The 72089-nt window shown below is 36.9% G+C and overlaps 6 protein-coding genes across 6 annotated transcripts; 1 reads left to right on the top strand and 5 right to left on the bottom strand.

Moving 5' to 3' along the window:
* Positions 1 to 13650: 13650 nt before the first annotated feature.
* Positions 13651 to 14004, bottom strand: LOC145035422 (uncharacterized). The gene has a single exon (XM_078983966.1). The coding sequence runs from the start codon at positions 14002 to 14004 to the stop codon at positions 13651 to 13653; it is 354 nt and encodes a 117-aa protein (XP_078840092.1).
* A 16235-nt stretch (positions 14005 to 30239) lies between these two features.
* LOC145035988 (amino acid permease 4-like) lies at positions 30240 to 33609 on the top strand. The gene is made up of 8 exons (XM_078984480.1): positions 30240 to 30371; positions 30450 to 30585; positions 30680 to 30913; positions 31004 to 31097; positions 31276 to 31490; positions 32282 to 32439; positions 32571 to 32798; positions 33090 to 33609. Exons 1-8 carry the CDS (start codon positions 30324 to 30326, stop codon positions 33513 to 33515), a joined length of 1539 nt encoding a protein of 512 aa, XP_078840606.1. The 5' UTR covers positions 30240 to 30323; the 3' UTR covers positions 33516 to 33609.
* Positions 33610 to 33702: 93 nt separating this feature from the next.
* Positions 33703 to 35504, bottom strand: LOC145035989 (protein EARLY-RESPONSIVE TO DEHYDRATION 7, chloroplastic-like). The gene is made up of 4 exons (XM_078984481.1): positions 34523 to 35504; positions 34270 to 34436; positions 34090 to 34174; positions 33703 to 33991 (listed from the first exon to the last, which is right to left on the bottom strand). Exons 1-4 carry the CDS (start codon positions 35386 to 35388, stop codon positions 33799 to 33801), a joined length of 1311 nt encoding a protein of 436 aa, XP_078840607.1. The 5' UTR covers positions 35389 to 35504; the 3' UTR covers positions 33703 to 33798.
* Positions 35505 to 57675: 22171 nt separating this feature from the next.
* Positions 57676 to 59924, bottom strand: LOC145035981 (Plasma-membrane choline transporter family protein). The gene is made up of 3 exons (XM_078984475.1): positions 58621 to 59924; positions 58194 to 58539; positions 57676 to 58088 (listed from the first exon to the last, which is right to left on the bottom strand). The coding sequence occupies exons 1-3, from the start codon at positions 59682 to 59684 to the stop codon at positions 57822 to 57824; spliced, it is 1677 nt and encodes a 558-aa protein (XP_078840601.1). The 5' UTR covers positions 59685 to 59924; the 3' UTR covers positions 57676 to 57821.
* Positions 59925 to 60122: 198 nt separating this feature from the next.
* Positions 60123 to 62267, bottom strand: LOC145035982 (peptidyl-prolyl cis-trans isomerase CYP21-1-like). Its single transcript, XM_078984476.1, has 7 exons — positions 61789 to 62267; positions 61267 to 61345; positions 61084 to 61131; positions 60957 to 60980; positions 60683 to 60865; positions 60526 to 60601; positions 60123 to 60427 (listed from the first exon to the last, which is right to left on the bottom strand). Exons 1-7 carry the CDS (start codon positions 61921 to 61923, stop codon positions 60244 to 60246), a joined length of 729 nt encoding a protein of 242 aa, XP_078840602.1. The 5' UTR covers positions 61924 to 62267; the 3' UTR covers positions 60123 to 60243.
* Positions 62268 to 70696: 8429 nt separating this feature from the next.
* On the bottom strand, positions 70697 to 71083 carry LOC145035420 (uncharacterized). Its single transcript, XM_078983965.1, has one exon. It carries the CDS (start codon positions 71081 to 71083, stop codon positions 70697 to 70699), a length of 387 nt encoding a protein of 128 aa, XP_078840091.1.
* Between the last annotated feature and the right edge of the window lie 1006 nt (positions 71084 to 72089).

Below are 72089 nucleotides of genomic sequence, written 5' to 3'. Positions count from 1 at the left end.
TGAGCATTGGATTAAACCCACGCTCACTTAGATCACATCATGGATTTTATCACGAGCGATTGGTGATATGATAATATCTTGTATTCTTGAAACCGAGATGTGTGAGTTGTATCTTGCAAATCGGTTACACATTGATAATATGTAAACGCACCAGTAACTTGGTGTTATAAAACATATTGTTGTTTGTGATTTGGTGAGTGAGTGTAAGAAAGCATTGAGTCGAAGTTTACCCGTTCCTTTACCCAAAGTGGGATAAAAGTGATATCTGTGGGCCCCTTGATGATTTAGTGATGACCAACACAAATGCTCGGTTGGGCTAGGGCTAATTTGATTTGTTCAATTAGTCAGTCGTCATAAATTGGAAATCGTGAAACAACAAATAGACTGAGAGAGTGATTTCAATCCATGTCTCACATCTATATGATATCTAGAATGGAGGAATATATGATCCCTTATCTAAAGGACAGGTTACTGATAAGATCAGAGTTCGACAGCGTCTTTGAGAGCTAGGATTACCAATCAGGTTGTACTTGAATTTATGGTTACTAGACTTATCCAAGTGGGAGACTGTTGGATTATTGTCTAAGCCCGTAACCATATTTGGTAAGTACTTGACCCGATTGTGCATGGTCCTTTTGGGTTGCCTTCAAACTTGGCAATGGAATAAGATAATTGTTGGAGAGAGAAGAATGATTTATTAATTTGTTACTTGGTTAATAAATTAATTTGAAATCAAGATAAATGATATATTAATGTATTATGGATATAATATATTGATTAGAAATCATATTGTTTAATTAATATTTAATCAGAAATTAATTTGGAATTAATTTTCGGATTAAAGGAATTAATTAAAACTACAGGGACCAAAGGTGACAATGCTCAAAAGTTGAGCATTGAAGCATTCTAGAACCTTCCGTAGATGTGCGGAACGAAATATAGAGTGTCCTAGGGTTTCCTTGGTCTCTAAGGGTGCCTTGGAAGCCTAAGGGAGGAAGTTAAAGGATTAGGGTTATCTATGATACACGTGCCTTATCCTAAACCTTCCTTATCACCAATATAAACCCCTATAGGGTTGGATTTCGTCTAAGGCACTCCAAGAGAGGATTAGAGCCAAATTTTCCACTTCCCTTCTCTCTCCATAGTAATCCTTGGTTGGTAGGTTTGTTTGTGAGCCATTAGAGGCGCGACACTTGTGAAGCTTGCTTTCAAAGACAAGAAGATTGAAGACCTAAGTTGTTATTATAATATAACAACAAGAGGTGTGTATTTCATCTTTCTTTGTGAATTTTGAAATCCCTAGAAGCTTTTTAGGGTTCTTCACATGTTCATAATGTTGTATAACTAATAGTGATAACATAGATCCAACTCAAGGGTTGCATGCACACATAGGATTGTTTGTATAAAACCCATCAATATCATCCTAGACTTGCCCTAGGGTAATATCCTTCCTACTCTCCGCCATCATCTACACAAGAAGTCCTTGTTACCCTTCCCTAACTAGCTTCCAAATACAGTTACATATTACTCAAACCAGATAATTTTTCGAATGAGAGATCCTACCCTACAACGGTTGGACTCAAACGAGAGCTGTGAAGTAGAGTTAGACCTATCCTTTTGAAATTATTTAGTCCTCGCAATATGTAGTTTAACGTATTTGTTTACGAGTTAGCAAAGGACAACTAGAACTCCTAAAAGCACAAAAGCAAGCAGCATTCGATCATTGAGTAACCATAACTAAGCATAACCTAATCCGGCTATCATATTATTGACTAATCAATACATAGAATACAACTCAACAGAAACATATAGGAGGCATATAAGGCATCCTTCCTAGATCCTTAGCCCTAATCTAGCATGCAGTTCTCATACACATAAAGCATGCATACAATGCATCAATTCCTAGATCCTTAGCCCTATTCTAGCATGTTGATCACATAAAAATATCATATCAAAATAACTTGTATGGATAGTTTGGAAGACTTACTTGAGCTCGGCTGATTGCATGCACCACACCGTTTTCTCTTATTCAAAGTTCTTTTTCGCTTTTCTAAAAGTCTTTTTTTTTTTTATGAAAATTATTTTCTTTTAAAATTTCCATACCAATTCCTTAGTTTGAGTTCAGACACACTCGAGAGTGTGCCCGAATCCCTCAAACCAAGGCTCTGATACCAACTTGTAAAATCCCAAAAATACAGACCAAAAATTTCGTTTTTTAACCATTAATAAAACCTATAAATCTCAACATCATATAAAATAAAAGTCATGTAACTCAAAAATATCAGAACATTTGTGAATGTATCAAAATCATAAATGAAATATCGTAGTGAATCATCTCAGGCCAAAGCTGTGGTGTGTGCCATGCAATCAACCCGAGCCCTTCTCTTTGCTAGTGGAAGTACCTGAAACCAAAACTAAAAACCATAAGCACGAAGCTTAGTGAGCTCCCAAACAACCACACACCATACACATAACATATAACATAACTTTGGGACTCCACCCAGCTGCATCGGGACGAACCCGACATCGGCTTCCAGGCATCGGGCTCCTGCCTGGCATTGGGCTTACCTTGGCATCAGACCGTGTCTGGCATAGGGCCTCACCCGGAATCGGGCTTGCCCCGAGATATATACAACATATCATATAACATAAGCACATAATATAAGCATATAAACATTCATCGGGTTTGCCCCGACATCGGACCGAAGCCCGGTACATATGACACATAACATATAAGCGAACATGCATCGGGCTTGCCTCAACATCGAACCGAAGCCCGGAACACATAACACATATCATATAAGCTAACATGCATCGAGCTTGCCCCGACATCGGACCGAAGCCGGGAACACATAACACATAACATGCAAGAATCACAAAGACATCAAGCATACATAAACGCTTCTTGGGACCGCCCCGGTATCGGACCGTAGTCCGGAAACGTATATTCTACATTGGGTTAACCCCGGAATTGGACCGAATTCTGGTATACGGTAACATACATAACAGGTCGGCATTGGTGCTTGCAACCCGTTCCTATTGGAGGAAAACTCACCTCTCAAGTTGTCTGCTGAAATCTCGTGTGTGGAATCTCTAATGGATGCTCCAATGACTCCCCGGCTATCATCATCACAATACACTTGTTAAAAATTTGATAATCTTTCATAGGGTAAAATGGCAATTTTACCCTTGGTCAAAGTCAACATTCTAGTTGACTCAACTTGACGAGTTGGTCTATCAACTCGTCGAGTTCTGCTACTAAAGAACACTTAAATCACGACCCAACTCGCCGAGTCATTCCCCCGACTCACCGAGTTCTCTGTCCACTCATAGTCATAATTAAGTGAGTCAACTTGTCGAGTCATCCTAAGACTCGTCGAGTTCTGCTTACTCGATTTCGGGACAACCCGTCTCAACTCGTTGAGTCCTTCCTTGGACTCGTCGAGTTCTTCAACCTCCAAGTCCAAAACTATGCCCAGTTTGCTTAGTCATCTCCAAGACTCAACAAGTTCACTCATTAACATAAATATTTGAGGAACCGCGACCCGACTCGCCGAGTCGCACGAACAACTCTTCGAGTCCCACAAGACCTTAATCCATTCAGTCGATTTCAGTTGGGTTCATTGCCTCCAAAACATAGATCTGGACCCCTAAGGTCCTTATGTCATGTAAAGTTTCTAACTTTACATGCATGCATGGGTTTTTAGCTCAAAAGGTCCAAAAAGGTGGCTCATAAGGTGCATGGGACTCTTAGGGACAAAAAGTTGGCACCTTTATGCGATGGAGTCCCTCAAGGACCTAAATTTGTAGTAGATACACCATTTCATGCATGCACTCATGAATGGTTCCAACATGTACTCCAAAATGCGCTAACTACCCCATAAGAAGATATAGAAAACAAATGTCCAAGGTATATACTTGATTACCAGAAAGTGAAGGAAATGTGATGTTGCTTCTGTATCTACAACCTTCTCTTGAAGTCTTCTAGCTTCTTCTTCTTCTCACAAGCTTCAAATCACACCAAATCACTCAAAAATGGTTCACACAATCACACAAAGCTCAAGCTCACTGATTAGGGTTTTTTGGACAATGGGAGACGATGAGGGAGGCCACAAATGGGTGTTATGTTCTTTAAATAGGGTGCCAAAATGTTAAAATTTGTGTTTCATTCTAGAAGTCCTACTCGTCGAGTCGGGGCTTCCCAACTCATCTGGTAGACTTCAAACCCCACATCCCTCTTTATCTCTACTCGATGAGTCTGGGGCTACCAACTTGTCGAGTTGCCTTGTGAAATTTATTAAATAAATATTTAAATACGTACCATGGATCTAGGCGTTATAGGAAGCTTCAAGTTTCATCTATTCTTCTTAGGGTTAGAGTGTCCGAAATCAAGAGGGGGTGTAGCTCCTTATATAGTTGAGGTAGCTTAGATCCAAAGCTAGGGTTTGCTGCTAGAAACCCTAATTCCTTAGCTTAAATCCTCAAAAGCCCATAGACTCGCCATACAAGGCCTTCGACGAAAATTCTAGGGCCTTCCAAGAAGTTTTCGTCCAACCCTTCTAGGGTGGTCCAAGTTTTCGTCCAACCCTTCTAGGGCCTTCCAAAAAGTTTACTAAATAATATATTATTTCCACAATACATTAATAAATCATTAATTACAATTTATTAATCAAATAATAAATTCTTACTCTTTCTCAATAGGCCATCCTGTCAAGATGCTAGTAAGAAGGAAACCCAAAAGGAATGTGCTACAATCAATTCGAGTACATACCAATTATAGTTATGGGCTTAGACACCTAATCCAACAGTCTCCCACTTGGATAAGTCTAATAACTATAGTTGCAAGTATAACTTCAAAAATTGACTAGCAAATTCTATCTCTCAAATACGTTGTCGAACTCTGACCTAGTCGATTACGTGCCCTAAGATAAGTGATCATATAATCATCTATTCTGCAAGATATCATGTGATAAATGACATGGAACATAATCAATCTGATTGTCCAATACTTTGTTTCCTGATTTCCGATTTGTAATGACAAAGAACTACTAATTGAACACCTCAAGTTAGTCCTGGTCGGGCCAGACACTCTAAGTCAACACCAAATCATTGAGGGGCCCAAGATATCGATTTTCCCGTTAGGGAAAAGGAATAGATAAACTTTGACTTATATGCTTGCACTATTTACTCATCAAATCATGCACAACAATATCTTTTATAACATCAAGTTACTGATGTGTTCATTATCAATGCACAACCAACTCGTAAACAACAACTCATATATCTTCATTTAAAGATTATATGATATTATCATCTTAGAATTACTCGCGATAACTTCCATGAAGTAATTCTCTGATCGTAGGTTATCCAATACTCAAATTCTCCATTTCAAAAGTACTCATGAATGTTACAGCAAACCATTTTTATTTCCAAACCCATAGACAATCTACAAGCCAATTCATGACAACCTTAATTCATTACTTACTTCCAAAGTATGATCAACTGTGGATATTTGAATATTATAATTATTCACGAAGTAAAACAAGCAAAATGTAACACAATAATAAACAATTGACAAAAGATAGTAACAATACTCAAAAATAAATCTTCATTATTTAATTATCAAATGTCAATTACATTTATGTTCTTATACCTTTCTAAATATCTATACAATCAGTAAAACCAATACCATCTTTCAGACCAATGCTCCTTGCATGTTGAATGTGCTTAATCCTACTCAGGCTCTTTGTGTGGGGATCTGCAGGATTCTCTTCAAATGATACCCTCTTTACGACGAGGTGTCCTTCACTCAATGTCTGATAAAGTTGTATTTTATGTTGATATGTCTAGATCTGTCATGATCTCTTGGTTCCTTTATCACGGAAACCACTCCTTCATTATCACAGAAAATCTCCATTAGCTCCTTTATGGTTGGCACAACTCCAAGGTCTACGATGAAGTTCTTAAACCATATAGCCTCATATGCTTCGCTTGTTACAATGTATTCTGATTCATAGGTAGAATCAGCCACTGTTTCCTGCTTGGAACTTTTCCAAGTTACCACTCCTCCATTAAGGGTAAACACCCACCTAGATTGATAATGGAAGTTATCTATATCTCTCTGAAAGCTGGTGTCACTATACCCATGTAACATCCCAAAAATCATGACCAAAATTTTCATTTTTAAACCATTAAATAAACCATAGTTATTAAAATCATTCCATCAAAACATAAGTCATAGTATCTCAGAACATTATTATCAGAGTTTCCAAATTAAAACATCAGAGTAAGCATCCCAGGCTAATCAACATGGTGTGTGCAATACAGTCATCCCAAGCTCTTCTCTTTGCAACTAGAAGTACTTGAAACCAAAACTAAAAACTGTAAGCACGAAGCTTAGTGAGTTCCCCATACTACCACACACCATACACATAATCACATATATTGGACCCCCGCCCCTTCATCGGGTCCTGTCCGGCATTAGGCCCCACCCGGCATCGAGTCTCGCTCGGTATATAGATCTGTTTCTCCCATATACCCCGCCTGTCACTAGGCCCCACCCGCTATACACATACAAATAATAACATATAATCATGCTAGTACATAAAGAATCATAAAAAGTATTATATGTTCTAATCCTAAGGCCTCACCTATCATGAGCCCCGCCCCTACTCTGCTAATGATGAAATATGGGACCCCGCCCACACTCATCTCCCTACCATGCACATACAAGTATCACAAAGACAACAAGTATAACTAAACATGCATTCCTTCATCGGGTACCACCATACATTGAACCGTAGTTCAGAAACATACATATAAACATTCCTCGGGACCCACCCGGCATCAGACCATAATTCGAAAAGCATACAGACATTCCTCGGGCATCGCCCGTCATCGGACCATAATTCGGACACATACAATACAAACACATGCAGGAATCACGAAGACATCAAGCATAATAACATCCCTCGGGCACCGCTCGACATCTGATCGTAATCTGGAAACACATAACATAAATATAGGCCAACATTGGTACCTTCCACCAATTCAAACAGGAGGAAACCCACCTCGCAAAGCTGAATCTCACGGATAATCCTCTGGCTGCTAGTTGGTAGATCCCCAAACTGCTGATCTCTCGAATCCTCAAGCTACCATTACCAAAATAACACTTAGTCCAGAACCAATAATCCAACTTAGGGTAAAATAACCATTTTACCCCTGATCTAATTTGGTCCATACCTACGGCCCAATACTAAGTAGACTTCCCAAGCCCACTAGTGGTCGAATTTTCTAAATTGGCCCTAACCCTTCTAATGCGCCTTACCCTAAAGCCCAAACATATTCTTAGCCCAAAATATCTAAGTTCTGGTGGCCCACTAAGGCCCAAAGAAACAAAGTCCAATGAATAACCCAAACCATGCAAAGCCCAAATCTGTTGAGTACGTAGGGCTTACTCCTCTGTACGCTAAGCGTACAACTTGCATAGCTTGTACGCTACACGTATGAGCTTGTACACCCGACATAATAACCTAATAAGCCATAAAATCTAAAAATGCTTAATCCCTTAAGACCTTGAGCTTCAAACGCAAATCTGGGTCCACTAAAGTGTCTTAACCCATAAATTCGATTACTTGGTGGGTTGCAAACCACCAACTGGACCCAAACTTGAAATATGGCAACTAAATTCCATGGAAATGACTATAACTCTTGCATGAACCCATTCAGACCTTCAAGATGGCAACTTTATGCCTTAGGGACTCATATAGCACCAAGGGTGGCAACCCTAATGTAACATCCCAAAATACGACCCAAATTTTTTTGTTTAAATAGTAATAAGAATCATATACTGATCGTCATATCATAAAAACAATATGTCAAATATCTCAACTCATAATAAATTGTTGTGAAACAACTGTATCAAATCAAACTATGAATCAATACAAACTCCCAGGATAAAGACTGAAGTTGTGGTGTGTGCGATGCCATCATCCCGAGCTCTTCCCCTTACTTGCGGAAGTACCTGAAACCAAAACTAAAACTATAAGCACGAAGCTTAGTGAGCTCCCCCAAAATACCACATACCATACAATAGCATATAAACACGTACTGAGCCTTGCCCACTGCATCGGACCGAAGTTCGAAACTGACTGGGACCTTGTCCCCTGCATCAGACCGAAGTACGGAACTAACTGCATCGGACCGAAGTTCGGAACTGACTGGGACCTTGTCCCCTGCATCGGACCGAAGTCCGGAACTAACTGCATCGGACCGAAGTCCGGAAACTAACTGGGCATAGCATAGCATAGCAAAAACACATATCAGCTAGCATAACACACATGATCATAAACTCACATATTGCATACTACGTCAGGCCGTAGCCCATAACACTTAACACATAAATCCTGTCTGAGCCACGAAGGCATCAAACAAACTAACAACTTCATCGGACCAAAGTCCGGAAACTACTACTACTAAACGGGCCGGCATTGTGGCCTTAGACCCGTTCCTACTGGAAGGAAACTCACCTCGTAGCCTAGCTGCTGAAAGGACTGCTCTGGAATCTGTCTGTTGCATCTCCGGTTTCACCCCGGCTACAATATCCATGAGCACCATTAATCAAATACTGATAATAATAATACTGAGGATAAAATGACTCTCCTACCCCTGGTCCAAGTTAACCTAACTTTCAAAGTCAACATTCAGTTGACCTGACTCGTCGAGTTGGGCCGCCAACTCGTCGAGTCCTTACTCTTACTTCCTTGATTCCACTCACTACTACTCGTCGAGTTTTGGCGCAAACTCGGCGAGTTCCTCTTCGCTACTAACACTCTGACAATCTGCATCTGACTCGCCGAGTTGTATGAACAACTCGTCGAGTTCTCCTTCATCAAATGACTATTCTAGCTGTGACTCGCCGAGTTGTATGAACAACTCATCGAGTCTGTTCTTGAAGTATGAAGATGGCCTTGGACTCACCGAGTCAGGGCATTAACTCGCCGAGTTCTTCCACGAATGAGTCTAACCCTCTAACACACCGAGTCCACTTCTCACTCACTGGCTCCACTCGGCATCACTCGGAAAAGGAAACACAAGGGACTCGCGACTCGACTCCCCGAGTCAGAAGAACGAATCGCCGATTCGTATGCATGCAAATACTATACACTCGATTCTGCTTGAAACTAATCCATGCCAATAGTAGATCTGGGTTCCTGGGACTCGATTTACACATAAAGTTTCCCACTTTACGTGTAAATAACATCCAATGGAAGTTTTAAGGTTAAAAGCACACTATAATAGTAGATCTAGAGCTTTCATGCAAAATGGATCCATAAAGGTGCTAGATCTAAGCTCCTGGAAATCAAATCTAGCTAGATCTGAAGGTTAATCAACTCCATGAGTCCTTTATGCCACTACTAAGCTAAGAAATGGTTTAAGAATGGCTTTACAAAGGAGATTTAAGCATAGAAACAGAAAAGGGCCAATATATACCTTACTTTCTTCTGAAATTCCTCAAAGATCTAGGATCTCCTTCTTCTACTCTTGATCTACCTTTCTTTGTCTCTCAAAATCTTCAAATAACACACCAAAATCACACAAAATGCAAAAAGGGCTCTAGGGTTTCAAGAATGAAGCTCTGAGGGGTGATGAGGGCTGACTTGAGGCCCCAAAAGTTGTTTATATAGGGTGCAAACCCTTGAAATTAGTGTTTCATCCAGACTGGCGGACTCGCCGAGTCCGGAATATGGACTCGCCGAGTCGCCAACTTAAACGTGCTCGAAATCGCGACCCAACTCGACAAGTCCAGCTACTGACTCGTCGAGTTCCCCTTAAAACTTGAAGAAAATATAACGATAAATAACAATATAAATATCATACCAGAATTGGGGTGTTACACCTAAGCCTAGAAACGGATTTGGAACCATAAAGCTCCATTCTTGGGACCAAAAAGGTCTAAAAACTCGTCATAAAAGATCTAATGCACTCAAGGATCAAGTTCAAGACTTTATACCTTGAAAAGGTCTTAAATGAAGCAACAATCCCTAATCTACAACTTCTCCTTTGAACCACTATCTTGCTTGCTCTGCACTTCCTTAGGGAATGGATCCAAAACACCAAAATGCTCTCAAAAGGACTTCTAAGAATCCAAGATCACTCAAGTATGGATTAGGATTTTGTAGTAGCTTCTTTAGGTTGAAAGGGAGGCTAAACATTGAGGCATAATGTTCCTTATATAGTGCAAAACCCTAATAATTAGGGTTTTGGTCTAAATGGAGTACGTCGTGCGTACCTCTTAGTACACCCGACGTAATCACAAACCACCCATGATCATATGAGTTTATACGCTAGGCGTTCCCAACCATACACATGCATGCATCCCTTGCATGCATGGGACTTATCTGCCAAACATTTCCCTTAGGGGCTAAATCTACCAAAACCTCAAAGTGCTATAACGTTTTCGTTCTTAATTCGTTTCTGAAAAACTTTATATCCATGGAAAGGTGATGAGAAGCCCCACGCTTCTGACAACTCACCCAAGCCTTAAAACCTTCGGAATAAAACCCAAAACTCATAAAGGCCCGAGACATTCGTTTACAAACATAGCCTTGGCTTCTGAGGACACAAACATGTACTTGGGTCACTCATGCCAAAATACTAGGATGTTACAAATCAGTAAGTCTTAAGTCATCACTACCACCAAGCACAAGGACTAGTCCTTAGTTCTTCGCAGATATTTAAGAATGTTCTTGACCGCTATCCAATAAGATCTACCTGGATTTCCCTGATATCAACTAACCATGCTCAATGAAAAAGCCGCGTCGGGGTGAGTACATGTCATAGTATACATGATCTATGTAACGGCGGAAGCATATGGAACTCGACTCATTTATATTATCTCTGCATCAGTACTCGGACTTTATGTCTTACTCTGTTTGGTATTACTCTAGATAGGCAACTCTAATTTCTTGTAATTTTTCGTGCTAAAACACTTTAACACTTTATCCAAATATGTACTTTGACTAAGTCCAATTGGTCTTTTACTTATGTTTCTCAAAATTCTTATTCCCAAAATATATGCAGCCTCTCCTAGATCCTTCATAGAAAAACACTTTCAAAGACAAGACTTAACCTCTTGCAAAGTTGGAATTTTGTTTCCTATTAGTAGTATGTCATCAACATACAATACCAAGAAGGTGACTACACTCCCACTAGATTTGACATATACACAAGATTCATCTTCACTTCTAGAGAATCCGAACTCATTATCTTTCTCATCAAAGCAAAGATCCCATCTGCGAGAAGCTTAATTCAACGCATGGATTGATTTCTCAAGAGTACACAGTACACACTCTATTGGGGTACTTGGCATCCACAAAACCCTCTGGCGGATTCATGTAAACATCCTCAACCAACTTCCAATTAAGGAAAGCGGTTTTGAGATCCGTCTGCCAAATCTCATAGTCATGAAAGGCAGCTATGGCTAACATTACCCTAATAGATTTAATCTTAGCTACTGGTGAGGATGTCTCATCATAGTCAACCACTATGGTTTTAGTAAAGCCCTTTTCAACCAGTCGAGCCTTGAAAGTGTATACCTTTCCATCCATGCCAATTTTCTTCTTGAAGATCCATTTTAACCAAACTATCTTACGACCTGGTACATTATCAACCAAATTCCAAACTTGGTTGTCATACATGGACTTGATCTTGCTTTCCATTACCTCTTTCCATTTGGCAGACTCAGGGCCCGCCATGGCTACCTGTTAGTCAAAAGGATCATCCAAATTTATCAGTGTATTATCACTGATAAATGTATCACCATCTGTAGTAATGTGGAAACCATAAAAATCTGGTGCCATGGTAGTAATGTGGAAACCATAAAACCCTGGTGCCATTCTAACTCTACTGGAACGTCTAAGAGGTAACAACTTTTCAATAGGTTCAACTGGAATTTCTTCCTCATGTTGAGTGCTAGTATTAGAGGTTCCTTCATTGTTTGACTCTTGACTTTATTCAATATCAATAGTACTCCCACTGTCCTCTTTCATATGAGCTCTCTCTCGCAAAAGACTCCCCTTCATGCTACGAAGACCATGTTCTCACAAGGTCTATAGAACAGATATCCAAAGAACTTTTGTGGGTTGCAAATGAAAATACATCACTCACTTCAAGGTTCAAGCTTGCCTTGAGTCTATCGTCTAACGAAAGATTCACAACCACAACCTTTGATATGTGCCAACGAGGAAACTTTCCATGTCCACATCTCATGAGGTGTTTTGGGAACCTTCTTTGTTGGGACAAGATTAAGAATATGGCCAACAGTCTCTTAGGTGTACCCCCAGAATGAGATTAGAAGTAAAGCTCGACTCATCATGGAACAAACTATGTCCAACAAGGTTTGATTACACCTCTCAGCCACACCATTAAGTTGTGGTGTTCTAGGAGGTGTTAATTGTGAAACAATTCCACATTCTCTGAGGTAGTCCTGGAACTTGATACTAAGATACTCACCACCTCTATCAGATCTGATCATCTTGATGTTCCTGCCCAATTGATTCTTGACTTCTTGTTTAAACTCTTTGAACTTTTCTAAGGTTTCTGACTTATGCTTGATTAAGTAGATATAGCCATATGTACTATAATCATCAGTAAAAGTCACATTGAATTGATTTGCATCTATTGTGGTGGATCTAAAGGGCCCACACACATCTATGTGTATGAGATCCAACAATCCTTCACCTCTTTCACAAGAACCAGTGAAAGGTGATTTAGTTATCTTTCCATGAAAACAAGACTCACATGTATCATCCGACCTTAAGTCAAATGATTCCAACACTCCATCATTTTGGAGTTGGGCAATATGTATCTTGTTGACATGTCCAAGACGACAATGCCACAAGCATGCTTTGTCTAAACCATTAGACAAATCAATTTGCAGAACACTATTGCCTAATTTGTCTACAACCATCACAGTTTCATACACACCATCACAAGGTAGTGCTTTAAAATAAAATACACCATCTTTTTAAGCATAAATAGAACCATTCTCATTATCAAAAGAATATCTAAAACCTTTTCTATATAAACCATGAAATTAAATGATGTTTCTCATCATTTCTGACGAATAACAACAATTGTTCAAATTCAAGCATAACCCAATATTAAGCACTAAGTTATAAACACTAATCTTGGTAACAGGTGACGATCTCTATTTCCCATGATCAGGTTCATTTTCCCATGCTCCACATCCTCACTTCTTCTGAGCCCCTGCAAGCCAGAACAAATGTGAAAACCACATCCTATATCAAGGACCCAAGAATGATAATATGATGAGTTTTTGGATAAGATAGTGTAAATACTTGTTGAGGTTGGATTCACCTTGCCATCCTTTAGGTCTTGCAAGTATCTAGTGCAACTTCGTTTCCAATGCTCTTTCTCATGGCAGTAAAAGCAAGCAGCCACCTTAGGATCAGAGGCAAGAGGAGCATCAAAATTGGCTTTTCCTTTAGGTCCATTGCTTGAGGACCCTGCTTGGGACTTTCCCTTCCAATTCTTTTTAGGATGAGCTTTCATCTTCTTGTCCTTTCCTTTCCCAATTGCCAAGAGAGGAGCAACAACAGGAGTGGAGGCAATACTCTTTCCCTTCATTCAACTTTCAGCACTTCTTAGCAAGCTATGAAGTTGAGCCAATATGGCCTCTTGTTTGTTCAAATGATAAGTCATGAAGAACTGATCATAACAACTAGGCAGTGAGTGCAAGACTATGTCAATAGCTAATTCCTCATCAAAGTTCACATTGAGCTTCAACAAAAGTTCCACATATCGTTGCATACATTGCAAGTGGCTCGTGACAGACTCCCCGTCCTTCATCTTGCTAGTAATAAGGGACTTTAATACCTCGTATTTCTCTTGACAAGCTCGTTGATGGTACTTTTCCATCAAGTCCGTGTTCATCTCATACGACCAGTAATCCTCATAGAACCTTTGTAGCTCAGAAGTCATAGTAGCCACCATGATGCTTGCCACTTTGGTAGCATCGTTTTAATGTATCCTATACTCAGCTAGTTGTTCAGGAGTAGCTTTTGTTTCATCAATCTCGATGAGTTCTTTTCGAGCACATACTCCTTGTCCTCGACTAGTTATTTCTTGAGCACATACTATTTGTTCTCAAAGCGTAAAGCCATCTTGATGTTTAGCATCCAATCATTATAATTAGTTCCATCAAAGGTGACTTTCAAGCAAATGCCAAATAGCGAGAAGTTATTGGAGGAGTTGTTGGTGTTGGAGGAACCAAGCATTGTTAAAAGTTGACATCTGAAAAGAAGAAGGACAAGTTTTGATTAGATGGGGATAATCCTTAATATAACACCCAAAATAAATATTAAGGCTAGGATCCAACTAAATAATTCACAATTCAGAAAGGGGATGTTGTAATCTAATCGTAAATTATTTAAAGGTATGTAAATGACGATTTACCAATTTCACCATGAAAAATGAAATTTAAACGAATTAAGTTTTAAATGAAATTCTTAGATCTTTTGAGATTCATAGAACTATTCAATGGAATGTCTAATCTCGAGTATGCTCGTCCATTTGTGACTGGGATACAGAGGATCACAAACAAGATGTGAATAACCATGCAAATTAGCTTGGTACTCTCAATATCATTTATCATCTAACCAACGTGTCGGTTACCCACACACGCTCCATTAATCAATGGTAATTTATGAGAAACCCATTACCACCCTTTATTAGTCCATATTAGTGTGCCAGTTAACCACACACGCTCCACTAATGACTTATATAAAGTGTAACGGGAAATTTCATTGATTAGCATCAAATTCAACTTTTTTTTCCTAAAATAACTAAGCTTGGGAATTTATTGAAAAACATTTAGTTACTTTATTAATTTCATTATACTTATTAATGAGAACTAAGTGTCCTATCAAACCCATTCGGTTAACGACCATCAACCAATCAAGGGAGCGATGGGTAAGATTGTATACGCAATGACGGTCATTTTATAGGTTGCTTCCTTAAACTCCCCTTATAGACCGACTTTGTGAATGATGTTTACTAGCGGTTCAACCGACTTGTCTTATGCATATAGTAAATATTAAACTTTTAATTTTACATATAGTAAAAGGTTTATTTTAAAATTTTCAAAATACTAGGGTTTTAAATTTCGAAATTAAAAACAATTTAAAATTAAATTTAAATTTCAAAAACTTTGTTTAATAATTACCTATTAATTAAACCTTTAATTAATTTATTAAACCAATTGAGGATTATCCATAAAATTAATCAAAATAATTTAACCTAATCACTTACCCATAAATTTCGAAAATATTGGAGGGATATTATAAAATTCTATAATTATCTAGTTAATCAAATAAGAAGATAATTACCAAAAATAAGAACCCTACCCATAACCCTAATTTTCGAAAATATCATATCTTGGGGAGGAAGGAAAGGTTTTCAATCCATGCCTTATTTTCGAAAATACCTAGGGTTAGGAAACCCTAAATTTTGAAATTTATAGGCCAACGGAAAGGGATAAAACCCTTATCTAATTTTTCGAAAACTAGGGTTAGGAAACCCTAATTTGCGAAATCATAATTCCAATGGGCTTAATTGCCATAAACCCTAATTGTCAAGTTCAACCAATTGCATCATACTCAATAGAAAACAAACGAGGATCTAGTACCACTGATAGATTTTGAGCATAACAAACAATCCCTATGTGTGGAAATTCTAAGGAGGCCTCCCTAGAACTCCCCATCCAAGCCCTTGGATGAAAATTCTAAGGCCTCCCTAGAAGTTTTCATCCAACCCTTCTAGGGTGGTCCAAGAGCCCAAATCCACAACTATCAATAAATTGCTAAATAACCCATGTACTTTTAATTAATTCATTTAATCCCAAAATTAATTCAAAATTAATTTATGATTAAATATTAATTAAATAATATGATTTATAATTAATATATTAATTTCATAATACATTAATAAATCATTTATTACAATTTATTAATCAAATAATAAATTATTCCTCTTTCTCAATAAGTCATCCTGTTAAGTTGCTAGTATGAAAGCAACCCAAAAGGACTGTGCTACTATCAATTCAAGTACATACCAATTATAGTTATTGTCTTAGACATCTAATCCAACAACATTGTCGACCTTGAAATTTGTTTCCAACAAGATTCGACTCCAATATCACAAATCCACTTTGAACTCTTAAACACAAACTCCAATTCGTTTCCAAGTTCTTCCAAACATTTGCATCTAACCTTTACTGTCAAGTCTTCAATGATGAATCCAATATCTTTCAATAACGAACCACAAACCAAGATTTTGAGTGCAAGTCAACTGCACCAAAATACGAGACCTAGTTGACATATCAATTTGCGAACTTCAATTACGAGACCCAACAAATTGATTAACTCCAAAGGTTTCGTTCCAATCATTAATGTTCATTCCAATTTGGAATTTACTTTGACCTACAATGTCAAGTCAACTGTGAAACAAGCGATACACACAAAATGCAAGCTTTCGTTCTGATCATGAGACAAATGATTCTAACAGCGAGTCCCAAAATTGATTTTTAATTTCCATTGTTCTTTTCAATCACATTCCCAATATTTATTCCAGAACCAAAAACTTTGATCTCTAACTTCTTACCATCGAACCTTAAGCGAAAGCTTTGTTTGTTTCGTTATAACCCTCAAATACTCAGATTACAAATCGAAATCAACATCCTCAGTTCTCTACCCTCATATACACATTCGATTCTCAATTCACTATCAAACAGTCTGTTTTGACTTTGTTTTCAGCCACAATCTCAAAGCCTTCGATTCACAATCGCATCTAAAAAAATTCGTTAGTGAAACCACTGAACAACCATTGAATTAGCTTCTTTGATCCTAGTACGAACAAATAGCTTTATAAAGAACTTGATTTTGATTTCAATCATCACTTCGATTTTCAGATCATCAAGAAGATCAATTTTGACTTTTACCATTTGACTTCTTCAAATGAATTGATTCATAACATCACAATCAAATTTTATGTTCCAGTTGATCTTGTTGATCGAGAATCGACACCAAAAAAAGCTTAATTTCAACTAGAAACTTTCTTTTAATTGAAGGATTCAATTTCGATTTTGAGAATCACTGTAGAATTGATACGAGAAAAAATTAGTGATGAAGTCGAAATCGGTTTGGGCTATGAACAGTATTCGAATGACTTTTGGTCGGGCTTAATTTGATGAATTGTAAACATATTGTTTTTTTGGGCTCAAAAATTAATCGAATCAATTTTGAGTGGATTTGATCAAAAAATTTATTGGATCACCAGTACGGTTGAAATGATTTTGATCCAACAAGTCAAAACAATTGAAAATGAAATTGAAAGCATGAATCGAAATTATGATTGAATTTCGAGGAAACCATGATTGTTCATCAATGGATCTTCAATAATAAGGTACCACCCACGATGCATGTTGTACAATCTGTTCTTCTCATTTTTCAAAGATCTAGCTTCATCTTCATAACGATTTTGAGAATTTTCAAAAATTTTGGGTTTGGAATTCAAATTAACTGCAACACGTGATGATTGTTGTTTTGGAAACCAAATTTACTTCATAGATTTCGACTTCAAGATATCTTTTGAAGAAATTTGTTTAGAAACCCAATTCTTCTTGTTTTTTATCTTCTTCTTCTTCATCCTTTTCATCTTTTTGGATCTTGAAGTTGTGAATTCAACAACAACATCATTCCTGACAACTTCAACTTTGCAATTTTGAATCAAATCTTTTGGAGTTTGATACATTTGAACTTCTTGGATCGAAGGCTTTCTATATGACATAATTCCTTCACCAGAATCACATGAACTCAAGAAATCATTGGTTTGAACTTCAGTTAAAAAAAACATGTTCACATGTTCATGAAAATCACATTAAATTCACTTTTTCTTGAACACCAATAACATCATCTACATGATGAACTTCTTCAAGAACATCCGGGTAAGATGCATTCACATCTACACCATATTTGCATTCATCAAGATGAATTCCTTCAATGGCTTCGTCTTCTTTCTTCTTCTTCCTTTTCTCATGATAAGTCATTACTAAACAATTAAGCAACACTTTCCGATGATCATGATCAAGAGGATAATAGATGAACTTTCCACATTCACATTTCATACAAGAAATGAGTGAATTTTCTTTAAAATACCCACTTGTAACACAAATGATAAGTCCTTCAAAATTGAATGGCCATGGATAATCGTCTACAAACCATCTTTCACGAATTGTTTCTTCTATTTTCAAATCCAAAAAATGAAAAAAAAAATTACAACTTGAAATTTTCTAGAGAGAGGAAGTGAATATGAACCAAGCTCTAGAGAGAGAAAGCAAAATTAACAACTATTCTAGACAAAGAAAATCGAATTTTGAATAAAATCAAAGAATAAATATGATTTCTAGAACAAAAACTCTCTCAAAGAAGAACTTATACCACTGAAGATTCACCAAATCAAAAATGTCATCATTGATCAATTCTTGAGAACTTCAAGATCACCCGCTTTGATACAAACTGAAGTGACCTTGATTATGATGACATGAGTGGAATAGTAAAGATCAAGTGAATCTATCAATCATCAAGAACAGCAAGAGGAAATAAATTTTAACACCACGACTCCCAATTATAAGTTTTAAAGCATTATGTACATGTTTATGTACCTACTTGACGAGTTGGTTGCCCCAACTCGTCGTGTAGAGGCAAATTAGCCGGTGTGGATTATTGGACCAACTCGACGAGTCGGAGGACACGGACTCGATGAGTAGGAGCTCGAAGATGAAACCTTAATTTTTAGGGTTTGCACTGTATTTAAAGGACCTTAAGTACATACCTCCAATCCCTTACCACCTCATGACAGCCAGTAGAAACCCTAATCAGTCTAGACCTTGTTCTTGAGTGTTTGTGAGATTTAAAGAGTGATTTTTGTGCATTTTGTGAAGAATGTTAGGAGTTTAAGTAGCTTGGAGCAAAGAAGAGCTTGTGGATCTAACTCTATCTCATCTTGGCATCATTTTGAAGGTAACAAGTCATTACCTTGACTTCCCTCTAGCTAGATCTCTCCATGCTTAAGTTAGGGGCATTTGTAGCATATATGTTAGCCATTTTGGGTATTAGGCATGATCTGAAGCTGTAACTTCAGATCTGGACTTCTCCAGGTCCCAAAATCATAAAGCTATCAACTTTATCTCGTATTGACCTCTCACCTTGCCCAAAATCTCATTCTAGAGTTGGTTTTCGTGTTCTAAGCCTTTAAGACCATGCATGCACGTAGAGTTTGCAACGTGACATGGAATTTGTGCCTTAGGAAGCTGGATCTACAATTTAGAGCTTTAGGGTAGCTTAAAAATGTATGAATAGGAAATGGACTGAAGGGACTTGATGAGTTGCATGGTCAACTCGGCGAGTTTGATGAAGTTTATCCGTTGTGGGTTTCTTTATGAACTCAACAAACTAGGTTGGACATGAGTACAGCCTACCACCCACAAACCGACAGACAGAGTGAGAGAACTATTCAAACCTTAGAAGACATATTGAGAGCTTGTGTGATCGTCTTTGGTAAAGCATGGGATACCCATTTGCCACTTGTTGAGTTCTCATACAACAATAACTATCACACTAGCATAAAGGTTGCCCCGTTCGAAGCACTCCATGGCCGCAAGTGCAGATCACCTCTGTGTTCGACTGAAGTGGGTGACACGCAACTAGCTAGAGGGCAAGTTCCTGACAACAGTCTCACTGGCCCAAAGATCATAAGAGAAATGACAGAAAAAATGTTCAAATCCGAGAACGACTGAAAGCTTCTAGAGATAGACAAAAGATCTACACAGACAAGAGACGAAAACCCTTGGAATTCCAGGTTGGTGATCGCGTTCTATTGAAGGTCTCACCCTAGAAGGGCATGATACATTTCAAAAAACGTGGAAGACTAAATCCAAGGTACATTGGGCCATTCGAGGTTCTTTCTAGAATCGGCCCAGTAGCTTACAAACTCCGACTACTTCAAGAACTTAATAACGTACACCCTACCTTCCACATGTCTAATCTGAAGAAGTGTTTATCCGATGAGACACTTGTGATTCTACTCGATGAAATCGAGAAAAACGAGATCCTACACTTTGTGGAAGAACCAGTAGAAATCATGGATAAGGAAGATAAAAGAACGAAAAAAAAAGTCGCATACCGATAGTGAAGGTCTGCTTAAACACCAGGCGAGGACCCGAATTCACTTGGGAGTGAGAAGACCAGATGCAACGAAATTAACCGCATATTTTCCCTAGTCAATGAGTACTCACTATAGAAATAACTTCGGGGCGAAATTCCCTCTAACGGGGGGATAACGTAACAACTGATTATTTCGAGTCAATAAAAGTCACACTTGTTTAAATAAAAGTCTAACACTTAAATTAAATCATGACATTTCATATTATATATATGGTTTTCAGTTTAGGGAATTTAATCGCAAACCAACACCGAAAACACTTGCTTTATGGGAGCCAAGAACCGAAATCACTTCTTTGTGAAATTCCATGAACGAAATCCCTTTAAGGAATCAAATTAAGACCGAAATTAAGGAGTTTTCGGCCATGTAGGACCTAAACCTCCTTGTTAAGGCGCATTAAGGCCGAAAACCCTCCCATATATATATATATATATATATATATATATATATATATATATATATATATATATATATATATATATATATATATATATATATATATATATATATATATATATATATATATATATAGCCGCAAACACTCCTCATTTCTCATTTCCAAGGCCGAAATCCTTCTTAATTTGCTCACAAAACTCATCCGTACACATCATATCTTCATAAGATTTTACCCAGATTCCTTCAAATCTCCTTATTTTCCTAAAAAAACATTCATACTTTCCTTCAAATCTTCAAGTTTTCACCCAAGAACACCTTCAAATAATTCCTAACAATTTTGTAAGTATTTCTTACATAATTTAGTGTTGTCAATCACTTTAAATTATTATTTCATTAATTTAAATACAATATCATGTATAATTATTATTCGGATACGACTACTCACACGGGTTCTAACCTGAGGATCATCGCTATCACTTTGTATCCAAACAAGAACACACATTCGAGGTGAGTTCATACCCCTATGTTTTCACTATTTTTCAATGTTTTAGGGGGGTGGGGGAATACAAGTAAAACAAAAGGAATCTTGTGTTAACATTCAAACAATTTCAAACTATTTTAAACTGATTCAAGCTATTCCAAATTATTTTAACTGTTTCAACTATTTTTATTAGCAATATATATATATATATATATATATATATATATATATATAAGATTCAACAGGCTTATGAATTGTGTTTTCACCTTAACTTCTGTTCCTTGTTTGGTTGTGGGCTTAGGGTAGAACCACTTGTCCGACTGCCTTTTTAATTTCAATTATATATATATATATATATATATATATATATATATATATATATATATATATATATATATATATATATATAACTTATTTAAATAAATCTGTAACCTCTTTGTAACATGTCGAGCAAAGGGGTATTTCCATAAATATTTTCAGTACATACAGAACACACATATAAACTATAATAGGTATAGTTTATGGAACATACATATTACTCTATTAGTTCAAGAAACAATACAAGAACATACATGATAAACTATAATAGGTATAGTTTATGAAACACTTACACTATTTTACTAAGTTCAAATATACAATACAAAAATAATTATTTAAGTATAATTATTTTACACTACGAGTACACTAAAAAAGGGGAATACATACATTTACAAGAACAAGAGAACATTTAGACACTATACGTAAACAAGTTAATACATAATTGTGAGCCACTAATTCATCGTACCTTCTAGAGTACATGCTAAAGTATCGAATTATAACTAGAGTCTCTTGGAGGGAGAGCATGAATTTGTGTATAGATCTATATTGGACTGACAATCCCGCACCTAAACTATTAGCTACAGTTAGACCGGAATGTATGGGGTGACAAATATCATAATATTCTGACACCTGAAGAACATCGTGCATGTCACTAGTCATTTTAGCATGGTTATAATATCACTCACAATAAGCATTAACTAAACATTTTGGTTTATGGGACAAACATAACTTTAATGGTTTTATTTTAATAATAGAACTACATTACACAACATTAGAGTACAGCTGGTGGATTTTAGGCACATACATACAAAGGTTTTTCATACAAATACAATACAGTACATTATTTTCCCAATACGGTACACTATTTTCCTAATACAGTACAACATACATTTTTGGGAAATATTCATTTATGTGGTTCTATTTGGAAATAAGACTACATTATACTTTTTCAAAGTACATTAACACACATACATTTTGGTCTTAAGGCCTAAGACTACATTTCATTTACAAAAGAAAATATTGGATTTTCTGGAGGAAACACGCTAACAATTTCAAAGTGAAAAGGCAGACTTCTAAAACAAAAATGATTATGAACTCACCAAATTAAATGTTGATACACTTTCAAAATCAAATGTATTCTCAGGGAACCAGTAGACAGGTACACTTACAGGTTTTGAGGAGACGGAGCATCATAACGTCACGTCTTATAGTTTTTGATATACACTTTTGGTATCATACAAACAATGTTAGGAACACAATGTAAACTCTATATTATCAATACATGGTTGTTGTTACTTTGATTACTATTATTCAATTGTTCTGATATTGTACATGACCTCATCCGCCCCTGAACGTTTCCACCGTTTTGGTTTGGGGTGTGACATTACTCATCGGTTGTGGCTATACTGGCCTCCTATCTCTCCCCTGAGCCACCCTTTCCTCTCTCGTCTGAATCTCCAACTCAATCTCCCTCCTCATGGCATTGGTATGTAGCTTATCCAATATTTGATACAAAGTGTTCACCACAAACTCACATATATCTCTCTTGAGGATACTCAGATACCGAATCACAGGTGACTTCTCTAGAGACACTTGCTCAGGGAAAAGTTGGGCCCTCTTATGGAACATCTTGGGATCTCAGTCACCGCCTTTGTTTTCTGCTTGAGATATAGGAACTCCTGGGCCAACCTCTTTCTCTCAACCATTGGCACAAACTCATCTCTAAAAATCTCAATAAATAGCTCCCAAGTCACCGCAGAATGCTCTGCTAGAGAATAGCCAGTCGTCACAAACTTCCACCAATCATTCGCTCCCAAGCGAAGTAGGTTCAGCGCAAAACGATCCCTCAAATTCTCCGGACAGGATGAAGTGTAGAAACAACCCACAACTTTATAAATCCATCTCATGGTAGCAATCGGGTCATGGGTCCCATCAAACTCTAGTGGCTTCGTGTTGTTAAACTCATGGTACCACAATGAATCACCCCATTGCGGTCTTGCAGCAACAACGGTTGTGGTGGCTGAGACAGCAACAAGCTCAATAACAATGGCACAACACTCATTAAAAGTCTCAATTAGGGTGGTCTTAATAGACCTGAACATCTCCGGTATGGCCTCTCTGATCACCGCGGCCACCTTAGTGGCAATGATCCTACTAATCTCAACATCACTAACACTCAGCCTCTGGAGGTCGCTAGATCTTGAACCTCAGGTAACCACCATACCAAAACACACAAGAAAACTATCAGAAATATAACAAAGCGCATACACAACACTTACACACTCCTTCAATTTCCTAAGCACCCTAAGATTCCTTCTCGAGTGAAGTACGTATCCGATGCTTTAGTAGTATGGGCTCAATACTACCTTCCACACCAGTTCGTATTTTCCTTGAGTCACCCTCTTAAGATCCTAATTCACAAGAACTTTATTCCTCAAGGGTATCCTTACACTTACTGCAGGTTCCTCAGAACCACTACTAAGCATCTAGGAACTCATCCTGGACTATTCTCGCAACACCACTTCGCCTCGTATAGATCTCTGTTATCCTCGCCAATTGCTTAACGTATGCCAATCATACACAATATAGGACTCAATAGATGGTCGAATAAATGATTCTACCTCAACTCCACAACTAAATAAGGAACATGAAGAAAAGTTGAATCAGGTATTCTAAGGCTATAAAATCCTAACTATGTACAATTATGCATGCATACACTAAGCAAATTGCAAGCATAAGTTCAATCTTCTAAAAACAATCTCCTAGGCTAAAGGCATCTCAAATCAGGCAACCCTAACACACTTTTCCCGAAAGATCCTTAGACCATCACTCAGCATGTAGTTCTATCAGTTTATAAAATAGTAGCTCAACACTTCAAATAAAATAAATAAAGATATTTTGGGAAACTACCACTCGAGCTTTGTCTAATTGTACGCACTACATCATCCGGTTTTCTCCTATGAAATTCTTTATTGCTCTTTTGAAAATTTCTTGTAAAAATCCTCAGAATCTTAGTTTGAGTTTGGAATCATGAGTGTTCATCCAAATCCCTTAAACCAGGGCTCTAATACCAACTTGTAACATATAAATTTTCAAACCAAAATTTTCATTTCTAAATTTAGATAAAAACATGTTCATAGAAACCATTCTAAGAACATCACAGTTTCAATTAAAATATCAGAGTATCCCAAAAATATTCGGCATCATATACTGCAGGCGAATGTATACAATTAATCCTTCACTTTCATTCGATCCTCAGAAGCACCTGAAACACATTTAATCAACATCTGTAAGCATGAAGCTTAGTGAATTCCCCAAAATACCACATATAACAACTACGGGTTATTAGCAACCCTGGAGACAACCCAAATTCTCAAGGGGCAAACAACATGCCCTATAGGTTATTAGTAATCCTGGAGACTACCCAAAGTCTCAGCACACATAAGATAACACATATCACAGTAATAACATATAGACTGATTTGGTCATCATATATGCATAATTCTATGTTACCACACAGGTAATAATAAGTGAGAAGACTCGCCTTTCACAAATTACTGATAGAACTCATCTGAACTGCCGGAACTAGACACCGCCTAATAATTACACCAATTAACCCTAATTAATAATTAAGGTAATTTTTCATACTTAACGAATCCCAAGCCAAGTCTAATCCATAATTTAGGAAAAAGACCATTTTGCCCCTCCTAAGATCGAAAACCTGCACAACTTGCCAAAAAGACACATTTGGTCAAAAGTCAAAGAAAGTCAATGGCGTCCGTATGCGCGTTGTACACTTCTCTACGTTGGGCGTAGAGCGTTGGGCAAGAGGAGTCGGGCTTGCAACTGGCTAGGTTGAGCGTGGTTAGAAGTATGCTCGACCTATGCGCCTGATTCCAACATTAAACTATTTAAGGTCTTAATCATTAAGACACTTATTCAAACTTCAGATATGGCCATAAAGAGACATATTAAACCATAAAGTACTTAAATTTAAGCCTTTTCAGTGCTACAAAGATCTAAAACCCAAAACCCTAACATTTCACTTCACTAAAGACTACATAACTCTTGCATGGGAGAAGGGAAAGGGCCAAGCTAACATTTTTATGACTCTAAACATCTTAAAACGTTTGAAAGGACTGCTTATAAGCTCTGAAGTCTTCCATACTCACAAAGGTCAATGCTTTGCGATAAAATGAACTCAAATTCAAGACTAAACAAGATCTATCAAAATAAGCTCCAATGTTTGAACTTTATACCTCAAAAAGGTGGACAAGGAAATGAAGATTTTGGATCTAGAAGCTAGGATGCACCTCCACCTCATGAATGAGATTCCTTTACTATCAAGAACACTCAAAAATCATTTTTAAGCTTCAAATCTCACTCACAAAAGCTAGGGGTCGATTTTAGGGTTTGGAGGATATGGAGGGTAGTTATAAGAAGGTCCAAGGGGGATTACGATGTTTAAATAGGGGTCGCAACCTAAAAGATTAGGGTTTGGGGAAATCATGAGTACGCTCTGCGTACACACGTGTACGCCCAACATACTCAAATGTTGAAGCATCACAAAATGTTGACTTACACCTAACGTACGACTTTATACGCCCAACATAAGGACCTCTTTCGAAAACTGTTACAAACACAAGGGACTGGAAAAGAAAATACATGACAACAGGTGTTACAAAGTTGTTGTCGTTTAATCTCAAATAACTTTTAATTAGAATTTGAATAAGTGTATTATTAAATGAAAACTTAAATGCAATTAATTAATTTACCTTATTCTATTTATATAATTTATCTTTGTATTGTTATAATGTGAATAATTTGATACATTATTCTATTATAACTTTTAATATACAAATCTTGCTATAAATTAGGATATACTCTTGAAACCGTATGATTTCTACCTAAATTATGATGCAAGCTTTTATTAGAATCTCACATAAACATACAATGCATTTAGCATGTTTTTTACTAGAATATGGTAGTCTATGTCATTATAAATAATATTTCTATATCTCTTCTCCAAAAGAAAGATATGATAATTTTTGGTCATTTTCATTGAGAAATATGTTTTTTTATAGATTCTTTATAACGATATAATCAATCATTTTCAACAAACGAAGTCCGCCGGATTCAATTGTAATTATTTATACTATACTTTAGGAGGTATAATTTTATACATTAAACAACTTTGTTCAAATAGTTATTTTTTATTTTGAATATATTTATATACTTAATATCCAAATTGTTGGATCTATTATTGATTTAAACAAATACCCATGTTAACTATATAATTGTATTTATATGCAACGAGATTACACATCACACATACTTATAAAACTAGCATTTTTTCTTGAATCTCATACATTTGAAACCCCCATAAATATTTGCCAACACCATATGCATTTGAAGCCCCCACACCCTTTCACCTTCAAACTATTTAATCACATATAGTCTCATTCCAAGAAAATCACACATTCTATAAGTTCAACACCCCATGCATTTCAAACCCCTACATCATTTCACCTTCATTATATATGTAGTTATATTTGTACATTTTTCTTACAAAAAGTCATCATTTGGTTGAAGATATTATGATTCAAAAGTTTTCATATAGTTGAAACATTCACGGTCCAAATAAGATGATTTGAAGAAATGGGTTATGTCGCATCGATGGGTAATTGTAATATGTTTTTTTCTTTCAACCAAAACAAATGAAGCTTTTCTATTCTTTCTTTATATTCAATTTCTCATTTGACCTTTATATGTGATTTGTATGTATTACTCAATCTTGAATGTGACTCTCCAAACATCAATGTTTTGCTTGGAATATCTTTCTAATTCTTCTTTTTCAAGAAAAAAAATTTGGTTGCAGGTTAGTGAAGAATTGTCATCAAGTTTCTATGGTTGAATGGTGTTCAATAAAGAAAGAAGATTCAGAAAACGGATATAGTTTTTTTTTTGTTTGAGCAAAATAGACGAATATTAGTTTTTTCTTTTGATTTAAATATATATATTTATGTAACATTTTTATTTATATATTCAACCACCTAATGTTCTTATTTATTTGATTGTAGTTTTTCTATTTTGATTATGTTTATTTTCTATTATTTTGCTGTTGGGTTATCCTACACAACATATTTACGGGACAATATTTAAAAGATAACATAATTTTTAACATTTGATATGTAATTATGATGATTTATAATGAAATGTTCTTCATATGAAATTAATTTATCCATATTACTACAACAATAATTACATATGACATTTACGAAAATATATATTATATGTGATTTGTTTAACATATATATGCACCTATGTATATTATAAATTTATAATTATATATCTTTATGTTTAATAACTGAAGGGATTAAATTGATGTATCAAAACTAATTATTTAGATGAATATAATAATAATAATAATAATAATAATAATAATAATAATAATAATTACATATTTCCAAGTACTGTATTCATTTGAAACTCCCATTACAACTCAAAAGTTTTCTAATTTATGTATATTTATTAGTTACAACTCAAGAGTTTTTAACTTATAATTATTAATTACTAATCAATAATAACTTTTTATTTTCCTTTCTTTTATAAGGTTGTAAAGTTTTGCTCATTAAAAACATTAATGTATTTGAAGAGATTTGTGATTTAAATATGAAAAGTTATAATAAATGTTTTAGTGTTTTTATGTTATTAAAAGTTGTAGTGTTTATTTTTCATATTTTTTTATTATTCGTTGTATATATATCTTTTTTAATACAAATGTTATAATAGATTTTTTTGTATTTTTATGTTACTAAAAGTTGTAGTTCATATTTTTGGTCATACATTTTGTTACTCATTATATATAGATTATCATACGTTTGATATATAATTTACACAATTTTAAACAGTTTATAAAATTATCAAATAGTTGTATATATCACAATGCCTTAAAAATTAAAACTATAATCATCATATCATACGATATTATAAAGGAAACATTTTTTCTTTCACCACATTCATTTGAAACTCTCATCTTTTCATATTTCCATATAATATACTTAATTTATTAACTTAAATATGCTTTTAATTGTAAACATTATCATAAATGGAAGAATTTGTGACTTATCAATATGATATACTTAATTTGTTAACTTCAATATATAGTTAAATAAATAACTTACATTAATATATTAAATAAGCTTAAAAATTTAGTGTAAAATTTAAAATCTAAAGTAAAATATCAGATAATGTTTAAAAAAATTTCAATATATATATTTTTTAACATAGTTAAAAGGAAAACATTAAATATAATAATAATATAAGAACCTAAATTGATGAATCAAATTAACTGAAAAGTGTCTGAAAACTATATTCTAACAATATATTTTTAATCTGCGTCGCGCAATGCACGGGAATTCGTCTGGTAGTATACTATAAAAGATGTTATTTTCCTATCACTACATTCATTTGAAACCTTAACCTTTTCAACTTCTTTTCTAATTAATACATTAAATTCATTATTATTCTAATTTCGGTACTAATTCTTTATTTTCAAACCCTTTTTTCTAAATAATCAAAAGTTTAAGTTTAAGTTTAAGACCTAAACCAACAATGCAAAATTAATAAAAAAATATATAAAAAATAACTTTTTTATAATAATTTAAAAGTTCCAATATAATATTAAATATAGAACCTATCTCGAGGTTTTAAAATAATTTAATAATTAATGTTTAAATATAATGTTAAATATTTAAATTCATTTAAAACCTCTGGATATATTCTATTAAAATATCGTAATCATAAAATATGCCTATAAAAATTGATTAAGCGATTCATAATTTATAAAAATTATAAATCAATAAATAAGTTTATTTTTATTTAAAAATTTACTTATTTTTATTTAAAAGTAATAAATGTTAAGATATAAGGTTAAAATGTATGGATATATTCTATTAAAATATCATTTTCATAAAATAGGTCTATATAAATTGATTAGCCGTTCGTAATTAATTAAAAATAAATATAAATCAAAAAACAAGTTTATTTTTATTTTCATATACAGGATAGTGACTATTGAGATGATGTAATTTTAATATTTATATATGTTATATTTTATTTAAAATAATCAAAATATTTTATAATACATTAGTGTTAAAATTATTAATTCAAAGTTAGTAAGCAGTAACAATGATATTTTTTTTTAAACAACATACTCATAAATACGCACCAAAGCGCGATAAACATAACTTCACAATGTTGTTATTAAAAAATATATCATTGTTATAATACATTCGCCTATTTTTGTAAATACAATCTCACATATGCCATTAACCTACTAGAATTTTATTTATGTTACCGTTTTCTCTATTAAAAGTTATTTCAAATCTATATACGCACCAAAGCGCGATAAACATATCTTAGTTCCCTTACGAAATTCAATCACAAACACATGCACAGGTTTGAACTGGATTTTTTGTAAGACCATTGCCGCGTGCCCGCGTTTGTATCTAAAAAGAGAAACCAGAAAATCTGTAAAACAAAATTTATTATTTTTTAGGGGATTATTATTTAAATATCTACTTTACATTCTTTTTGAAGAAAATATAACATATAAACCAGCTTGATAACAATGATGCTATCAATAATTAATTCTACATCTAAGCAAATTATAATAAATTTAAAAGTTTTTTTTTTTTTGTCTCGATCACTATTTCTGTAACTTTTTAAGCTTTCATATACCTTTCTCCTATAAATCCCCACCTCAGTTTCTCTCAAACCTTCACCAAAATCTTTCTCTCTTTCTCCCTTCATCAATCTCTTCACAATGTTGCCAAGAAGTAGAACCATGCCATCAAGAATCATTCATGGAGTTGTAAGTTCAATATAAATATGTATATAATTACATGGTATTTATTTCTTTTTACTTGAAATAATTTATTTATATTGTTAGGTCGAAGAACGACACGATATCATGCACTATTGGAAAGTTGATGATCGAACTAATGCTAGCACCGAGACCCAAGCCATGAACATCGAAGACAATTATTCAAAGAGTTTCGATGATGATGGTCGTTTAAAGCGTACAGGTAAATATCGTATATTAATTAATCTATAATTAACCATGTCTAAAAGTTCACTAAATTTTCAAGGGCTTATCATGATTTTCTCGTGAATTATAAGGTACTTTTTGGACCGCGTCATCACATATCATCACCGCAGTGATCGGGTCAGGAGTCTTATCCTTGGCATGGGCCGTCGGGCAACTCGGTTGGGTTGCTGGACCGACCATTATGATATTGTTTGCTTTAGTTATTCTGTATACTTCTAATTTGTTGTCCCAGTGTTATAGGTCTGGTGACCCAGTCACCGGACCTAGAAGCTATACCTACATGGAGGCTGTAAAAGCTCATCTAGGTACAAATCATTGTAGCATTATATTTACATAAATTGAAAGCATGAATGATAAGAATTGAGAATTTAATCATATCTTGATTGTTTTTGTAGGAGGGCGTAAAGTGAAAGTATGTGGCATGATACAATACATCAATTTATTTGGGGTTGCAATTGGCTACACAATCGCAGCCTCGGTTAGCATGATGTAAGCCATTATTGCACTTATATTTAAAAAGTATGTGAACATAAGAAATCAAACTTGACCACTAATAGATTTGTTTAAAAATGTTGGATTTTCTTGACCTAATGATTGATTTTTACTGGATATTAAGATAGATTATAAGAGTTTTATAGTAAAGTTATCGAAATTATATTCATTTCAGGGCGATAAAAAGATCAAATTGTTTTCACAAAAGCCATGGAAAGGACCCATGCCATATGTCAAGCAATGGATACATGATAACATTTGGGATTATAGAAATACTTTTTTCCCAGATTCCAGATTTCGATCAAGTATGGTGGCTTTCCATCGTTGCAGCTATTATGTCATTCACTTACTCTTTTATCGGTCTTGCACTTGGGATTGCAGAAACGACAGGTATGTATGTATGTATAGGGTTTTAATTTATTGACGTTTATATATATAGAAAAGAAGAACCTTTATCTTTTTCTCATTTTATCTTGTCCCCTAAAATACACACAAGCATATAAAGGGGCTTTATATGATGATAAAAACGATCATGATATTTGTTGGTAGCTTGAAATATTGTGGTTATGGTAGGATCAATGATTGATGTCCTAAGCCTAACTCAATGATAAAATATAAAAAAAAATATATACTAAGACCCGAACTAATCATTATGTTCAAGATTCACTTAGATACTCCTTATAAGGGTTTCTAGTCCAGCAATATAAGAAATTAGAAATCATCAAGTGTTGTCTTTCCTGTTCGAGATTAAGGGTTCAAGTTCCATTTAGGATATAAGTGGAATTAAGAGTAGCTTACGAGTATATATAATTTATCAGTTCCAAAAAAAAAAAAAAAAAAAAGTTGCTTAGCAGAATGAAAAAGGAAAAGAAAACTTTGGCTCTATGGAGAATTTCAAGTTATAGATCATTTGATAATTCACGCTTCATTCTTGTGATTGCCTACCATTTAAAAAGAAATGATAAAAATTCCTTCAAGTCATAATTTAGTTCAAATTAAAAGAGAGGATAGTGAATGATGACGAGAAGTTCATGAGAATCTTTCTTTTTCTAGAACATTTTAGTTGCAAATATCTTTATCTTATCTTTATATATTAATGAATTGTATCAGTATTACAAAGTGTATAAAGATGATGGTGATACTTATAATATAAATATTGTGTATGATTTTTTTTTTTGTAGAAAATAAAGAAATCAAAGGGAGTTTGACTGGGATAAGCATAGGAACATTAACTCATGCCGGCACAGTGACTGCAACACAAAAGTTATGGAGGAGCTTTCAAGCATTAGGAGCTATTGCTTTCGCATATTCATATTCCATTATTCTCATTGAAATTCAGGTAAAAATCAGATAATTTTCTTTCTAAAAATCTATTAATATGTTACTCCTATGTAAATAATATTAATATATATCGATCACATATTGCAATAGAAATAATATACTTATTAATATTTTTTTTAAATTCTATAGGACACAATTAAAGCACCTCCGGCTGAATATAAGACGATGAAAAAGGCGACTTATTTAAGTATTTTTGTGACGACGGCATTTTATATGCTTTGTGGGTGTATGGGGTATGCTGCTTTTGGAGATGAGGCCCCAGGGAATCTCTTAACCGGGTTCGGGTTTTATGACCCGTATTGGCTACTTGACATAGCCAATATCGCTATTGTAGTGCATCTCGTTGGTGCTTATCAGGTACTAATATTCAAATCTCTATTTCATGATTAAAGCAGTTTACCTTTTGAGTTATTGCGTACGCATATACCATTTTTATTGTAAAGACAAAAACACAACACTATTCAATGACAAATGATCAATTTAATTAAAGAAAGATATCTACGTACATATTTTACATTTGCATGTCTACAAAATGCATGGTTTCTTTCTTAATCTTTCCTAAACAATGATCATTTTTATGATAGTTTCATTTGTAATGATGTTATAACACGTTAGCATTATTGTTACTGACGTTGTAAAAACATTTAGGTTTATTGCCAACCATTATTTGCATTCGTGGAGAAATGGAGTGCACAAAGATGGTCGAATAGTGATTTTGTAACAGCGGAATATGACCTCCCAATTCCCTTTTATGGGATTTTTCATGTCAACTTTTTTCGTGTTGTGTGGAGAACTATTTTTGTCAATGTTACCACTGTCATAGCAATGCTAATGCCTTTCTTTAACGATGTAGTTGGACTACTAGGAGCCTTAGGGTTTTGGCCATTGACAGTTTACTTCCCTATTGAAATGTATATGTCTCAAAAGAAGATCAAAAAATGGTCAACCCAATGGATCGGGTTTCAAATACTTAGTTTCGGGTGCCTTTTGGTTTCTGTAGCAGCGGCTGTTGGATCCGTTGCAGGAGTTGTGTTAGATTTGAAGACTTACAAGCCATTCAAGACCAGTTATTGATCAATAACATGTTTGATGATATATATGGAATCTCTAAACTTGTATCCAAATTATAGATTTCTACAAGAGCTTTAATCGACAACTTTTAATGTTATTACTTTTTGTTTTGTATAAGCTAGTTTATAAATTTTTCAAAACTCGTATCATCAAACGTAACCTATAAAATTACATATTGTAATCAAGATAATAACAAAAAATGATTTCCTTAATTAGGATAAACAAAAAGGAAATGAATCAAAACAAATTATCACATAAATATTAACACCAAAAACTTTTATAACTTCTATGTATTCGACTTAGATTTTGATTTAGATGATTTCGACTGTAACACTGCAGCTTTCACAAGTGTTGTTGGCTTAATTGCACTCTTTGGGTTAAGTGCTTTTCGTAGTTTAAACACAGCCCAAGCTGTGCCTATCGCATGCCCTGCTGCACCCATTCCTTCATGTGTAACTTCTGCTGCATCTTCTCCATGCCTTCATCACCAATTCCCATCAATTAGTTCAAGAAATTTATATTGATTTCTTTATATTACAACAGAATTGTATTTTGATTATATGAGAAAGTGTGTTACCTGTGCGAAACGTAGTCAGTTGTGACAGTTGATGTTGTGGACATCACGTTTCTCCCTGCAACTTCAAGGGATTCACATACTTTATCTGCGATCGAAAACGCAGAAACAGAATTAAGAAATGATTCGAGAATTATTTATGGAAAGAAAAGTAATGATTTAAGAAGGGAGACAATGACATACTGAAACCATCCAAAGACGCGAGAATTATTTCACCAGGGATAAAGTTGAAGAGCTTCTTGCCGGGTTTGGAGTTCACGACGGAGCCTGTGATGAATCCGGATACCTTCACAACACCAGAGAGAATTCCGGTTGCTACGCCTTCTGACATTTTTGTCAATCTCTTAACCCTGAAACGAAATGAAATTGAATAGATTCGGAATTAGAAGTGTTTCGATGGATAAAAGTAATGTAGTAGAAGAAAACAAGATGATACCTCTTCACTCTCTTCAAAGCTTTTGGACTAACTTCAGATTTTGAACCAGGTTTCGTCCTCTTCTTCAAAAACTCGTTTCCCCATTTTAATCGATCCACGGTCACATCTCCACACCACAAAATCCCCTTGATTAACTGACCTGATCCCGCAGCAATCATCCTCGCAACAGACCCACTGTAATCCTCAACATTTGGCGCCAACGTTGTCCAATACGCCGCGGCTTTAGCCTCCGCAGAACCACCATTATCCACCGCTACCGCTGCCGACACACTCCTTTTGACCTCTTTCACCGAAAACGCACTGTACTCCTCTAAAACCCGATCGAACTCCTCTAACTCCTTCTCCAGACCTTTACCCGAAATCGTTAGCCCGTAATTTAACAAACTCTCAGATTCGAAATCCGAATCGTTTCCGGATTTTGTATCGGAAGGCACGCGAAGAGTGAAGAAATAGTGTGATCCGTCTAATTTCACGGCGGCTTCGTCTTTCGCGAGCGGCCATTGAATTACGTCGCCGATACGTGCTAGGACAGCGACGATAGTGTTCCCTTGACGGAGACGGATTATTTCTAATTCCCCGGAAGCAAGTTCGATGCTCTGTTGCACGTCGATTAAGTGGATGATTGAACCTGGGATTTTGATAACAACTTCCTCAGATGATTCGAATGGCGACAGTAGTTGTGGAGCGTAAGACTGATGGGTGTCAACCAACAGATCTTCGTGGATATCATTCGTATCAATAGTTGGGTATAGAGACGGAGCAGAAGGAGAATAGGATGATGATGAATAAGAATATGTTGAGGCTGGGTGTGATTGAATTACTTCTGGATACAGATTTCTAGGGTTTTTCAGGTTTTGCGATGCCATTTTTGATCAAATAAATTACCAGGGGGATACAGATTTGGGGGATTTTTATGAAGACGGAGTCTTAGAAATTAAGAAACTGCAATCGCGTAGACGAGTGGGAAAACGAGTAAGGTGCGTGGCCCAACAGCACGACTTTCTCCCTCCTTTGAAACAATTAGTTTAATTATTTTACTATTAAAAATAACTACATAAATCGTGGATGTGGTTTGGTCAATTGTCGTACAATCAGTTTCTGTCATTAATTATTTTGGCTAATTCAATCGTTCAATTTGTTTATTGTACCCTCTTATATTTATGAGTAGTATTTATCTAGTTTAGTCTTTGGGGCTGTTTGTGTTGTTTGTTTTTTGTGTGTAGATCTGTGCAACTATTTTTGTCTGTGCCGTACAGACATATGTTCTCGTAGACATATGGAGTGCACAACCAGCACCATCGCCACCACCACCACCACCTCCACCTACCACATCCATCATTATTATCAACACCACTGTCACACCCCCAAACCAAGGATGGCGGAAACGTCCGGGGGTGGAGGACTTCATGTAGAGTATCACAACAATGAGTATAATAGTGCTCAAAGTAATTACAACCGACACAAATATAATTGAAAACGTTACATCAAAGCACATGTTTACATGATTCACATCAATTACATTATAATACAAAATGAACTGTTTGACGATTTATCGTCCCATCCTCAAAACGTTGTTGATTTCCTGTTTTCACTGAATTCCTGAGAATACAAGTAGTTTTGAAAAGTGTCAACACAAAGGTTGGTGAGTTCATAAGAGATTTCGTTGGAAAAGTAAATCGTTTTCCTTGTAAAAGCGTTAGAATATGTATCCAGAAAACCCGATATTTTCTTTAAAATCTGCGTAATGTAGTCTTGTGACTGAAGACCAAAATGTATAAGTAACCTTTCTTATTAATAGAAAATATTATGCACTTAAATGGACATGGACGCGTTTGAATTAAATGAAATTTCTGTATGTTCTCATGTTCGTTAATACTTTATATATATGTAGTCCTAAATTAGAGGACCGAGAAATAACAAGTATTGACCATACTTAAAAGTATAAATGTGATTTCAAATGATGTGTAGTCGTAACTACCAAAACCAAAAGTTTACAGTAATATCTGTACTCATAGAGATAAAAAGGTGATTTTAAATCGACATAAAACTCGTTTAGGTTTTAAAAATAAAATCCCGTAAACTTATGGATTGTTATATCCCTATGTGAGTCGCTATAATCATACTATGACTATGTGAACCTGCCACGACGTTCTCAATGTCGCGAAAAATAAAATGACATTTGTCACCCGTAGACCTGCAGGTCCAACTGTAGCTAGCAGCAAGGTGTGGGGTGTCAAACCCAATATAGATCTATATACAAGTATCACGTTCTCCCTCAAGGAGATTCTGATTATAACTACCAGGAATTATATCCCGCACTCGGACGTACGAGGAGAGAGAGAGAGAGTCTCACAATATAGGTTAACAAGTTTACGTGAAATGTGTGTGAATATAAATATTTCGTGTATGAATGTACCCTTCTTGTACGAGTGCGTTGAGTGATGTATCATAAACTATACCTATTATAGTTTATCTAAAATGTATGTAATATGTATGAACTCTTTTATGGAAATGTATTAGTGTTATAAATATATTCAAACTATACTTTTTATAGTTAAATAATACGTGTTCCAAAATGAATGAATAATATTTAATATGAATGTCTTAGTTTCAGTTCATAATGATAAACTAACAACGAAACACATTCAAATATTAAAACTTATGATTATACACTTTGCTCAACATAATACAAAGTGTTATGATATTTACATGATGTTGGCTAACTTTAGCCATTCTGCCCTGTTTTTGGAAAAATCATAGAAAAATCATACGAAGTCAGAAAACTAGATCCGTAAATTCTGAGAGTTCACAAAACGTGTCTAGTTTACTCATAATTTTTATCACGATTTTTAATGACCTCCAACTTGGGTGAAAAAGTCCAAAATCACAGACTGGTCCGGATTGTTGTTTGAAATGATAGGCAGTTTTGTAAAAATCACCATAAATTGTAGAAAAATCGTATGGAGATGTGCAAGTAGCCATTTTAAAGCTAAAAACTTGAACTATTTTCACCTTGTACAGTTTTGAAAACAAAAATGTTTAAGATGCCCAAAACAGTCCGTGAATGGAGTTGAACTTTTCTGATGAAGGCTGTTAGAAAATTTTAGTTATGTTCTTAGTGTTTTAACTTGTATTCCCCCCCCCCCCCCCTGAAAACTTGAGAAAACATGAAAATGTAGGGGTATGAACTCACCTTAAGTGATTTCAGTAGGTAAGTGTTGAAGAAGAGAAGTGTTCAACCCAAGAACACTTGAAGAATCACTTGAAGATTCGAAGATCTAACACAATTATGAGAGAGTTTGTTTAAGATATCCATGATTTGAGTGGAAATAAGTGAGATAATCATAAAGAGAATGGATTATGCTTACCAAATGTGGAGGAAAAACTCAAGATCAGCCCTTGAATCTCGAATTTCTAGAGAGAGAAAGTGAGAGAGGAAAGAGTTTGATCTTCTTGTGAAATGAGAGCAAATGAGAGAAGTGAGGAGAGAGGATGAATATTTAGCTCTCAAAAACGTGGGAAAGAGTGATAATTGAGTGGAAAGGACATTGATGTGACCTAGGTAAGGTGGGGAGGTGTGGCTGGTCATAGAGTGGGTGTGGGAGTGGTTGCTTGTGTCATAAGGTAAAGCAAAGTCAACACTCCACCTCTTTGTACTTTACCCACTTGCTTTCATTATTTAAATAAAGATTTTTATGAAAATATGATTAAATTGTGAATATTTAGGGTTTATTATGTTAAAATATGATTTTGGGTGAAAATCCCGCGTTAAAATAATTAAAAACGGGCCTTAAACGCAAAACTACGCGAAAACCGGGAGAAAATGAGTTCCCAGCGAGACCTCTCGGTCCTAGGCCGAGGTTCGGTCCCTAGGCCGAGACTCGGTCCATGCTGAGGTTTGTAGCCGGAAACGAATAGAGGGAAACGAAGGGGCGAGGAGGTGAGAAACGAGAAGGCGCGAACCAGAAGTGAGAGGCGAGGCGAGGGTTCGGTCCGGCGATGAAAGGCGAGAAGTCAGAACCGAACGGACTGTAGTGAACAGTACCTTCGGTTCGGTTAGTGAACAGTACCTTCGGTTCGGTTAGTGAACAGTACCTTCGGTTCGGTTTCGGTTCCTTGCTCTCGGGTTCGGTTCCTTGCTCTCGGGTTCGGTTCCTCATGGGCGAGGTTCGGCCCTGAGAGGACCTTCGGCTCAGGAGGGTTCGGCTCCTCCTTGCTCTTGGTCCCGAAGAGGACCTTCGGGTCCTAAGAGGCTTCTCTCTTCTCGAGAGGTTTCGGTTCCTAATGTCCATTTTTCTCGTTTTTACCCCGTTTTAAGCCGTTTTTGACCCGGTTAAGGGTCGGAATGACCCGAATGATTCCAACAAGTTACGGGAAACTTTTGAGAGAGATTTGGGAGAGATTTCTCACACTTGGAGAGATTTGGGAGAGATTTGACATTCTTGGAAAGATTTCTCATACACAGAGATATTTGCGAGAGTTTTCACATACTTGGAGAGATTTGGGAGAGATTTGACATTCTTGGAGAGATTTCTCATACAGAGAGATATTTGAGAGAGATTTCACATAATTGGAGAGATTTGGGAGAGATTTGACATTCTTGGAGAGATTTCTAATACAGAGAGATATTTGAGAGAGATTTCACATACTTAGAGGGATTTGGGAGAGATTTGACATTCTTGGAGAGATTTCTAATACAGAGAGATATTTGAGAGATATTTCACATACTTAGAGGGATTTGGGAGGGATTTGACATTCTTGGAGAGATTTGACATAGAGAGAGATAGAGTGAAAACGATTGAGAGAGGATCCATGTGTGACAATTGTGAGTGTCCGGCATCGCAATGCATGGTTTGTAAACCCTGTTAAGCCTTGTTTAAGGATCTTACACACTCCCGATGAGTATGCATCATTGCTTTATCGGTTTGGCTCGCCACGTACTACAGTTTTAGGTTAAGGAGATCTAGATGTTCGCACTTTTTGTTTTATGATTTCTCACTAGAATAGAAGTTATGTAGAAGTTTCTTAGTGTGAATCTTAGTACTCATGGGCAAATTGAGTCAAATGGTTTGACTTGCTGACTTTAGTTGACTTTGACTTGACCGAAATTTGACGGTTGTCACATCATCCCCCCGTTAGAGGGAATTTCGTCCCGAAATTTGAATTTAGGCGAGGAGTAGGCATGAATAATCAAGCCGAGAAGTGAGGATACTTCCAAATCGACTGACTCACGCGCTCCCATGTGACTCTAGGTCCTTGGTTAGTATTCCAACGAACTTTTACTAATGGGAAGTGGCGTTGTTTCATCCGCTTGACCTCGATCCGTGGTCACCATGGTTCTTCTAAGAAGGTGAGGCTCTTGTGGAACTTGATCTCGTCGAAGGGAATTGCAAGAGTCTCATCGGATAGATTCTTCTTGTAAATTTGGGACGTGTTGGGTAGGGTGTACTTTACTAAGCTCGCGGGAGTAGATTGAAGTAGTGAGTTACAGGACTGATTCTGACAAGAATCTCGAAAGACACAATTATTTGGGGTATTGGCTTTCCATGCTTTCCGAAGCGTACTAAGCCTTCCCAGAGTGAGTGTCTCTAGAGGAATTTCGTCGGTTATACCGGTGTTCTAAAGGTTTCTTCTTCTTGTTTCTCTTCCTGTCAAGGGTTGCTCCCTTTAGGGTCAAAGTTGGGAGGGGGTTCGTATTTTTCGAGAAGTTCCGAAGGAATTAAGACGGTAGGTCAGCAAGACCCAGAATTTTTGGCGTATTTCTGCTAACGCCTTCGATGCTGATTGTTTCTCAACGGTTTTGATCAATTGAAAGGGTCCTCATGAATTTCCACCTTGGTAACGATGTGTCTTGCGAATTGAACTCCTCAATTCCAAAACTCGTATCTAGAGAACTTCGGGTAATACTTCTCTGATCGTAATGCTTTCGTGGTTTGTTTTAACTGTTCTCCTTGGTTTCCTTCTTACTACGAGGGTAGATAAGTAAGTCATTTGTAATGACGATGATGAACTGATCCTAGCAAGAAGGGTATATCCTATTTATTACGTTCATGACTCCAACGAGTGGTTTGGTCCTATCCGAGGGTTATCACTACGAACTTTCAGCGTCTGCATCGAAATTGGAGGATTGTTCTCGGATATCCTTCTTCAATACTCGTGACTGGTGATATTCAGATCTTAGGTCCAATTCCTGAAGGGTACCTCGTTTCTTGAGGTTGGTCGGCCTATTCGTCAATGCGAGGCAGATAGTAAAGGTTTCTATTAGAGATGTTGTCGGGGCCTCTGAAATCAATGGAACTGTGAGCAATTTGTCTTTCTAATTTGAAGAATAATACGAGAGCTTTTCAGGGTGAGAAACTTGGTTCTTCAATTTCATTGTTGAGTAGTTCGACAGGTTTGACCTGACAGCTCTTGTAGCTCGGTAGGAAGTATGTGGGTTTGGTTCACTCGACTATGACTTTTTCAATGGCAGGACATTTACTCGTCCTTCTGGGCAACCTTAGTCCGAAGCTCATGGCAGGACTCGTACCATATCTGTCCCAAGCTTCTATGCTTGAATCTTGTCTGATACATGCGTGACATTCCCGAAGGTCTCCTGTAAATACATGTGATAAGGCTTCGGGAAGTATGACACTCCTCTGGTTCATGTTTTAGAGTTCCACAGCGAGAGATGACCCAAAGGTCCGTACTGGATGTTTATGAGAGACGATAGTTTCGATATTCAGGGGTTAGGCGAAAGGCCCTTTTGTAGTCGTTTAACTAGGAAGACAAGGGCAATATCAATCAAAATTGGAATACGACAACACTATCTTTTTTTTTTTTAGATAACATGAGATAGTTGTATTCGAAGGAAGAGATCACTAGAGTGATAGAGTGTCCTGTATTTCTTTTCTGTGTGTTCCGTTTTGTTTGATGTTATGATTATTGTAGATGATTCATACCACAGTGTCTAGCACTGGTAGTGGGTGTGTTTTCGATAGCCAGTAATGATACTTGATATCATGATTCCTGACAGGTCTCCTTACGATCGAGCGGTATATGATTGTCGTATGTAAATTGACATCGTGAAATTTATCGAGTGGGTGACCCTACTCAACCCCTAATACTAGACATGGAATCGGAGTCAGGATGGAATTATCTATTTCAAGACTTAAGTATTTTGATTTTAAATTAACCCCGATGTATGGACAAGGTCATTACAACTTACAAGTAATGCTCCTAAGGTCACATATGAATGTCTTTGGTTTGATTTGTATGAGAGAGAAAATATTTTAGCTACTTTTTAGAAGGAAGGTTACTTTAGTAAGCGTACCAAATTCATTACAAACATATAGTACTTAAACGTATTGTCGTCGGGAACATTACAAAAGTCCTAACATGGTTCCCTTTGCTCCTGTTGGTATGTTCATCACATTCCTACTGTTCCTTCGTCGTTCTTCTCAGTTGGACATTCTCTCTTGAAGTGTCCCGTTTCACCGCATAGGTAGCATACTGGGCCTACCTTGGTGCAGTTGATTGAAGGGAGGTGATGGGCCGAGGCCCTACAGAAACGAACGGTATGCCCTTTCCTGTTTTTTACAGTGCATCTCCCGGCAAGCCCCATGGTGGTGAAAGCCACATTTGTTGCACTTTGGGAGTGATCCCTCATATGGTCTGGCAGGCATTTGGGTGGCAGACCCCGAGGCTAGTGTCGAGGCATTTGTCATGACTGTTGTTGTAATGGTAGAGGCCGCCTTAGGCTGTTGTCTTTTAGTGTATCCCTTTGATTGGTGGCGCTTTTTCATGTCCCAAAACTTTCTCTTCTTGTTCGAAGGTTCGTGGCCTGATGAATTTTTGCTGGTAGGTACCCATTGGTGTCCCTGATTGTTACCACAATTTGTATTGTAAGTATCGCTTCCACCCTTGTTGATGTTGTTAGTATTGAAATGCACCATGACGGCTGCCACGGCTGCCGTGACTGCAGCTTGAAATGTAGCAGCGTCTATCTGAAGTGTTGGCGTCTTGCTAGTTGGTTTGTTGCCTCTTGGTGAAGACATAGCTCTGTTTCATGACGAAAAATGACTTCGTTAGTGGAAATGATTGTCTTAAGTGCATCCTTACAATTTATATTTACGCATATAAATTTTTGCACATTACTGTACTATCCTTAGTGTCTCTACTAACGCTCCCGAGATAGAGTTATGGCAGTAGGTAGGAGTAGGTTTCATACGGACGTTAAGCTTTACTCCTCTTAGAATCATGTTTGTCCGAACACACTTGGATGAGGAAGTTTTGAGGGGGTCCGGTGCATTAGTGCTGGTATGATCGCACCCATAGGTCTATGAAGAAGAAACTTCTCAACAAATGCTTAAAGGTGAGACGATAATGAGTTTCTAGGATGGCTATATGTCGCGAGTTTTCTAACTAAGTTTATCTCATATCGATTTGTATCAATGTTCAGTTGTTTAGGGTGTTCTGAAAACAATTTATAACGAGATTCTTTGTATAATAAACTCATGTATTTTTAGTAGTTCTGTTTCCAAGCGAAACCTTATACTTGACCCAAGCTAGGTCCTTATCACGACCTATTGATGTATGCTTAGTTATATAATTAAGGCTAGATAGTCCTTCGAGTCTGTTAGGTACATCCTAAACCCATCCTGTTAATATGACTCATGGTTTCAGTGAAAATTTTGACCTCGATGCAGGTCTACATCACATTTGTGCATGGGCGGTTTTGATAGTAGATAGATTTCTTGATTAATATGATCACTTAATTTGTAGTGTCGTGATTTTACTTACAATAGAGTAGCACCAACGCATACTTATGGAGCTAATTTACTAGGTCTGGTGAGCGGCATGAACTCTACTTACGATGATCCATCCCTTATGATGCCTGAGGCAAGGTCGATGCAATTTTTGTAGCTTTGCCAATCAACGCTTGGCTACAATCATCCTTTCCTTGAATGATGTGTGTCCTACCCTGTTACTCTCTTTCCTCTTCACGATGGCGATAAGGTCCTAAAAAGAGAGTTGGTCTCGGGAATAGTAGTACAATTCTGAGTCACCGGTACATGAGATGGTGGGGTCTATAGTAGTGCGCAGTTTTCTGAACTCAGATTGTAGTCTTCTTGTTTTAATCCCCGATGATCGCGATCCGCCGGGTCTTTGCCGGGAGGGCTCTGTCCGTCGGTCCCCCGTGGTTGAGGTCATAGCACCCTCGTTGGTCTCCACATGGTGGTTGTTTTCATTGTTGTCGACATTCAACCCTCGATCACGATTGCCCAACGGTTCACGGGTTCGTTATAGTCGAAACGGTTCACGGAACCCTTACTATGCATGGAGGATTGATTACCTCCGGTCCCGCTTATGATTCTTCTCATAATCATTCACCATTCCTCGAGTTCGGATTAGGAAAGTAAGGGTCGTCCGCTAAGTAGGATTTTGCTATGCCGTATTTGCGAGAATAGAAGGGGAGGAGATAAGTACTATGCGTCTAACTCTATTATCAATTACTTATAGGGGGGGTAATCCTTATTAGTTACTTCTATAATGACATAGTGCACACTAATTACATATAACAAGATACGATAGACCTTTGAATAAGTGATCCCACTCTAGATCCACATCCAAACAAGGAAAAGGAAGTAAAGTAATGACCACAAATTCTAAGTCTATAATTTCTAAGTTATATGTAACCTTAAGTATCCACTTAGGGACTATAGACCTATTATTAAGGATCTATTTAGTTTTCATATAAGTTATGATATTACAAAATACTCCTATAGTATTTTAAACTCATGTTCTATTCTATTGTTCTCATTGTGGTAGTGTTGGTAAGTTTTAGACTTGTTGCCATATCACAACTATCCTTGGGCATGTACTAATCACTCCTCGGACCAGCATAGTTGATCAGGCTATGCCACTCCCAGGACTGACCATGCATCCCCGAGCTTACCTGTGATATTCAACAATCATTACTTTTGTTTTGTTCTAGAGTGGTGCTGACCTTAATATGTATGTATGCATGTATACCTTTATTAAGAAACTATTTATTTCTAAAAGTATAGTTGCTTTGAAACTTTAAATCAGAGACTTAGTCCCAATGTATTTATAGTTTGTATATCTTATGTGGTTTGATATACTGAGTTCACTATAAACAATGCTCTGATACCAATCTGTCACACCCCCAAACCAAGGATGGCAGAAACGTCCGGGGGTGGAGGACTTCATGTAGAGTATCACAACAATGAGTATAATAGTGCTCAAAGTAAATACAACCGACACAAATATAATTGAAAACGTTACATCAAAGCACATGTTTACATGATTCACATCAATTACATTATAATACAAAATGAACTGTTTGACGATTTATCGTCCCATCCTCAAAACGTTGTTGATTTCCTGTTTTCACTGAATTCCTGAGAATACAAGTAGTTTTGAAAAGTGTCAACACAAAGGTTGGTGAGTTCATAAGAGATTTCGTTGGAAAAGTAAATCGTTTTCCTTGTAAAAGCGTTAGAATATGTATCCAGAAAACCCGATATTTTCTTTAAAATCTGCGTAATGTAGTCTTGTGACTGAAGACCAAAATGTATAAGTAACCTTTCTTATTAATAGAAAATATTATGCACTTAAATGGACATGGACGCGTTTGAATTAAATGAAATTTCTGTATGTTCTCATGTTCGTTAATACTTTATATATATGTAGTCCTAAATTAGAGGACCGAGAAATAACAAGTATTGACCATACTTAAAAGTATAAATGTGATTTCAAATGATGTGTAGTCGTAACTACCAAAACCAAAAGTTTACAGTAATATCTGTACTCATAGAGATAAAAAGGTGATTTTAAATCGACATAAAACTCGTTTAGGTTTTAAAAATAAAATCCCGTAAACTTATGGATTGTTATATCCCTATGTGAGTCGCTATAATCATACTATGACTATGTGAACCTGCCACGACGTTCTCAATGTCGCGAAAAATAAAATGACATTTGTCACCCGTAGACCTGCAGGTCCAACTGTAGCTAGCAGCAAGGTGTGGGGTGTCAAACCCAATATAGATCTATATACAAGTATCACGTTCTCCCTCAAGGAGATTCTGATTATAACTACCAGGAATTATATCCCGCACTCGGACGTACGAGGAGAGAGAGAGAGAGTCTCACAATATAGGTTAACAAGTTTACGTGAAATGTGTGTGAATATAAATATTTCGTGTATGAATGTACCCTTCTTGTACGAGTGCGTTGAGTGATGTATCATAAACTATACCTATTATAGTTTATCTAAAATGTATGTAATATGTATGAACTCTTTTATGGAAATGTATTAGTGTTATAAATATATTCAAACTATACTTTTTATAGTTAAATAATACGTGTTCCAAAATGAATGAATAATATTTAATATGAATGTCTTAGTTTCAGTTCATAATGATAAACTAACAAGGAAACACATTCAAATATTAAAACTTATGATTATACACTTTGCTCAACATAATACAAAGTGTTATGATATTTACATGATGTTGGCTAACTTTAGCCATTCTGCCCTGTTTTTGGAAAAATCATAGAAAAATCATACGAAGTCAGAAAACTAGATCCGTAAATTCTGAGAGTTCACAAAACGTGTCTAGTTTACTCATAATTTTTATCACGATTTTTAATGACCTCCAACTTGGGTGAAAAAGTCCAAAATCACAGACTGGTCCGGATTGTTGTTTGAAATGATAGGCAGTTTTGTAAAAATCACCATAAATTGTAGAAAAATCGTATGGAGATGTGCAAGTAGCCATTTTAAAGCTAAAAACTTGAACTATTTTCACCTTGTACAGTTTTGAAAACAAAAATGTTTAAGATGCCCAAAACAGTCCGTGAATGGAGTTGAACTTTTCTGATGAAGGCTGTTAGAAAATTTTAGTTATGTTCTTAGTGTTTTAACTTGTATTCCCCCCCCCCCCCCCCTGAAAACTTGAGAAAACATGAAAATGTAGGGGTATGAACTCACCTTAAGTGATTTCAGTAGGTAAGTGTTGAAGAAGAGAAGTGTTCAACCCAAGAACACTTGAAGAATCACTTGAAGATTCGAAGATCTAACACAATTATGAGAGAGTTTGTTTAAGATATCCATGATTTGAGTGGAAATAAGTGAGATAATCATAAAGAGAATGGATTATGCTTACCAAATGTGGAGGAAAAACTCAAGATCAGCCCTTGAATCTCGAATTTCTAGAGAGAGAAAGTGAGAGAGGAAAGAGTTTGATCTTCTTGTGAAATGAGAGCAAATGAGAGAAGTGAGGAGAGAGGATGAATATTTAGCTCTCAAAAACGTGGGAAAGAGTGATAATTGAGTGGAAAGGACATTGATGTGACCTAGGTAAGGTGGGGAGGTGTGGCTGGTCATAGAGTGGGTGTGGGAGTGGTTGCTTGTGTCATAAGGTAAAGCAAAGTCAACACTCCACCTCTTTGTACTTTACCCACTTGCTTTCATTATTTAAATAAAGATTTTTATGAAAATATGATTAAATTGTGAATATTTAGGGTTTATTATGTTAAAATATGATTTTGGGTGAAAATCCCGCGTTAAAATAATTAAAAACGGGCCTTAAACGCAAAACTACGCGAAAACCGGGAGAAAATGAGTTCCCAGCGAGACCTCTCGGTCCTAGGCCGAGGTTCGGTCCCTAGGCCGAGACTCGGTCCATGCTGAGGTTTGTAGCCGGAAACGAACAGAGGGAAACGAAGGGGCGAGAAGGTGAGAAACGAGAAGGCGCGAACCGGAAGTGAGAGGCGAGGCGAGGGTTCGGTCCGGCGATGAAAGGCGAGAAGTCAGAACCGAACGGACTGTAGTGAACAGTACCTTCGGTTCGGTTAGTGAACAGTACCTTCGGTTCGGTTAGTGAACAGTACCTTCGGTTCGGTTTCGGTTCCTTGCTCTCGGGTTCGGTTCCTCCTGGGCGAGGTTCGGCCCTGATAGGACCTTCGGCTCAGGAGGGTTCGGCTCCTCCTTGCTCTTGGTCCCTAAGAGGACCTTCGGGTCCTAAGAGGCTTCTCTCTTCTCGAGAGGTTTCGGTTCCTAATGTCCATTTTTCTCGTTTTTACCCCGTTTTAAGCCGTTTTTGACCCGGTTAAGGGTCGGAATGACCCGAATGATTCCAACAAGTTACGGGAAACTTTTGAGAGAGATTTGGGAGAGATTTCTCACACTTGGAGAGATTTGGGAGAGATTTGACATTCTTGGAAAGATTTCTCATACACAGAGATATTTGCGAGAGTTTTCACATACTTGGAGAGATTTGGGAGAGATTTGACATTCTTGGAGAGATTTCTCATACAGAGAGATATTTGAGAGAGATTTCACATAATTGGAGAGATTTGGGAGAGATTTGACATTCTTGGAGAGATTTCTAATACAGAGAGATATTTGAGAGAGATTTCACATACTTAGAGGGATTTGGGAGAGATTTGACATTCTTGGAGAGATTTCTAATACAGAGAGATATTTGAGAGATATTTCACATACTTAGAGGGATTTGGGAGGGATTTGACATTCTTGGAGAGATTTGACATAGAGAGAGATAGAGTGAAAACGATTGAGAGAGGATCCATGTGTGACAATTGTGAGTGTCCGGCATCGCAATGCATGGTTTGTAAACCCTGTTAAGCCTTGTTTAAGGATCTTACACACTCCCGATGAGTATGCATCATTGCTTTATCGGTTTGGCTCGCCACGTACTACAGTTTTAGGTTAAGGAGATCTAGATGTTCGCACTTTTTGTTTTATGATTTCTCACTAGAATAGAAGTTATGTAGAAGTTTCTTAGTGTGAATCTTAGTACTCATGGGCAAATTGAGTCAAATGGTTTGACTTGCTGACTTTAGTTGACTTTGACTTGACCGAAATTTGACGGTTGTCACATCATCCCCCCGTTAGAGGGAATTTCGTCCCGAAATTTGAATTTAGGCGAGGAGTAGGCATGAATAATCAAGCCGAGAAGTGAGGATACTTCCAAATCGACTGACTCACGCGCTCCCATGTGACTCTAGGTCCTTGGTTAGTATTCCAACGAACTTTTACTAATGGGAAGTGGCGTTGTTTCATCCGCTTGACCTCGATCCGTGGTCACCATGGTTCTTCTAAGAAGGTGAGGCTCTTGTGGAACTTGATCTCGTCGAAGGGAATTGCAAGAGTCTCATCGGATAGATTCTTCTTGTAAATTTGGGACGTGTTGGGTAGGGTGTACTTTACTAAGCTCGCGGGAGTAGATTGAAGTAGTGAGTTACAGGACTGATTCTGACAAGAATCTCGAAAGACACAATTATTTGGGGTATTGGCTTTCCATGCTTTCCGAAGCGTACTAAGCCTTCCCAGAGTGAGTGTCTCTAGAGGAATTTCGTCGGTTATACCGGTGTTCTAAAGGTTTCTTCTTCTTGTTTCTCTTCCTGTCAAGGGTTGCTCCCTTTAGGGTCAAAGTTGGGAGGGGGTTCGTATTTTTCGAGAAGTTCCGAAGGAATTAAGACGGTAGGTCAGCAAGACCCAGAATTTTTGGCGTATTTCTGCTAACGCCTTCGATGCTGATTGTTTCTCAACGGTTTTGATCAATTGAAAGGGTCCTCATGAATTTCCACCTTGGTAACGATGTGTCTTGCGAATTGAACTCCTCAATTCCAAAACTCGTATCTAGAGAACTTCGGGTAATACTTCTCTGATCGTAATGCTTTCGTGGTTTGTTTTAACTGTTCTCCTTGGTTTCCTTCTTACTACGAGGGTAGATAAGTAAGTCATTTGTAATGACGATGATGAACTGATCCTAGCAAGAAGGGTATATCCTATTTATTACGTTCATGACTCCAACGAGTGGTTTGGTCCTATCCGAGGGTTATCACTACGAACTTTCAGCGTCTGCATCGAAATTGGAGGATTGTTCTCGGATATCCTTCTTCAATACTCGTGACTGGTGATATTCAGATCTTAGGTCCAATTCCTGAAGGGTACCTCGTTTCTTGAGGTTGGTCGGCCTATTCGTCAATGCGAGGCAGATAGTAAAGGTTTCTATTAGAGATGTTGTCGGGGCCTCTGAAATCAATGGAACTGTGAGCAATTTGTCTTTCTAATTTGAAGAATAAGACGAGAGCTTTTCAGGGTGAGAAACTTGGTTCTTCAATTTCATTGTTGAGTAGTTCGACAGGTTTGACCTGACAGCTCTTGTAGCTCGGTAGGAAGTATGTGGGTTTGGTTCACTCGACTATGACTTTTTCAATGGCAGGACATTTACTCGTCCTTCTGGGCAACCTTAGTCCGAAGCTCATGGCAGGACTCGTACCATATCTGTCCCAAGCTTCTATGCTTGAATCTTGTCTGATACATGCGTGACATTCCCGAAGGTCTCCTGTAAATACATGTGATAAGGCTTCGGGAAGTATGACACTCCTCTGGTTCATGTTTTAGAGTTCCACAGCGAGAGATGACCCAAAGGTCCGTACTGGATGTTTATGAGAGACGATAGTTTCGATATTCAGGGGTTAGGCGAAAGGCCCTTTTGTAGTCGTTTAACTAGGAAGACAAGGGCAATATCAATCAAAATTGGAATACGACAACACTATCTTTTTTTTTTTTAGATAACATGAGATAGTTGTATTCGAAGGAAGAGATCACTAGAGTGATAGAGTGTCCTGTATTTCTTTTCTGTGTGTTCCGTTTTGTTTGATGTTATGATTATTGTAGATGATTCATACCACAGTGTCTAGCACTGGTAGTGGGTGTGTTTTCGATAGCCAGTAATGATACTTGATATCATGATTCCTGACAGGTCTCCTTACGATCGAGCGGTATATGATTGTCGTATGTAAATTGACATCGTGAAATTTATCGAGTGGGTGACCCTACTCAACCCCTAATACTAGACATGGAATCGGAGTCAGGATGGAATTATCTATTTCAAGACTTAAGTATTTTGATTTTAAATTAACCCCGATGTATGGACAAGGTCATTACAACTTACAAGTAATGCTCCTAAGGTCACATATGAATGTCTTTGGTTTGATTTGTATGAGAGAGAAAATATTTTAGCTACTTTTTAGAAGGAAGGTTACTTTAGTAAGCGTACCAAATTCATTACAAACATATAGTACTTAAACGTATTGTCGTCGGGAACATTACAAAAGTCCTAACATGGTTCCCTTTGCTCCTGTTGGTATGTTCATCACATTCCTACTGTTCCTTCGTCGTTCTTCTCAGTTGGACATTCTCTCTTGAAGTGTCCCGTTTCACCGCATAGGTAGCATACTGGGCCTACCTTGGTGCAGTTGATTGAAGGGAGGTGATGGGCCGAGGCCCTACAGAAACGAACGGTATGCCCTTTCCTGTTTTTTACAGTGCATCTCCCGGCAAGCCCCATGGTGGTGAAAGCCACATTTGTTGCACTTTGGGAGTGATCCCTCATATGGTCTGGCAGGCATTTGGGTGGCAGACCCCGAGGCTAGTGTCGAGGCATTTGTCATGACTGTTGTTGTAATGGTAAAGGCCGCCTTAGGCTGTTGTCTTTTAGTGTATCCCTTTGATTGGTGGCGCTTTTTCATGTCCCAAAACTTTCTCTTCTTGTTCGAAGGTTCGTGGCCTGATGAATTTTTGCTGGTAGGTACCCATTGGTGTCCCTGATTGTTACCACAATTTGTATTGTAAGTATCGCTTCCACCCTTGTTGATGTTGTTAGTATTGAAATGCACCATGACGGCTGCCACGGCTGCCGTGACTGCAGCTTGAAATGTAGCAGCGTCTATCTGAAGTGTTGGCGTCTTGCTAGTTGGTTTGTTGCCTCTTGGTGAAGACATAGCTCTGTTTCATGACAAAAAATGACTTCGTTAGTGGAAATGATTGTCTTAAGTGCATCCTTACAATTTATATTTACGCATATAAATTTTTGCACATTACTGTACTATCCTTAGTGTCTCTACTAACGCTCCCGAGATAGAGTTATGGCAGTAGGTAGGAGTAGGTTTCATACGGACGTTAAGCTTTACTCCTCTTAGAATCATGTTTGTCCGAACACACTTGGCTGAGGAAGTTTTGAGGGGGTCCGGTGCATTAGTGCTGGTATGATCGCACCCACAGGTCTATGAAGAAGAAACTTCTCAACAAATGCTTAAAGGTGAGACGATAATGAGTTTCTAGGATGGCTATATGTCGCGAGTTTTCTAACTAAGTTTATCTCATATCGATTTGTATCAATGTTCAGTTGTTTAGGGTGTTCTGAAAACAATTTATAACGAGATTCTTTGTATAATAAACTCATGTATTTTAGTAGTTCTGTTTCCAAGCGAAACCTTATACTTGACCCAAGCTAGGTCCTTATCACGACCTATTGATGTATGCTTAGTTATATAATTAAGGCTAGATAGTCCTTCGAGTCTGTTAGGTACATCCTAAACCCATCCTGTTAATATGACTCATGGTTTCAGTGAAAATTTTGACCTCGATGCAGGTCTACATCACATTTGTGCATGGGCGGTTTTGATAGTAGATAGATTTCTTGATTAATATGATCACTTAATTTGTAGTGTCGTGATTTTACTTACAATAGAGTAGCACCAACGCATACTTATGGAGCTAATTTACTAGGTCTGGTGAGCGGCATGAACTCTACTTACGATGATCCATCCCTTATGATGCCTGAGGCAAGGTCGATGCAATTTTTGTAGCTTTGCCAATCAACGCTTGGCTACAATCATCCTTTCCTTGAATGATGTGTGTCCTACCCTGTTACTCTCTTTCCTCTTCACGATGGCGATAAGGTCCTAAAAAGAGAGTTGGTCTCGGGAATAGTAGTACAATTCTGAGTCACCGGTACATGAGATGGTGGGGTCTATAGTAGTGCGCAGTTTTCTGAACTCAGATTGTAGTCTTCTTGTTTTAATCCCCGATGATCGCGATCCGCCGGGTCTTTGCCGGGAGGGCTCTGTCCGTCGGTCCCCCGTGGTTGAGGTCATAGCACCCTCGTTGGTCTCCACATGGTGGTTGTTTTCATTGTTGTCGACATTCAACCCTCGATCACGATTGCCCAACGGTTCACGGGTTCGTTATAGTCGAAACGGTTCACGGAACCCTTGCTATGCATGGAGGATTGATTACCTCCGGTCCCGCTTATGATTCTTCTCATAATCATTCACCATTCCTCGAGTTCGGATTAGGAAAGTAAGGGTCGTCCGCTAAGTAGGATTTTGCTATGCCGTATTTGCGAGAATAGAAGGGGAGGAGATAAGTACTATGCGTCTAACTCTATTATCAATTACTTATAGGGGGGGTAATCCTTATTAGTTACTTCTATAATGACATAGTGCACACTAATTACATATAACAAGATACGATAGACCTTTGAATAAGTGATCCCACTCTAGATCCACATCCAAACAAGGAAAAGGAAGTAAAGTAATGACCACAAATTCTAAGTCTATAATTTCTAAGTTATATGTAACCTTAAGTATCCACTTAGGGACTATAGACCTATTATTAAGGATCTATTTAGTTTTCATATAAGTTATGATATTACAAAATACTCCTATAGTATTTTAAACTCATGTTCTATTCTATTGTTCTCATTGTGGTAGTGTTGGTAAGTTTTAGACTTGTTGCCATATCACAACTATCCTTGGGCATGTACTAATCACTCCTCGGACCAGCATAGTTGATCAGGCTATGCCACTCCCAGGACTGACCATGCATCCCCGAGCTTACCTGTGATATTCAACAATCATTACTTTTGTTTTGTTCTAGAGTGGTGCTGACCTTAATATGTATGTATGCATGTATACCTTTATTAAGAAATTATTTATTTCTAAAAGTATAGTTGCTTTGAAACTTTAAATCAGAGACTTAGTCCCAATGTATTTATAGTTTGTATATCTTATGTGGTTTGATATACTGAGTTCACTATAAACAATGCTCTGATACCAATCTGTCACACCCCCAAACCAAGGATGGCGGAAACGTCCGGGGGTGGAGGACTTCATGTAGAGTATCACAACAATGAGTATAATAGTGCTCAAAGTAAATACAACCGACACAAATATAATTGAAAACGTTACATCAAAGCACATGTTTACATGATTCACATCAATTACATTATAATACAAAATGAACTGTTTGACGATTTATCGTCCCATCCTCAAAACGTTGTTGATTTCCTGTTTTCACTGAATTCCTGAGAATACAAGTAGTTTTGAAAAGTGTCAACACAAAGGTTGGTGAGTTCATAAGAGATTTCGTTGGAAAAGTAAATCGTTTTCCTTGTAAAAGCGTTAGAATATGTATCCAGAAAACCCGATATTTTCTTTAAAATCTGCGTAATGTAGTCTTGTGACTGAAGACCAAAATGTATAAGTAACCTTTCTTATTAATAGAAAATATTATGCACTTAAATGGACATGGACGCGTTTGAATTAAATGAAATTTCTATATGTTCTCATGTTCGTTAATACTTTATATATATGTAGTCCTAAATTAGAGGACCGAGAAATAACAAGTATTGACCATACTTAAAAGTATAAATGTGATTTCAAATGATGTGTAGTCGTAACTACCAAAACCAAAAGTTTACAGTAATATCTGTACTCATAGAGATAAAAAGGTGATTTTAAATCGACATAAAACTCGTTTAGGTTTTAAAAATAAAATCCCGTAAACTTATGGATTGTTATATCCCTATATGAGTCGCTATAATCATACTATGACTATGTGAACCTGCCACGACGTTCTCAATGTCGCGAAAAATAAAATGACATTTGTCACCCGTAGACCTGCAGGTCCAACTGTAGCTAGCAGCAAGGTGTGGGGTGTCAAACCCAATATAGATCTATATACAAGTATCACGTTCTCCCTCAAGGAGATTCTGATTATAACTACCAGGAATTATATCCCGCACTCGGACGTACGAGGAGAGAGAGAGAGAGTCTCACAATATAGGTTAACAAGTTTACGTGAAATGTGTGTGAATATAAATATTTCGTGTATGAATGTACCCTTCTTGTACGAGTGCATTGAGTGATGTATCATAAACTATACCTATTATAGTTTATCTAAAATGTATGTAATATGTATGAACTCTTTTATGGAAATGTATTAGTGTTATAAATATATTCAAACTATACTTTTTATAGTTAAATAATACGTGTTCCAAAATGAATGAATAATATTTAATATGAATGTCTTAGTTTTAGTTCATAATGATAAACTAACAAGGAAACACATTCAAATATTAAAACTTATGATTATACACTTTGCTCAACATAATACAAAGTGTTATGATATTTACATGATGTTGGCTAACTTTAGCCATTCTGCCCTGTTTTTGGAAAAATCATAGAAAAATCATACGAAGTCAGAAAACTAGATCCGTAAATTCTGAGAGTTCACAAAACGTGTCTAGTTTACTCATAATTTTTATCACGATTTTTAATGACCTCCAACTTGGGTGAAAAAGTCCAAAATCACAGACTGGTCTGGATTGTTGTTTGAAATGATAGGCAGTTTTGTAAAAATCACCATAAATTGTAGAAAAATCGTATGGAGATGTGCAAGTAGCCATTTTAAAGCTAAAAACTTGAACTATTTTCACCTTGTACAGTTTTGAAAACAAAAATGTTTAAGATGCCCAAAACAGTCCGTGAATGGAGTTGAACTTTTCTGATGAAGGCTGTTAGAAAATTTTAGTTATGTTCTTAGTGTTTTAACTTGTATTCCCCCCCCCCCCCTGAAAACTTGAGAAAACATGAAAATGTAGGGGTATGAACTCACCTTAAGTGATTTCAGTAGGTAAGTGTTGAAGAAGAGAAGTGTTCAACCCAAGAACACTTGAAGAATCACTTGAAGATTCGAAGATCTAACACAATTATGAGAGAGTTTGTTTAAGATATCCATGATTTGAGTGGAAATAAGTGAGATAATCATAAAGAGAATGGATTATGCTTACCAAATGTGGAGGAAAAACTCAAGATCAGCCCTTGAATCTCGAATTTCTAGAGAGAGAAAGTGAGAGAGGAAAGAGTTTGATCTTCTTGTGAAATGAGAGCAAATGAGAGAAGTGAGGAGAGAGGATGAATATTTAGCTCTCAAAAACGTGGGAAAGAGTGATAATTGAGTGGAAAGGACATTGATGTGACCTAGGTAAGGTGGGGAGGTGTGGCTGGTCATAGAGTGGGTGTGGGAGTGGTTGCTTGTGTCATAAGGTAAAGCAAAGTCAACACTCCACCTCTTTGTACTTTACCCACTTGCTTTCATTATTTAAATAAAGATTTTTATGAAAATATGATTAAATTGTGAATATTTAGGGTTTATTATGTTAAAATATGATTTTGGGTGAAAATCCCGCGTTAAAATAATTAAAAACGGGCCTTAAACGCAAAACTACGCGAAAACCGGGAGAAAATGAGTTCCCAGCGAGACCTCTCGGTCCTAGGCCGAGGTTCGGTCCCTAGGCCGAGACTCGGTCCATGCTGAGGTTTGTAGCCGGAAACGAACAGAGGGAAACGAAGGGGCGAGAAGGTGAGAAACGAGAAGGCGCGAACCGGAAGTGAGAGGCGAGGCGAGGGTTCGGTCCGGCGATGAAAGGCGAGAAGTCAGAACCGAACGGACTGTAGTGAACAGTACCTTCGGTTCGGTTAGTGAACAGTACCTTCGGTTCGGTTTCGGTTCCTTGCTCTCGGGTTCGGTTCCTTGCTCTCGGGTTCGGTTCCTCCTGGGCGAGGTTCGACCCTGAGAGGACCTTCGGCTCAGGAGGGTTCGGCTCCTCCTTGCTCTTGGTCCCTAAGAGGACCTTCGGGTCCTAAGAGGCTTCTCTCTTCTCGAGAGGTTTCGGTTCCTAATGTCCATTTTTCTCGTTTTTACCCCGTTTTAAGCCGTTTTTGACCCGGTTAAGGGTCGGAATGACCCGAATGATTCCAACAAGTTACGGGAAACTTTTGAGAGAGATTTCTCACACTTGGAGAGATTTGGGAGAGATTTGACATTCTTGGAAAGATTTCTCATACACAGAGATATTTGCGAGAGTTTTCACATACTTGGAGAGATTTGGGAGAGATTTGACATTCTTGGAGAGATTTCTCATACAGAGAGATATTTGAGAGAGATTTCACATAATTGGAGAGATTTGGTAGAGATTTGACATTCTTGGAGAGATTTCTAATACAGAGAGATATTTGAGAGAGATTTCACATACTTAGAGGGATTTGGGAGAGATTTGACATTCTTGGAGAGATTTCTAATACAGAGAGATATTTTAGAGATATTTCACATACTTAGAGGGATTTGGGAGGGATTTGACATTCTTGGAGAGATTTGACATAGAGAGAGATAGAGTGAAAACGATTGAGAGAGGATCCATGTGTGACAATTGTGAGTGTCCGGCATCGCAATGCATGGTTTGTAAACCCTGTTAAGCCTTGTTTAAGGATCTTACACACTCCCGATGAGTATGCATCATTGCTTTATTGGTTTGGCTCGCCACGTACTACAGTTTTAGGTTAAGGAGATCTAGATGTTCGTACTTTTTGTTTTATGATTTCTCACTAGAATAGAAGTTATGTAGAAGTTTCTTAGTGTGAATCTTAGTACTCATGGGCAAATTGAGTCAAATGGTTTGACTTGCTGACTTTAGTTGACTTTGACTTGACCGAAATTTGACGGTTGTCACATCCACCCACCACCGACATCATCATAATCGCCACTACCATCGCACCATTATGGTCACCGCTACCGCTATCACCACCCACCACAACCAGCATCATCGTTGTCACCGCCACCGCCACCCACCACAACCATCAACATAACCGGAACCATCATCGCCACCACCATATAACTATTAAAACGAAGTAAAATTAAACACACAAAAAAAATTGTCCTTTTGCATCACTTCAATTCTTTTTTCTTCCACCCAAATATAATATGAAATTGAAATTCTATTTCATTTCTCGTCATCCAAACATTCTAACTTCTCACAGATTCAATTCTTTGACAGATTTCATTTCTTTCAAAAGCATTTTACAAACCATCATAAACATTTTAAAAACCAAACGTCATCTAAGTAATTATAAAATCCAAAGGTGTTTCTCTTGCAAAACGATTACCATGAGCATATTTATTTATATCCTACCACGAAAAAGATACAACGACATCCAAAAATGTACAACATCCAACAAAATCCTCCGATTAAAGATCAACCACTAAACCAAAACTAATCCTCAAAGGAAAAATGGTACACAACAGTAACATACAAAAAATAATCAAAGTTATACAAACACTTAACAAAATTTTCCAAAATCATACAAGAAGTGGAGTTGTAGCATTTAAATACGCCGGATTATGATTCCTATTAATCGGCAGATGAACATAAATCTCATGAACTTCCTGCTTACACACCTCCCCTTTATCTCTATCAATCGCATAGCATATATAAACCGTATCTATCACATTATCCAGCACATTCACCAAAAACCCAAGAACCACTAGCAACACCAAAAACGCCATTGCAGCTATAAAGTACGAATCTACCCCTAGCCCACTTGCCGCATTTAATATCACACAAACCTACATACCCAGTACTCGTTTAAAACCAAAAGAGGGGTAAATCTGTAAAACTGTAAAAACTGTAAATAAAACTGTATTAAATGATGAAGATTTTAGATTACTAACCACAATTGCATAGATTGCTGACAGAACAAAGATGATTGCAGCCAACAAACGAGTGGAAATAGTCTGTACGATAACAGCTGAGAGAAGATTGCGTCTTAGAAGTTCATATGTTAACCTAGCAGATGAACAGTAAGCTTCACCAGTTATGGCGGAAAAATTTATGGTGAATTTGTTGAGAAATTCGAAGGCTGAAAGTAAGGCGTTGACAAAGCATCGTAGAATTAGGTTAACCATGTCACTCGCGTCTTCATTTGCTGCAGTATCAACAGCAGCTCGCACGATTCGAACAATACCGATTAATAATCCAGAGAAACATATAGTTCCGAATGATGGGCCAAATGCGTTTCTGAACAAGTATGTAGAGATATAATCAAGCTACGATCTTCACAGAAACTAAGAAAGTTGGAAGATTTGGGGGAAGAAATACCTCAGGGAGCTTCGTATGGGTTTTTTGGCCTTTGAATCGTCTTTTGTGAAGTACCACTGAGCGATGGTTCCGCTGATTACATAAACTTGTGCTTCCACCATTGCAGTTGCAGACCATAACATCGTAAGAATCGCCAATGCAAAGTAAGCTGGAACCCAACTATCTTGTTTCCACACGCAGAAAACTTTCCCTTGTTTTTCCCTAGGAACAATTTCGCCGTTTAACCTTGCAAAGATCATGAACACTACGATTGGGACATAGTAAACGAGCAACCCAAGGATCAATGCGGGAAGAACGAGGAACAGCCCTAAGTTGTTGGACAAAGCGCCGGATGATACCCTGATTATGTTCACAGTCAACTCGATTCTACTCCAATTGACCACGAAGATCCACACAATCACCCCGATTATTAAAAGAACAAACACCAGCACTAGGATTCTGTAAGCTAAAGGGAAATCTTGGCTACAGGTGGGATTAATGGTACAGGTGATAAACCAATAGAAGTCTAGGAAGACAGGGACTATTACGAAAAAGGGAAGTGAAACGTACACCAACTGTTTGGCGTAATGTTTGAGTGAAAATAGTACAAACAAAGAGATGGGTATGCTTAAGATCAAAGTAATTACAAGTGTGAGTATCAAATTCTTCAAGATATAATCAGAATCAGACCGGAATAAATTAAGAAACAAATCTCTATCCCCGATAACTGAGCTGCTACGGCGTTTTATGCAAGAATCGGAACTGATATCATAAGAAAAAGCAGAAACGGAGGAAGAATTAGGGTTTTTATTGATCGAAGCAAAGATACCGAAGGCGAAAGTGGAGATGACGAAAAGGAGGAAAAGGATGAGGAAAGTGATGTCTTTGATGGGGCGAGGGGATTGGTGGTTATAAGTGATATTCGTCGGATAGTGAGATGACGACGATGGGTCCGATTCGGAGGGTGGTGGCGAATGGTGGAGCTGGTTGAATTCATCGATGTAGGAAGATAAAAGAGGTTTAGATGGAGTGTCAGTAACTTCGGAGGACTTACCGGTGGCGGCGGAGTCGTCGGAGCTGGCCATGGCATCAATAAAATTAGAATACACAATTTCTACTAACTAAAAGCTCTGTTGAAGTAGTCAATCTTGATGGACTGAATTCAAAAGGTTTCCAAAACACAAAAAGCGAATCGAATGTTAATGAAACTGATGTTGATTAGGGTTTGCGATGAAGAAAGATATGCTTTGCATGTTGACCACATGGATCACATGTAGATGCGTCCGATTGGATCTTGTTTATATACTCCTGTCCTCTCAATTTCGACGTTTGACCCACCAACATACAGATTTGTATCAAATATTTTAAATAATAAATATATTCGAAACTTGATCACAATCTATTGTACTTTTTAATTCGGTGGTACCATAAAATACGTTTACTTAAATAGTTAAATAAAGTCTTTATCTTATCAAGCACATGAAAATGGCAAAAACATGAAATTTTCAAAAAAGCATGAAAAATAGAAAAATAAAAAATATCAAGCTTTTTCTCAAAGTAAAATAGGTACAAATAAATGTATTATCAAACTAGCATCCCAAAGTATAATACTCAAACTGTAAAATCTAGCTAATTATATCGATGCTATGATTCAGCCGTTGTGCTTTGTAATACAACATCCCACTCGGTCTTTAGGATTTCACCTGAATCCGCAATAACCACTTTTTTTCTTGGTTTCCCACTGTAAGTACCTGCTCCCCCTTCGATTGCATACACTGTATCCATCCCTTCTATAACTTTTCCAAACACAACATGTTCCCCATCCAACCTGTAAATTGTAAATTCCACACACATGACATGGCATAACAGACTGTATAACGTTTGGGTACATGGAACTGAGACTGATGTCAATAAGACAGGACTTACCAGTATGTCTTAACGGTAGTGATAAAGAATTGTGCGCCGTTAGAATCTGGTCCGGAATTGACCATGGCAATCATACCTGCGAGAATGTTATAGTTTTAGAAGAAAATAATATGTTAAACATCCAATTTTAGAATAAAATAATTATGTAATAAAAAACCTGGTTGTGAGTGCTTGATTTTAAAATTTTCATCGCGAAAGACTCCTCCATAGATGGATTCGTTTCCTCTCCCATTGCCATAAACCGTATCTCCACCTTGGATCATGAATCCAGGTATGATACGATGAAAAGGTGTTCCTTTATAGTGGAGTGGTTTTCCACTTTTACCCTTGCCAAATTCCCCTAATTGTAAAAGGAATTTGGATTCAGCTCCATATGAACTGAAATTTCTATTTTCTAGTTTAAATTGTAAACTACTGGGAGCAGAGGTTACCTGTGCATAGAGCGCGGAAATTTTCTGTATAAAAGAAAAAGAAGCGGTTATTTATTAATTAGATGAAGATCAAGTGATAAATACATTTAGTCCCCTGTTTAATAATAAAAAAGTATTGAAAGCCTACCAACAGTTTTTGGTACAACTTCACCATACAACCCTATGACAATTCTTCCTGTAGTTGTAAGGTAAATTGGGTGAGTTGGGGATAGATTTTACATGGAAAAAATTAAATTCATAAAATTTGTCAAGATTCAAGAACCTAAAGTGCAGTTGACATTTGTATATTAATCACAATGGGAATCGTTACCTAATCGTTGCTTATCAATATCAACATCCAGAAATGTTCTGTGGGTGATTTCGTGGACCTCTTCCACTGTATCTTCCTCCTAAACACAAATCAGGTTATAACCAACAGATTAGAAGAAAATCAGGTGTTAATCGCATTGGATTTTGATAGTAATCATAAACAAGGTAAATACCTATGAACCCTTTGTTTTATCTACTAAAAAGAAATCCAAGATTAACCATTACCCTAATCACAAATCCCCCAACTCTGTTAATCTCTGCCCTAAATCCTAATTCATATCAGTGGCCAGCATTAATCACATTAGATAGTACGCATTAACAAGACCTCACGTATTTAGTTCATAGTTAATAGTTAACTCACAAAGTGTATCATTACAACTGCACCTAATTCTTTTCTTAGATGCCTTAAACAAAATGCTGCTTCATCTAAGTCGAGATGTCAGAGTAAACCCTTTGAATCCATTTTAAATTTATTAATAGATCCAAATCCAAGTTAATTCTAACAAATGCCAGTGAGCATTACCTGTTGAGAGAACGATGAGAACGCGAGGAAGACGAAAATTAAACCGATCAATAAGATAACAAAGGACCGCGGCCGAAGTAGATTCGAGATCTCTCCACCCATCCCTGATTCAGATTCTTCTTCTTTCTCATACATTCAACCAATCCCCAAAATAAAACGAAATACTAATTAGCAATGTCTAAAAGACTTTTTCGAGAATCACAAAACCCCCCACCAACAAACTTCAAAGAAATCAGAAACTACCACCACTGTCAGTGGTATCGACTCTCGTTCGGCTATTGGATTGAAGCGATGTGTTGATTCTTCGGTCCTTAAATCCTCCGATTCATTCGCTGATTACCAGATCTAAGGAATTTGATGTATCTGTTGTCCCTTTCGTGAATTAATTGGTAATATTGATCGTATACACTGGAAATTTCACACGCCAGGTGTTTGACGAATTGTCTTAGTTGACTATTTTACACCAAGTCAATCGCGTTATATGGCCATGGGCTTAATCAGGAAATCCAAGAGCACAATATACTCAGAATTATTATTATTTTTTATTTATTTATTTATTTATTTTGCAACGAGATTAAGGTGATTAATGTGTTGTTAAGCACATTATTAAATTTTCCGTTTGTTCTTCTTGACGGGACGGGACACTTCTTTTGCTTATTCTTACCTTTTTTTTCTTGTTACAATATTGATTATATATTGCTGAAATCTTATTTCATATATATATATTTTTTTTATTCTTATTGATTTTTTTCCTTTTTTATATTGAATAATAAATATCATTATTTTATGCTTAAACATATTTATTTTTTTTGTTAAAATATCATTATTTTTTACTGAAATATCATAAATTCTTCCCGAAATGGCATACATTATTAAATTTTCGGTATTAAAAAACTATTTTCGAATTATAAAATCAATTTATTTTAAATTTTAAATATCTGCAGCAGCATGCAGATATTAAAAAAAACAAATACGTTTCTTATTATGGTCTACACCCGTTTGGTCCACCTCTTCTACTGCAGATATTGTCTGCAGACTTTACGGATTTTTGTTTAAAAAAAAACAAACAACACCTAAGTTGATTCCGCGTAACCTTTGAAGTTTACCTCTGCGAAATCCACGTCTATACCTAGAAATTTAATTGTTGTGTCTATTTTTTGACATTTTCCCCTAAAAAATGTCTGTTAATAGAAATATCCCTTTTATTATTACTACGTTCCATTAATGAAATTTAATTAAAAAATATTACTCGCCCGACACGCATAATGAGCCCACCATACAAAAGAACTGTATTTTTTTCAAATGACGATAAATTATTGAGAAATGGGTAATAAGGATACAAATATGTGATGCCAATTACTACTAAAACTGGCGATGGATTGAATGTCAATGGATCTTCTCCAATGATATGAGAATAAATTTCACATCAAAACACAAGTTATAGAAATAAAAAACTTTATTATATGAGAGTAAGTGGATGTTTGTTAGCATCTTTATTATTCATATATGGATAATGTAGATGGTTGTATGATATAGAGGCTTTTGTTTGGTTAAACATTGAATGTCTTTCTTTGAATGGTAAAAATGACCATTTTAACCCTCTGAACTATTTGTTACTGTTTGGTTGGACATCCGAATGATTGTGTTGAATGATATTGAATTTGTAAGTAATTATAAATAAAATACAAAATGTCATATAAAATCCAAATTAAAAATAGAACAAAATCCAAATTAAAATTCATACACCGAAATTAAACATCATACAACATCCAAATTAAACATAATCCTAAGCATACAACTTTAAATTAATCGATTCACAATCTGGTTATGCAAATTAACCATATATTCAGTGTCTTGGTTACCCCACTGAATGTCGTGTATGTTTTGGTCATCACTTCCTCTACCTTCTACTTCAGCAGTAAACATAGTGTCTTCTTCAAAGTCCATAAATAATTGATCACGAATATTACACTTCCTTATAAAATTATGGACTGCAAAACAAGCAAACACTATGTCTCTCTGTATTGGAAAAGGATAAGGAGCCATTTGCTTTAGGATTAGGAATCTGGCATTCAAAACTCCATAAACGCACTCAAGAACATTTCTGAGTTGTGTGTGAGCATGGTTGAACTTTTCCTCCTTAGTTAATGCACGATGTCTTCGGAAATAGGCTAACCAATACTTCGTATTGCGGCAGGGAGCCATAAATCCACGAGTGTTGGTGTATGCGACATCACAAAGGTAATATTTGTCTATAACGTGAACTATTCAATTGTTATATAAAAAATAGATAAAGTATTTAATAACCAAAGTTAAAAAATATATATATTACAAACTTGGTGGAGGAACTGGAAAACCGGAAATACAACTTCTTTTAGAACTCGTGAATCATGTGCTATGTCCTCCCAACCGGCTGTGACATCCTCATTTTCACAGCCAGAAAAGACCGATTTTGTTTATGGTTTATAAAAATCAGAGTACTTCTTTTCATAAAAATGTTGCGGAATTTGTTCCCAGAAAAATACGATAAATACGCTATCAAAATATTTTCGAAGAAACGTATTTTATTCATTTTAAAACGTTTGGGATGTCATCGTCAATACATAAACATAAGCATAAACAGAACTTACATTTATTTACACTAGTGATCTACATCTCTTTAATCTCTCAGTGTAATGCGACTTCATATCAACACTTGTGATATAAATAAACTGAGTGGGTCAGGTTGGGAAACCTGGTGAGTACATAGGGTTTTTCAACCCACAATAATATAATTATTATGTTTAAACGATCAAACAATCAACCTAATTACCCATCCTCATTATCTTCTTTAATCTTAAGGATCTACCCTAAGAATCAACTATTCCTCGTTCATTCATTCCTAAGGATCATCCTAAGGAATCGGCACAAAGTCCATCGTTGCCACGGTTTACACAACGGGCACTAAGTCTACATAGTCGCCAGGGTTTGGGCATCAAGTCTGCATGATCACCAAGGTTTAGAGTACACCGGGTGAACACATCGTTCATAACACCTACAGGTTGCGAGCCTGCTAGTGTTCCAATGGACTGTCTAGAATAGTTCGTGGTTGTCATCCACACTCTGCTGAATGACGGGGCCATCATTTGGGAAAAAGGCTTCTCATATCGTCCACCTCTCACCCTCACCTCGTGGTCTATAACACCTCTCAACTCACCATTCAACTCATATTCCATCTATTATATCTACCCATGTTTACCCCAACATTATCGTAGATATAAAATACATATACAGTTTAAATCATTTAAAACATATATAAAATCGTTCATTTAGCATAGACAACAAGTACTCAAATAATATGCACACATAGCACGTAATTTATACAAAATACTTCATATCTATGAGTAAGATGAAAGTAACTATGCACTCACTTGAAAAGGTGGTGATTCCAAACTCAGACAGCGCTTCGCTTCTTGAAAAAAAAATCCTTCGACGAAACCTAGTATTATTACCACTAGAATTTAGTCTATTATTCACCGAGACTAATTAATAGTCTAGCTATTATTACTATTATATAACCATTAAATAATACTTATATAAACCATAATAATAGCCCAATTACTTATTATATGTTCTTAATAACGTTAATATAATTAAATAAAAGCTATATTAAAAATAGCGTAGGCGTAACTCACTTACAACGGGTTTTATAGAAAACCAGGCTTTGCTTGAAGCAACATTCCCGTGCGGAAAAGCTCTTCTTCTCAGAGCCTTTGAGCACTCAGGGGCTTCCGCCTCGTGCTAGGGAGGTTTCCTAGGCTTTTCGGGGGGTTTCGAGGCTAGAGAGAGTTTCTAGAGAGAGAGTAAAGAGAAGAAAGAATGATAAAGGTGTGAAGAAAATGAGGGTGGGAGAGGTTCTATTTATAGGGTGAAAATGGCTGAACTTGATGCCACATGTCACCATCTAATGTAAGACTTGGAGAGAAAGCAATGGCCAAGATTGTGCCACATCACCCATTTTCGCACAGCACACTTCCGACTTCTAAAATCCGTAACTTTCACATACGACCTCCGTTTTTAACGTTCTTTATAGCGATGCGTAGGTAAAAATAATATCAACAACTATCATTTTAACCTTGTCGGCTAATTCTCGACCGATCTTAAATTTAACAGTACGAGGCGTTTAGACTGTTAAATGACCGCGAAGAATTCGTAACTCCTTCATACGGACTCTGTTTTCGTCTGTCTTTTTACTGTTAAGTTCCTATTAATGAGACCTTCAAATCTCATTTAAGTCACGTAAGCCAAAAACCGCTCGAACTAAAATTCGAGTTTCGGGGCGTGCACTGCTAAGCTGAATCTTAGAAAAATCATAACTTATTCATACGAAGTCAGATTTGGGCGTTCTTTTTATGGATTTTCTCGGTTTAACATATTCTATGACTTTCGTTTAGATCACTAAGGCTAAAAAGTCCTCCATCGTAAAATCACTATTTACGCTTCCCGGTGCCATGCCGGTTCCGTCGCGAAACTTCGATGGGTCATAACTTCTTCGTTATAACTCAGATTTCGACGCTCTTTATATGTACGGAAACCTTGTGACATATTCTACAACTTGGTTAAGATTATTTATTCTAAATAATCTTTTGTCGAAAAAGTCATTTTCGACCCCTATTACCTCTAAATTGACTATCCCGGATCTACGGGCGTTACACCGGCCAATACAAACGTGAATATCATATCAAAATTACAAATTCCAATAATATTTTGATAGCATTCACCTTTTTCTCTTCCCCTATAACGAGTTTGTTGATCAACGGGCACGACTGCATGAACAAGAGTTCCATATAACGCACCTATTGCTCCCGGAAATATTTCTTTCAACCTTCTATGTCGTCTTGATGTGTTTGCGGTTGCATTAGAAGATGTTGGCTCAATAATTTCTCTTCCAAAATTCATCATCGCATTTCTTACCTCATAAATGTAAACTAACAAATGAAATACATATAACGGCTAGGGTTTCATATTATTATAAAAAAGAAGTACAAATACAATGAAAAGGAAAGACATAATATATAGACAAGCTAATTAGGGTTTCCTAGCGAAAAGGCCCAATCATAAAAACCAATACAAAATAAAGCCGAAAATATTATTAGGTTAACATCCCCATTCAAACTTACAATGCAACAGCAATAAGCATTGAGAGTTTATCAGACAGAAAACGGAATCGAGGAGCAGTCAACGGCTTCGTAAGAATATCAGCAATCTGCAAGGAGGAAGGAACATTCGGAAGGGAGATAGTGCCCTTCTGGAGATGATGACGTGTGAAATGACAGTCAATCTCAATGTGCTTTGTGCGCTCATGAAACACTGAATTCTTGGCAATCATTATCGCACTCTCGTTATCACAATATAAAGGGGTAGCCTGAGAGATGTGAACGCCCATATCTGCATGAAGCCATCTCAACCAAACAATCTCACAAGTGGCGATAACCATGGCTCGATACTCAGATTCTGTAGAAGATCGAGAAACAACATCATGTTTCTTGCTTTTCCATAATATCAATGAATCTCCAAGAAAAACACAATACCCAGTAGTGGACTTACGATCATAAATATCACTATCCCAATTTGCATCACTATAGGCACGCAACTCAAGAGAGGATGAAGAAGGAAACATAAGAGTGCAGAACTGAGTACCAAGTAAATATCTCAAAATACGAAGAACAGCTCCCCAATGAACAGTAGTAGGAGCAGTGACAAACTGGCTAACCACATGAACTGCATGAGCAATATCCGGTCTAGTGACAGTCGGGTAAACCAAACTCCCAACAATGGTACGATAAAGATTTGGATATGATAATGGGACACCATCAGTTGGAGAGTACTTTGCATTACTCTTTATAGGCGTATCAACTGTTTGATTATCCGTGAGTCATGCACGTTCAAACAAATCTGAAATATACTTCGTTTGAGATAAAAGATAACCCTTTGGAGATTGAGAAACTTCAATCCCCAAGAAATAACGTAGTAATCCCAAGTCTTTCATAGCAAAACGGTGATCCAAATCACGCTTTAAAGACTCTATACCATCATGATCATCACCAGTAATAATCATGTCATCGACATATAAGGAAAGAATAATCAGCCCTGCATTCGTACATCGAATAAATAGAGCCGAATCATGGTTACTTGGTTGAAAACCAAGAGAAGTAATCACCGTAGAAAATTTCTCAAACCAAGCACGAGGGGCTTGTTTGAGGCCATATACAGCCTTCCGAAGTCGACAAACTTCACCTGGTCGGTGAGCAATACCAGGGGGAGGAGACATGTATACTTCTTTATGAAGATCACCATTCAAGAAAGCATTCTTGACATCCGTTTGATAAATCTTCCATTGACGAATGGAAGAAACTGCAATCAAGGTGCGAACATTCATCATTTTTGCAATAGGAGCAAACATCTCCTCATAATGCATACCATACTTTTACACGTACCCTTTCACAACAAGTTTGGCTTTATAACGCTCAACGGATCCATCAGACTTTGTTTTGATTTTATAAACCCAACGACAACCAATCGTTTGTTTTCCAGGCGGAAGCGGAACCAGATCCCATGTATGAGTCTGATAAAGAGCTGCAAGTTCCTCAGCCATAGCGGTCTGCCAAAGAGGATCAAAAATGGCCTCTTTATAAGATGTTGGCTTAGAGAGACGATGTACATTAGCAATAAAGGAGGCAAAAGTCGGTGAGTAAGAGGAATAGATAAATTCAGGAAGCTTTGTAGACTTCTTATTACGATAAGGTCTCGATGGAGGGGGGTCTTGATGATTTGTAAGCAGAGGATCAACGATAGGTGCTGGATCAACCACATGAAGTGGATCAGTAGCAAGTGGTGGATCAGTGACATGTGGTGGATCATCAATGTCAATACTAAACGGATCAATAGTACAGAGCTCATCTCAGGTTGCATCATGTGAGTGAACAAGAATGCTATAGAATGGAATATGCTCCAAAAGGTGACATTGCAAGATACATACAGTTTCTGATTTGAAGGATCATAGCACCGATAACCTTTCTGACCAATACCATATCCCAGAAAAACACAAAGAGCTGATTTTGAAGACAACTTATCTCTCTCTACATGAGGCTTCAAGACAAAACATGTACACCCAAACACTCGTAATGAAGAATAATTTGGGAGTTGTCCAAACAACATTTCATAAGGAGACTTCCATGAAGTGTACGCAGTAGGAATGCGATTAATAACATAAGTAGCGGTATGAACAGCTTCTCCCCAAAACATATTGGGAACTTGAGCAGAGAGTAGTAAGGATCTCGCAGTTTCTAGGAGATGTCGATGTTTTCTTTCTGCAACACCATTCTACTGAGGAGTGTATGTACAAGATGATTGATATATAGTGCCATCAGATGCCAATAATTGTTTAAAATCATTGGAGGTAAATTCTCCTCCCAGATCACACCGAAAACATTTTATGATAGCAGAGTGTTGATTCTTGACAATAGCTCTGAATTCACTATATATGGTGAAAAAGTCAGACCTGCGCTTCATAAAATAAACCTACGTATAACAAGTGTAGTCATCAATGAATGAAACATAATAGTTAGCTCCTGACTTGGAGGTTATCGGAGAGGGACCCCACACATTAGAATGCACAATATCAAAGGGAGCAACAGAACGAGTGACATTTTTATTAAACGGTAAAGCAGAAAATTTTCCCAGTTTACAACCACAACAATCAGAAATATCATCAAATTTCAAAGAGCCTAACACACCAGTGGAAACCAAAAACTGTAAACGAGACGCTGAAACTTGTCCCAAACGAGAATGAAGGGTTTAAACGAAAAGACGAAAAATCGACACTAGATGCAGCAACATCAGCAACATGTAGTTGCTCCAAGACATAAAGCTCCCCAAGTCTACGAACTATCCCAATCACCCTCTGAGACCGAATGTCCTGTACATAGCATAATGAATCAGAAAAGAAGACCCAACAACCAGATTTACACAACTGACTAACCGATGCAAGATTCAAAGCAAGTGTAGGAATGTAATACACATCTATTAAAGATATATAAGGAGTGACAATAGAACCAACACCCTCTACTGACATGGGTGTAGCACTAGCAGACATAATAGAGACAGGCGTACGAGAAGACAATGAAGCAAAAGATGAAAAATGTGGTGACATGTGATGAGATGCACCAGAATCCAATATCCACAAGGATGAAGGAATACCTGACGTGTTGGATGAAGACAGACCTCAATGAGACATGGAAGCTGACATGGAAGTTGGATTGGTAGCTAAGAACTGTCTGAACTGCTCAACAATCTGTAGATCCAAGGCTGATGGTGGTGTGAAATATGTTTCATTCTCAACTGAAGGTGTAGCAGCATCGTACTATGTTGACCTAAAAGATGAAAAAGAGGGATGTGACTATCTAGAAGACTTGTTCTGCTGTGAAGACTGAGAGTGTGATGGTGATCTTGTTTGTTGTTGCTGTTGATTTCCCTTGCTTGTCACTAAAGGACAATTTGCCTTCCAATGGTTTTTCTTCTTACAGAAATCACACTCGTGAAATGAAAATCTGGGACGATTTTGGTTTGAAGATTGGGGTCGTTGTGAAACAGCAAAGACAGCAGGAGTGGTTGTCTTGGGAGCTTTGTCAGCATGGGACTTGATATGAGTTTCTTCAGCAATCAACTCGTGATCAACCGAATCAACAGTGGGAAGAGGTGTACGATGCAAGATTGGTCCACGCAGACCTTCAAAATATGAACGTAATGCCATCAAGAACTGAACCAAACGTTGCTCTTCCCTTCTATCAATATAAGGCTTAAAAGCCTTCGACACATCAGGTTCTGTAATAGCTAACTGATCCCACAAATCCAACATAGCTGCATAAAATTACTGAACACTAAGATTGTTCTGTTGGAGGGCTCGAATATCAAACTCTAACTGATACTGCTTTGCAAAGTTAGACTGAGTATACAACCTAGCCAAGTGATCCCAAACCTCCTTCGCTGTGTCATACTTCGCCAACTGAGTACCAATAGACTGGATGACAGAATTATTAATCCAAGTAATGATCTTGGAGTTATTAGTCTCCCATGAATCCAGTAAGGTTTCATAATTAGTGGTCTTCTCGTCTGTTGGTTTCTTCTTGTCACTTGTAACAATCCCCCACATAGTCTTGCCCCGCAAGAAATTTTTCATAACATAACTCCAATAGGCATAGTTTTTGCCATCAAGTTGAATACTAATGGACTGAAGAGAATCATCTCTTGGGGCCATATTTCAATATCAGTCAAATAGTAAATACGAGTAGCAGCAAAAAATGATCAAGATCTCGAAATCAACAAAGCTAGATGAAAACGAAACCCTCAAAACCGACAAACGAACGAATCAAACCAAACCAAATACAGAAACGAGCAAAAAAGACATACCCCAAAATTGCAAATGGTGACAATGAACAGTGCACGTGAATAGTATCGATGAATAGTACGATGAACAGTAACCATGAACAGTAGCCGTGATGAACAGTGCGATGAACAGTAACCGTGAACATTGTCGATGAACAGTAGCCGATGAACATTGTCAATGAACAGTAGCCGATGAACAGTACTCGCCCCCAAAAAGAAAACGAAAAACTACAGATAATCAACCCAACTTTGATACCATGTAAACTAACAAATGAAATACATATAACGGCTAGGGTTTCATATTATTATCAAAGAGAAGTACAAATACAATGAAAAGGAAAGGCATAATATATAGACAAGCTAATTAGGGTTTCTAGCGAAAAGGCCTAATCATAAAACCCAATACAAAATAAAGCCCAAAATATTATTAGGTTAACAATGAAAACACCTATGAATTGTTTCGGTTAAATGTTAAAATATACGTTTAACCATTCGAAACCGCTCATTGTGTCCGATGACTGTAAAAAACATAGCTAACTTTTCTTCAACACTTATTGACCGACTACTTTGCAACCAATTTTTTTGTTTAAAATGGTTGCATAGTAGTACATATGATTCCCGTGAAAGATGCATCAACTCATGACATTGTAAAGAAGATCCATACAACAATTCTTGCGTAAATTCATGACCGGTCAATGTCGAATTCAAGTCGCTTATCCTTTCTATTCTTGTTGAAGCCAATATCAAATACCAAGAAAACAACATGAAATACACAATATCATCATCGATATCCATAAACAACTTGTCAAACAACATATAAAATTAAACATTTTAAAAACATAACATCAAAAAACATATAAAATTTAATATTTTAAACA

Source organism: Lactuca saligna, chromosome 3, assembly GCF_052625555.1.
Source record: "Lactuca saligna cultivar CGN05327 chromosome 3, ASM5262555v1, whole genome shotgun sequence".
NCBI classification, from domain to species: domain Eukaryota; kingdom Viridiplantae; phylum Streptophyta; class Magnoliopsida; order Asterales; family Asteraceae; genus Lactuca; species Lactuca saligna.
Note: the sequence above shows the minus strand (reverse complement) of the source record. Positions and strands in the feature narration are given on the sequence as shown.

Bases quoted from the DNA above. Each gene is read 5' to 3' on its own strand.
- LOC145035422 (XM_078983966.1), bottom strand. From the start codon at position 14,004: ATGACTTCTGAGCTACAAAGGTTCTATGAGGATTACTGGTCGTATGAG.
- LOC145035988 (XM_078984480.1), top strand. From the start codon at position 30,324: ATGTTGCCAAGAAGTAGAACCATGCCATCAAGAATCATTCATGGAGTT. The intron at 30,586-30,679 runs GTAAATATCGTA...GTGAATTATAAG, and splicing joins TGGTCGTTTAAAGCGTACAG to GTACTTTTTGGACCGCGTCA. The intron at 30,914-31,003 runs GTACAAATCATT...TTGTTTTTGTAG, and splicing joins GGCTGTAAAAGCTCATCTAG to GAGGGCGTAAAGTGAAAGTA.
- LOC145035989 (XM_078984481.1), bottom strand. From the start codon at position 35,388: ATGGCATCGCAAAACCTGAAAAACCCTAGAAATCTGTATCCAGAAGTA. The intron at 34,175-34,269 runs GTATGTCATTGT...TTTCGATCGCAG, and splicing joins CGCGTCTTTGGATGGTTTCA to ATAAAGTATGTGAATCCCTT. The intron at 33,992-34,089 runs GTAACACACTTT...TTGGTGATGAAG, and splicing joins ACTGACTACGTTTCGCACAG to GCATGGAGAAGATGCAGCAG.
- LOC145035981 (XM_078984475.1), bottom strand. From the start codon at position 59,684: ATGGCCAGCTCCGACGACTCCGCCGCCACCGGTAAGTCCTCCGAAGTT. The intron at 58,540-58,620 runs GTATTTCTTCCC...ATACTTGTTCAG, and splicing joins CCCATACGAAGCTCCCTGAG to AAACGCATTTGGCCCATCAT. The intron at 58,089-58,193 runs GTTAGTAATCTA...CTGGGTATGTAG, and splicing joins CAGCAATCTATGCAATTGTG to GTTTGTGTGATATTAAATGC.
- LOC145035982 (XM_078984476.1), bottom strand. From the start codon at position 61,923: ATGTATGAGAAAGAAGAAGAATCTGAATCAGGGATGGGTGGAGAGATC. The intron at 61,132-61,266 runs GTAACGATTCCC...TTACAACTACAG, and splicing joins TATTGATAAGCAACGATTAG to GAAGAATTGTCATAGGGTTG. The intron at 60,602-60,682 runs GTTTTTTATTAC...ACATTCTCGCAG, and splicing joins AATCAAGCACTCACAACCAG to GTATGATTGCCATGGTCAAT.
- LOC145035420 (XM_078983965.1), bottom strand. From the start codon at position 71,083: ATGGCCCCAAGAGATGATTCTCTTCAGTCCATTAGTATTCAACTTGAT.